At 41.5% G+C, this 61,092-nt stretch overlaps 2 protein-coding genes and 1 long non-coding RNA gene across 5 annotated transcripts; all 3 read right to left on the minus strand.

Annotated features, from left to right (window-relative positions):
* Window positions 1-20,163: 20,163 nt before the first annotated feature.
* Window positions 20,164-30,313, minus strand: LOC144537173 (uncharacterized). Of its 2 annotated transcripts, none has more exons than XR_013503828.1 (5): window positions 30,225-30,313; window positions 24,639-24,773; window positions 24,076-24,171; window positions 21,928-21,996; window positions 20,164-20,743 (listed from the first exon to the last, which is right to left on the minus strand). It is a non-coding gene; the product is annotated as an uncharacterized LOC144537173 (long non-coding RNA). The 2 variants fall into 2 exon arrangements; XR_013503829.1 differs by lacking the exon at window positions 30,225-30,313 and adding an exon at window positions 26,613-26,999.
* Window positions 30,314-33,801: 3,488 nt separating this feature from the next.
* ssr1 (signal sequence receptor, alpha) lies at window positions 33,802-50,509 on the minus strand. 2 transcript variants are annotated; one of them, XM_078280153.1, is made up of 10 exons: window positions 50,360-50,509; window positions 47,793-47,938; window positions 47,210-47,306; window positions 45,796-45,899; window positions 45,067-45,225; window positions 44,471-44,547; window positions 43,953-44,031; window positions 42,383-42,476; window positions 41,050-41,064; window positions 33,802-38,280 (listed from the first exon to the last, which is right to left on the minus strand). In XM_078280153.1, exons 1-10 carry the CDS (start codon window positions 50,427-50,429, stop codon window positions 38,213-38,215), a joined length of 909 nt encoding a protein of 302 aa, XP_078136279.1. In that variant the 5' UTR covers window positions 50,430-50,509; the 3' UTR covers window positions 33,802-38,212. The 2 variants fall into 2 exon arrangements, with proteins under 2 accessions (XP_078136279.1, XP_078136280.1); XM_078280154.1 differs by lacking the exon at window positions 41,050-41,064.
* A 345-nt stretch (window positions 50,510-50,854) lies between these two features.
* Window positions 50,855-56,099, minus strand: LOC144537352 (uncharacterized). The gene is made up of 2 exons (XM_078281024.1): window positions 55,440-56,099; window positions 50,855-52,051 (listed from the first exon to the last, which is right to left on the minus strand). Exons 1-2 carry the CDS (start codon window positions 56,053-56,055, stop codon window positions 51,048-51,050), a joined length of 1,620 nt encoding a protein of 539 aa, XP_078137150.1. The 5' UTR covers window positions 56,056-56,099; the 3' UTR covers window positions 50,855-51,047.
* Window positions 56,100-61,092: the final 4,993 nt, after the last annotated feature.

Here is a 61,092-nt window from a genome sequence, read left to right on the forward strand (position 1 = left end):
GTAAACAAGACCTATAATGCTCTGCTTCTGGAAAATTAGATTAATTATATATAATGTTCTCAGAAACCTGCCAGTCACATTTTGCAGAATAAGACGTGAACGTCGGGGTCTTTCATGGAGAGTTAATTGGCGTGAAAACAACCGGCAAAAGGAGATGAATGCAAAGCAAACGGCGAGGGATGGATTGTGTAGGTTCAGGAGGGGTTTTTTTTTCCAGGCCCTGAGATAAAGGCTATAGAGCTGCTCTCAGGTTTCATACGCCGACAAAGCTTGCAGATAATAAAGCTGGAGGCTGGTTTCAGCCTGCGGGGACTGATGTCAGAACAGAGAGCCTCGTCCGTCAAACAGCAGCTCGTGTTGTCTCAGCGCCCGGCACAGGAAAGGTCAGGCCTGCTGCTCCGACACTGAACAAACAGTACAGCACCGTGTGGGGCTTTTCAGCTCAACACACACACACACACACACACACACACACAAATGCACTCACACACACGCGTTCATAAATGTAATGCATGCGAGGCAGGCGGTGCAGCGCTGGGACACCTGTTGTAGAGCACCGTGGAGGTGTTGACACAGCGGAGACAGTACAGGCTGTCGTATGTGAAACGGTGATTTCCAGCGTCACGCATCGAAACCAAGCGGTCCGTCGCACCTGTACTCAGTGACATCACAGTGCACCAACACCCCGAGTACACCCCGAGTACACCTATTACATCTGCAAAACTGCCTTGCACTATATTTATAGTCAAATCTTAAATCTCAGACCATACTGATATTGTACTATTCCTTCCCTCTCTTCAATTGTTGTATGTTTTTTTGTACATTTCTAAATTCTATTGTTATACTGTATACTTAACAGTATTTTTTTTATATTTCTCACTGTCCTGTTTTTATTCGTATATGTTAAGTAGGTGTTGTATTGATTAACCGGCGTCTAATTCCTTGTTTGTTTGCGTAAACCTGGCCAATGAAGCGGCTTCTGAAGGGCGCAGGTTTCATGCCACATAACGTTCTGAGTGTAAAACACTACATTTTCTGCATTCTGGTGAATTTTTCTGCAGCAATGTATGCTTTTTTTCTGCATCAAGCTATAGTGCAAATGTCTTTAGTTATGTAAAAGAAAATTATTATTCTCCTGTATCGTTTAAAAACTTTCTGCATATTCAAAACATCACACGTGTTTCGGGACGGTGTTTTTAAGGAACAAATCTGTCAGAGAATGAGACCGTGTTAAAGCCAGAAGACAGTACATAAATCTCCTTATTTTTCACTTCCTGCTGTGTTCTTTTATTATTTTTTTGGGGGCTTTTCCACTTTTATTTGTCAGGACCGCTAGGTGAGAAAGGGGAGAGAGAGAGAGGGAAGACATGCAGGAAATCATCACAGATCGGATTCGAACCCTGGACCTCTGCGTCGAGGCATAAACCTCCAAGTATATGTGCGCCTGCTCTACCCACTGAGCCAACCCGGCCACCCTGTTGTGTTCTTTAGCCCCCCCGGTGTAGCACAAGTAGACACGGTTCCTGTTTTCCGTACATGTTTTGAGCCCCCTTAACGGTTATTTTTTACCTCTTTAGGGGTCGTCTTTCATATTCCTTGAGGCGGACAAATCTACCTCTTCTAAACATTGTGTGGGGGGGGGGGGACATATCCCCTGCATTCCCCCCCAAAATCTATGCCTATGGGTTCATCCAATCACCTGCCAGGTTACGCGTCCTGTGCACCCCTCAAAAAATCTACACCTCCGGAACGAACAGTGATCAGATAGTGACGTATTAACTGTTTTACCCTCCTGGCATTTTCTCGTTCTTTCATTCATCATAAGTGAAAAATAACTAGTGTAGTTTTATAAACAGGGTCGTCTTCTGTTTATGCCGTTACAGTAAAAACTTGAACCTGTGCATTGTGTAAATAAAAGGTGGAGTCCGTGAAGATTGACTTGAAGAAAATGGTAAAACAAACTGTGTCCTGTAGCTCGCGTCGTGACCTCAGACGTGGGGTAGGAAGGAAATGTTGTAAAGGTAGAACATTTCAGCTTTTACCCTCCGGTAATCCTCATTTGCGCCTATGTCCATTACGCTTATCAACACTAACACGTAGGCTGGCTGGGTTGTGCAATAAGTAGGTTATTGGGGATATGCAATAGGTTAGTGGTGCAATACATGGGCTGTTGGATTGTTCAATATGTCATTGTGTACTGCATAGGTTATGTGGAAATGTGTCATTTGTGCAATATGTAGGCTATTTGGGTTGGGCAATATGTTAGTTGTTATTGTGCAAGGGCTGTGCTACACTTATTGGGGAGAATGCAGCCGACAGGTTTTTCAATTAAAAACTGCCACTGAAAGGAGGAGTTAATGTTCTATTATATAGGTACCTGTCTAATGTATATGAGAGTATTACTATATAGGTACCTGTCTAATGTATATGAGAGTATTACTATATAGGTACCTGTCTAATGTATATGAGAGTATTACTATATAGGTACCTGTCTAATGTATATGAGAGTATTACTATATAGGTACCTGTCTAATGTATATGAGAGTATTACTATATAGGTACCTGTCTAATGTATATGAGAGTATTACTATATAGGTACCTGTCTAATGTATATGAGAGTATTACTATACAGGTACCTGTCTAATGTATATGAGAGTATTACTATATAGGTACCTGTCTAATGTATATGAGAGTATTACTATATAGGGACCTGTCTAATGTATATGAGACCATGTTTTGTGAGATGCTTATTTTCTGTATTTTGTGTTATCTTGGTAAAGCTGCGGAACGGACAGAGTCCAAAACTAATTCCCTTCGGGGACAATAAAGTATATCTTATCTTATATAAAATAAGGACTGTAAGAAGAAAGGAGCGTAGGTAGAGTATTTGAGAGTGGAGATGGGCGAGTAGTGATTGCAAGCCAGGACATGGGGACGGTTGGCAGGAAGGTGGAAAGGGACGGGAGGTAGATCAGAGAACAACAGGCAGGTAGGAAAATGGATTGGAAGGAGGATAGACTGGAGGGAGGAGAGAAGAATAGAAGGACGTAGAGATGCAGCAATTCAGTTTTCTCGGCCTATTTGTTTGAGACCTGCTGATTCTGATTTTTAAGAACTACAACTGACAGCATTTTATAAAAGTTCTTTAAAAAGGGTTTGTAGTCAACATTCAGAACTTTAATATAGCAGTAGTCTGTATCCTCTGTGTTCCACATCCGGGATCGCTCCGGTGCCGCAGGAAACTCCGCCGGATGCATGTCTTTTCGGCCGGATGTCCGTCCCCTTCCTCTGTCTCTGTGTTGGCGTTCTAACCTCTGGTGGGTTTCTGAGGACTATGGTTAACTGCTCCTCAGATCTCTGCAGGGTAAATCCAGACAGCTAGCTAGACTATCTGTCCAATCTGAGCTTTCTGTTGCACGACTAAAGCAACTTTTGAACGTCCACATGTTCCACCAAAACAAGCTCCTTCCAGAGGCTATTTTGCAGAGGCACCGTGGCTCCGTGCGGAGCTTAGCCCCGCCCCAAGACGATTGTGATTGGTTTAAAGAAATGCCAATAAACCAGAGCAGGTTTTTCTCCCATCCCAGAATGCTGTGTGGACTAGCCAGACCCTCCTCCTCCGCAGCGCTGCGGAGGAGGAGGGTCTGGCGATGACTATATCGACGTATAAAACCAAGTCTTCCGAAAGCTGCCAGACAGATTGCAGATTACCTCGTCTCCGTCTGGACAACTGTAACTGAAACATCCCTTATTTAATCGATAATTAAATCAAATCAGATATCAAATCTGGATTTTGTGAGTCGCTTCAGGAAAACAGTGGCCGCCCTAATTATGATTAATATAGGAACACAACAGAAGTAATATAGAAATGACAAGAGCACAAGAAATCCACTTTAAAAAAACACACACACACAGCCGAGTCTCTCACACAAACACGCTCAAGTTCCTCAGAATAAAACACAAATGTTACGGTGATACGGTAAGACACGCAGCAGATACGATATACACTCAGAGGTCACTTCAATATTTGTCAAATATAAAGAATAAAACAGCAAGTAGATCCAAAACACCATGAATACAATAGGAATGTTGTGGCTTTGTTGCAGAATACAAACACATTTAAGTCCTATAACGTCACTTAAATGTATCAGCGCAGATAGAAGATAAGATAGACTTCCCACACTGGGGAAGCTCCCCTGTTACATCATGTTTTTAATCTAAGCAACCAGAGGAAGATTAGAGCAACTACTGAACGTACGACAGGACTGAGAACCACGGAAACACTTCAAGGAGGCAATATTACAGGAACAAATAGAAGTAAACAGACCAAATATGACAACAAACCAAAGCCCCAAATGGATCTCCTCTCACGTAAACAGACCAGGTTAATTAGTGGAAAGTGGTGGCGCGGCTTGGCTCGGCATGGCTCGGCTGGTATAGAGAGCGGGGTTGCATAGGAACAGAAGAAACAACTCAAAGTCTCCGGAGGGTAAAAGTATAGCTCATGAACCGGCCGGAGAGAAGAGAGAAATGTTGTTTTCAGGATCAAACTGAGTCTGCGCCACCCAAAATCACTCCGAGTGTCAGAAGCATGAAACATGAAGAGTTCAGGGGTGTGTGTGTGTGTGTGTGTGTGTGTGTGTGTGTGTGTGCAAACATTTTGGTGTCCGTAAATTTTCGTATGACATCATACAGACCCGTTGATGAGAATGCGTTGCAAAAAGACAGGATGTACTTGGCCGGGTTAGCTCAGTTGGTAGAGCAGGCATGCATATATTTATATATATATATATATATATATATATATATATATATATATATATATATATATATATATACATAAATATATATATATATATATATAATATATATATATATATATATATATATATATATGAGTTTTTATGTTAAAAAAAAAAAATTTTAAAATAAAAAAGCTCCTTTCATAAGTGATTTGGGGTATTTATAGTGTTAACATTTTTGTCACTTTTTTCAACATTTGTTTCGCGTATATCAACATTTGTGTTGCTTTTATCAACATTTTTGTCGCTTTTATCACATTTTTGTTGCTTTTTTCAACATTTGTCGCTTTTATCACATGTGTCGCTTTATTCAACATTTGTGTCGCTTTATTCAACATTTTTGTTGCTTTATTCAACATTTTTGTTGCTTTTTTCAACATTTTTGTCGCTTTTATCAACATTTTTGTCGCTTTTTTCAACATTTGTCGCTTTTTCAACATTTTTGTCGCTTTTATCAACATTTTTGTCGCTTTTATCAACATTTTTGTCGCTTTTTTCAACATTTGTCGCTTTTATCAACATTTGTCGCTTTTTTCAACATTTTTGTCGCTTTTTTCAACATTTTTGTCGCTTTTATCAACATTTTTGTCGCTTTTATCAACATTTTTGTCGCTTTTTTCAACATTTTTGTTGCTTTTATCAACATTTGTTGCTTTTTTCAACATTTTTGTCGCTTTTTTCAACATTTTTTGTGACTTTATTCAACATTTTTGTCGTTTTTTTTCAAAAAATGTGTAGCTTTTTTCTGACGGATTTGTCAAAGACATAAATAATTCCTTAAACATCCCAGCACACCTGCAATGCTTTGATTATGCAGAAAGGTTTGAACAAAAAAAAATAAAAATAAAAAATAACACAGGAGAAGAATATAATCTGAGTCAATATCAATATCAACTCAGATTATATTCGATCAGCAGAATGCAGGAAAGAAGGAAAGTTTGGGACGATTCTCTACGGGACGACCCCCAGATATCAGTTTATTTACAAGTCTCGCTGTTAAACAACAAAAATAGTAAGACATCTTTTTCTTCTTATACATAGTTCAGTAGGAAGAATATATCATAACGTTCATCTTAATTATTTTCTGGATTTTGTATCATCTAAATCCCTAAATGTTCAGAAAAAGATATTATTTTATTATTATTTATTTTATTTAAGTCTCTGTGATTGGCCCCTATTTTAAGCAATAAAGATAGTAAGACATCTCTACCTTTACATAGTTTAATAGCCTAATAATCAAACGTTCATTATGGTCAACTTCAGTATTTCATGGATTTTGTAGGCTATCCCCATAATCCTTATAAATGAATGTAGAAATGCAGGAAAGGGGAGTTACATTTTTGTTTTTGTTGTTTTGGCGGAGCACCCCCAGACCCACTGTTGCCTACGCCCTTGCTTGCAGAAAATACATTTTAAATGTAGTTTTTAACCCCATATTGAGTGGAAACATGCCTACATTTGGTGCCAAACTGATGAAAGTTGTGCTGCGTTTATCTTCGTTCAGGGCAAAATAAAAAAAAATAAAAAAATAAATGAAATAGTTCTCTAACAGAAGTGATTTTTTGACTCAGTGTCGCAGGTGTTTGGACTCGTCTGGATCAACTGGCTCTTAAAAAAAAAAAAAAAGGTCAGAGTTCAACCCGCAACAACATGCCAACATTTCAGCAATAATAATAATAACAAAGAAACGCGTGTACTCACATGTGAAACTCCTGCGTCTTTCACACCATCACCGTCCCCATCACGGCTCCGCCGCGCCCCGCTCACAGCTGCCAAATCGCATCCGGAGAAGAGGCGCAAAGTGGCCGATCCATGAGCACAGAAACTCCGCACAGCGCCAGGAAAACAAAAAGTGTTAGGAATCAAAATCTATCGAAGAAAGAAGGTGAAGACGGGGTTGTTGTTGTTTTGTTTTTTTACATCCAAACAGAGCGAAAAAGATGCGGGAGGAGCGGCAGAAGTGTCCCTCCAAGCAGCGGCACAAGAGCGGACTGTCGCGCTTCAGTCCCGCCGGAGAGAGGGAGGTGCGCACCGGGCTGTTTCACTCCGTCTGCTCCGCGTCTTCTTCCGGCATCTTCCGAAAAAACTTCAGGCGCTTAAATCCTCCGGGAGAAGCGGCTTCGTGCTCCTTTAATTCCCCCCCCCCACACACACACACACTTTAAATCCCGAAAAATACACTCCTGTCCTTCACCTCCACCAACCTAAACAAACAGATTTCCTCTCATCTTTCTCAGGTGTGATGATTAGATAATTAACGAGAACACACGCTTTCAAAATAAAAGCCCCCCCTCTCGCTGCTCCAGCTGTTGCTTTTATGTTTCTGTTTTTTTGTTCTTTTTGGAGAAATTAATTGAAGGTGAAAAAGTGGGAAGTTTTTGCCGTGAGACCGGAGCGTGTTGCTGCGTGTCCGTGCGTCGGTGGGCTGGTATAGGTCTGACCGGCCCGGACTCCCATCATCCCCGCCGCTTGATCGACCGGAGAGAGAGAGAGAGAGAGAGAGAGAGAGAGAGAGAGAGAGAGAGAGAGAGAGAGAGAGAGAGAGAGAGAGAGAGAGAGAGAGAGGGGGGGAGAGAGAGGGAGAGAGAAGGAGAGAGAGAGAGAGAGGGAGGGGGGGAGAGAGAGAGGGAGAGAGAGAGAGAGAGAGAGAGAGAGAGAGAGGGAGAGAGAGGGAGAGAGAGAGAGAGAGAGAGAGAGGGGGGGAGAGAGAGAGGGGGAGAGAGGGAGAGAGAGAGGAGAGAGAGAGAGAGAGAGAGAGAGAGAGAGAGAGGGGGGGAGAGAGAGAGGGGGAGAGAGGGAGAGAGAGAGAGAGAGAGAGAGAGAGTTGGAAGGGAAGGAGGGAGAGAGAAGGGCGGAGTATCGCGAGGTTACGCCCTAAGTCCCGTTTTTCTCGCGCTGTCTCTTCTCAGAATCAGAAACTCTGAATCAGAAAAGAGATTATTGCCACAATAAGTTACACTTATGTGGGATTGTCCTTGGTGAACGGTGCAAAACAAACATATTAAACATGAGTGTGAAGTAATATATCTCTCCTCGCTCCTTTAGTCAAAGATGAGCGAGAGACAAGTTTGAAAGAAACTTTATTTACACACAACCAGGGTTACAAAAAGGCGATTAAAACGCATCCGACTATAAAGAAGAGATCGATTTAGAACAAGTCAGGGCGAAGAAGCATCGATGTCTCTGAGTTTGAGAAGAGGAGGAGGCAGCAAAGCAAAGGTTTGATCGCCACCAAGTGGACACAGCAGCAACAGAGAGTAGGTCTACATATCCCATAATGTGTAGTCTGTGAGAAACATGCAGCGGTGGAAGAAGTATTCAGATCCTTTACTGCAGTAAAAGTACTAATACTACACTGTCAAGATGCTCTGTTACAAGTAGAAGCCCTGCATCCCATTGTAGAAAGAGTAAAGGATCCAACCAGCTGTGTGTTTAATGGTCTGATCATCTCAGCTGGACTTGTAGTCGTTATATTGTTGGTTAGTTTACTTTAGAATAAAACATCAGATGTTATAAACTATGTGTTTTGTGTGCAGTAATCTGAATGTGTAAAGTAACTAGTAACTAAAGTAACTAGTAACTAAAGCTGGAACAGATGAATGTAGTGGAGTAAAAAGTACAATATTTCTCTCTGAGATGTAGCGGAGTAGAAGTAGAAAGTGGCATGAAAAGAAAAGACTCAAGTAAAGTACAAGTACCTCAACATTTGGACTTTGAAGTACAGTACTGGAGTAAATGTACTTAGTTACATTACACCGCTGGACACATGCACAGCTTTCTTGTGCAGGTTCTGAGTTCAAAAGTAAGGTTGTGATTTCTGTGGTTGTGTAGACGCACTGGGAAGGACACACACCTGGTTGTTACTTCTGTGTGAAGACAAGGAGACACTTTGGGTGCAAAAATATAAAATAAAAGAAAATGTAATCCTAAAATCTCAGTCTATTGACCGATATTGCACTATTCCTTCCCTCGCAAAGAGTACCGGAGTCAAATTCCTTGTTTGTCTACGCAAACCTGGCCAATAAAGCTGGTTCTGATTCTGAAAACATTGGACTTTTCTAACGTAATAAAGCGGAAATATGAAAAGAGAATTCTGCAGAGCTGCAGAAGTAGAAATAAGGTTACGGACACACTGACTGAAGACGAGGAAACAAAGGAGAGAGCAGAGGGGAAATGAATGGGGGGAGATGGGTTCAAAGGAAAGGAAATGTGACGAGAAAAGGATGGAGGAGGATATGGGGAGGTGTGTGGAGTTATACTGTCCCCTGCTGGAGGACAGAGGTGCTGCAGGAGGATATGGGGAGGGGTGTGGAGTTATACTGTCCCCTGCTGGAGGACAGAGGTGCTGCAGGAGGATATGGGGAGGGGTGTGGAGTTATACTGTCCCCTGCTGGAGGACAGAGGTGCTGCAGGAGGATATGGGGAGGGGTGTGGAGTTATACTGTCCCCTGCTGGAGGACAGAGGTGATTTATAGACACAGGTCAACCCATGTTTGAGCCTTCTTGTGTTGAGTGAGGGCCGACCTACCATTTTAACCCTTATGTGGTGTTCATATGTTTGTCACACAGCCAGTGTTCCCGGGTCTGGTGGACCCTCCACATTATTAGGCTTTTAAATCAATACAGCCGTAACAATGTATGTAAACATACTTAACAGATGTTTACTTTAGCTCAATTACCAAATAAATAAATAGAAACAAGATTTATGATCATTATTGGTGCTTATTTCTGAGAACTTAATCAGAACAGGAGAAAGGTGCAGAAAGACAACATAGTTTCATAGCACCTACATTTAAACACACACGGGTCCAGTAGACCCAAACACCTCATATGTAATAGTTATGTGCGGGGGGGGTACTGTGAGCAGTCATTGAAAATAAGTTATTTGTTATGTTACGTCGCCTGTGACTCGAGTCTGGTCGGTGTGTCCCGTGCCGTCGTCCGTCAGAGGGGCCGTCGGCCTTCATTTGGGCTGATTTGACATGTAGAATCACTGCCGGCAGTCGGACTCAATGACCCATCTGATTGGTGGAGAGCTAACCAGGAAACGGGGATTTTACACGGAAACAAAGTGACCATTGAAATTCTGATTTAAAAAAACTTTATTGCCTCACAGCCGAGGACAGACTCTTACAAATAGAGCAACGTTGTGATGCACAAATACAGTTTCACTCCCACTGGGACTATCCCAGTAAAACATTCATTAACAAAGTGTGTAAATGTTGCACCCTTGTTATATTCACTCTACATTATTAAGCTTATTCAGGACAGATTCTTGTTTTTAGCAACATTTCAGTAAATATTGGAATTTTCCAGAACTATTTCCATCACAAGAAATCATCATAGGATATTATCCAGGTGGTTCAGGGTTTTCAGAATGCATGTATCACGAATATACGGAAGCCCCGGGGGCCAAGAAGTGGGGAAGAAAAACATTCTGGTGATACATTTTCTAAGTCTGCTAAATTGTTTTCTCTCCAGCGTTTATGACTTAAAAACTGCCAGGATAATCTTTATAAGTTCCTTTTTATATACAGGCAAAATGTAGCCTATATATAAGTGTTTGTTGTTGTAATACTCATCAAACAAACATAGGACTTATGGCTTTTTTCCATTACGTGGTACCTGCTCGACTCGCCTCGACTCTACTCGCATTTTTTGGTTTTCCATTCTGATAAAAAGTCCCTGGTACCTGCTAACGGGTACTTTATTTAGTATCTCCTCCGTCGAGGTTCCAAGCGAGCTGAGGCGATCCCAAAAGGTGACGTGAAAACACTGCAGACTCCTGATTGGTGAGACAGAATCGTCACTAATCACTGCGTCGTCATTGCTAGCGACAGACGGGGGAGTAAACTAAATAGTTTAGCCAGCGGTGTGGTTTTTTCGCTGCCTCCAGCTTCTTTAGAAACTAAACGTGTCTTCTGGCGACCAGCCACGCTCGCCTCACGCATGAGGCGGTACTAAATCTGCAATGGAAAATGGAGGACGGGGCACCGCGGCCGAGTTGAGTCGAGCCAAGCCGAGTCGAGCAGCGCTGGTACTAGCAGTGGGTAAGCTCCATTTCACCCGGGACAGCAGGGTTCGAGTCCCGTTTGAAAATGAAAGTATACGGTGAGTTTTTACATGTTTTTCTTTCACTTATTGCCTCTCGGGGCTTCCGTACTTTCATGTACGCATAAATCCCTCACTAAAGCCTTCAAGACAGATTCTCAAATATTCACCACGGTTCCTAAAACAAGACAACTGTCAGATTAGAGCTCGACTCACAACACAAACAGTATGGACATACAGCTATATAACATGTCACAGTATGAGAAATTAGAAGACAACGTGAGAATACAGAGGGAAAACGACCAAACCCAGATGCTATTTTTCCCTTTTGTTGTATAAAACATATGATCAAAACTTTATCTAACAATATATTACAGCAGAATCTGTTTGGTGTTCAGATTTAAACGAAAAATGTCAGTTTTCAATGTAAACAAACGGAGAATGTGACGACTGAGGCTGAATAATGCTGTATATAAAATATATAATACATAGAAACCGATAAGTGATGTTGCAGATGTGTATCATTCAATATCTTAATCAAGACAAAAATATCAGAAAAAAATGACAAAAATGTCCCCAAAAAAGTGCCAAAAATGTCGGGAAAAAGCGCCACAAACATTCAAAAAACGGCCAACGATAAATCGTCAAAAACGGCCAACGATAAATCGTCAAAAACGTTGAAATAAAACGACAAAAACATCGCAAAAAATGTTTGGGGAAAAAATCGACAGAAACATTGGAAAAAGCGACAAAAACAGCTAAGATGTCGCACAGGGCACCACATTGGTTCGAGCCGGCTCTGTTTTTTAGCACTCGCAAAAGATTACATTAAAATAAAAATCATCTCCAGCTGTAGGTCTGAATAAACGTAGCGCTGTTCTCGCTCCACAACCTCATCAATGAGCAGCTTTGTTCTCCTGAATCGGCACGTCACCAAATAATCGACAAAAACATCTTAAAACGGCCAAAAACGTCAGATAAAAACGCCAAAAACATTGAAAAAAACACACAACAATGTTCCTGACTGTTGCATGTCTCATATAGCTTTCTCACTTACAGTTTGGTCGACATAAAGCCCTAAAAAAAGACAGACATCACAGAAAAAGCGCCAAAAAAGTCAGAAATAGCGACAAAAACATCGAAATACGAGGCGAAAATAAATATAGAAAAACATCAGAAAAAGTGACAAAAACCTTGGAAAATGAGGCAAAAATGTCAGAAAAAGTGTCAAAAACGTCAGAAAAAGTGTCAAAACCTTGGAAAAAGTGTCAAAAACGTCAGAAAAAGTGTCAAAAACGTCAGAAAAAGTGTCAAAAATGTCAGAAAAAGTGACAAAAACCTTGGAAAATGGGGCAAAAATGTCAGAAAAAGTGTCAGAAAAAGTGACAAAAATGTCAGAAAAAAATTGACAAAAACCTTGGAAAATGGGGCAAAAATGTCAGAAAAAGTGTCAGAAAAAGTGAAAAAAACGTCAGAAAAAGTGACAAAAACCTTGGAAAATGAGGCAAAAATTTCAGAAAAAGTGTCAAAAACGTCAGAAAAAGTGACAAAAACGTCAGAAAAAGTGACAAAAACGTCAGAAAAAGTGACAAAAACCTTGGAAAATGGGGCGAAAATGTCAGAAAAAGTGTCAGAAAAAGTGACAAAAACGTCAGAAAAAGTGACAAAAACCTTGGAAAATGAGGCAAAAATGTCAGAAAAAGTGTCAAAAACGTCAGAAAAAGTGACAAAAACCTTGGAAAATGAGGCAAAAATGTCAGAAAAAATGTCAAAAATGTCAAAAACGTAGAAAAAAGCGACAAAGATCTTTGCGGCTTTGTTCTGTTTTTAGCGTCATAGCAACACTCGCAAAAGATTACATTAAAATAAAACGTGCAGAAATTCAGACATGATTACAATCTAACTGCAACAGCTCAGTTTGTATTTTCATCTCCAGCTGTAGGTCTGAATAAACGTAGCGCTGTTCTCGCTCCACAACCTCATCAATGAGCAGCTTTGTTCTCCTGAATCGGCACGTCACCAAATAAGCGACAAAAACATCTTAAAACGGCCAAAAACGTCAGATAAAAACGCCAAAAACATTGAAAAAAACACACAACAATGTTCCTGACTGTTGCATGTCTCATATAGCTTTCTCACTTACAGTTTGGTCGACAAAAAGCCCTAAAAAAAGACAGACATCACAGAAAAAGCGCCAAAAAAGTCAGAAATAGCGACAAAAACATCGAAATACGAGGCGAAAATAAATATAGAAAAACATCAGAAAAAGTGACAAAAACCTTGGAAAATGAGGCAAAAATTTCAGAAAAAGTGTCAAAAACGTCAGAAAGTGTCAAAACCTTGGAAAATGAGGCAAAAATGTCAGAAAAAGTGTCAAAAACGTCAGAAAAAGTGACAAAAACCTTGGAAAATGAGGCAAAAATGTCAGAAAAAGTGTCAAAAACGTCAGAAAAAGTGACAAAAACGTCAGAAAAAGTGACAAAAACCTTGGAAAATGGGGCAAAAATGTCAGAAAAAGTGTCAAAAATGTCAGAAAAAGTGTCAAAAATGTCAGAAAAAGTGTCAAAAACGTCAGAAAAAGTGTCAAAAACCTTGGAAAATGAGGCAAAAATGTCAGAAAAAGTGTCAAAAACTTCAGAAAAAGTGACAAAAACGTCAGAAAAAGTGACAAAAACCTTGGAAAATGGGGCAAAAATGTCAGAAAAAAGTGTCAAAAACCTTGGAAAATGAGGCAAAAATGTCAGAAAAAGTGTCAAAAAATGTCAGAAAAAGTGTCAAAAACGTCAGAAAAAAGTGACAAAAAACCTTGGAAAAATGAGGCAAAAATGTCAGAAAAAGTGTCAAAAAATGTCAGAAAAAAGTGTCAAAAACTGTCAGAAAAAGTGACAAAAACCTTTGGAAAATGAGGCAAAAATGTCAGAAAAAAGTGTCAAAAACGTCAGAAAAAGTGTCAAAAACGTCAGAAAAAGTGACAAAAACCTTGGAAAATGGGGCAAAAATGTCAGAAAAAGTGACAAAAACCTTGGAAAATGAGGCAAAAAATTCAGAAAAAGTGTCAAAAACGTCAGAAAAAGTGACAAAAACCTTGGAAAATGAGGCAAAAATGTCAGAAAAAAGTGTCAAAAACGTCAGAAAAAAGTGACAAAAACCTTGGAAAATGGGGGCAAAAATGTCAGAAAAAAGTGTCAAAAACGTCAGAAAAAAGTGACAAAAACCTTGGAAAATGGGGCAAAAATGTCAGAAAAAGTGTCAAAAATGTCAGAAAAAGTGTCAAAAATGTCAGAAAAAGTGTCAAAAACGTCAGATAAAAACGCCAAAAACATTGAAAAAAACACACAACAATGTTCCTGACTGTTGCATGTCTCATATAGCTTTCTCACTTACAGTTTGGTCGACATAAAGCCCTAAAAAAAGACAGACATCACAGAAAAAGCGCCAAAAAAGTCAGAAATAGCGACAAAAACATCGAAATACGAGGCGAAAATAAATATAGAAAAACATCAGAAAAAGTGACAAAAACCTTGGAAAATGAGGCAAAAATTTCAGAAAAAGTGTCAAAAACGTCAGAAAAAGTGTCAAAACCTTGGAAAAAGTGTCAAAAACGTCAGAAAAAGTGTCAAAAACGTCAGAAAGTGTCAAAAACGTCAGAAAAAGTGACAAAAACCTTGGAAAATGAGGCAAAAATGTCAGAAAAAGTGTCAAAAACGTCAGAAAAAGTGTCAAAAACGTCAGAAAAAGTGACAAAAACCTTGGAAAATGAGGCAAAAATTTCAGAAAAAGTGTCAAAAACGTCAGAAAAAGTGTCAAAAACGTCAGAAAAAGTGACAAAAACGTCAGAAAAAGTGACAAAAACCTTGGAAAATGGGGCGAAAATGTCAGAAAAAGTGTCAAAAATGTCAGAAAAAGTGTCAAAAACGTCAGAAAAAGTGTCAAAAACGTCAGAAAAAGTGACAAAAACCTTGGAAAATGAGGCAAAAATGTCAGAAAAAGTGTCAAAAACGTCAGAAAAAGTGACAAAAACCTTGGAAAATGGGGCAAAAATGTCAGAAAAAGTGTCAAAAACGTCAGAAAAAGTGACAAAAACCTTGGAAAATGGGGCAAAAATGTCAGAAAAAGTGTCAAAAACGTCAGAAAAAAGTGACAAAAACCTTGGAAAATGGGGCAAAAATGTCAGAAAAAAGTGTCAAAAATGTCAGAAAAAAGTGTCAAAAATGTCAGAAAAAGTGTCAAAAACGTCAGATAAAAAACGCCAAAAACATTGAAAAAAAACACAACAATGTTCCTGACTGTTGCATGTCTCATATAGCTTTCTCACTTACAGTTTGGTCGACAAAAAGCCCTAAAAAAAGACAGACATCACAGAAAAAGCGCCAAAAAAGTCAGAAATAGCGACAAAAACATCGAAATACGAGGCGAAAATAAATATAGAAAAACATCAGAAAAAGTGACAAAAACCTTGGAAAATGAGGCAAAAATTTCAGAAAAAGTGTCAAAAACGTCAGAAAAAGTGTCAAAACCTTGGAAAAAGTGTCAAAAACGTCAGAAAAAGTGTCAAAAACGTCAGAAAAAGTATCAAAAACGTCAGAAAAAGTGACAAAAACCTTGGAAAATGAGGCAAAAATGTCAGAAAAAGTGTCAAAAACGTCAGAAAAAGTGTCAAAAACATCAGAAAAAGTGACAAAAACCTTGGAAAATGAGGCAAAAATTTCAGAAAAAGTGTCAAAAACGTCAGAAAAAAGTGTCAAAACGTCAGAAAAAGTGACAAAAACGTCAGAAAAAGTGACAAAAACCTTGGAAAATGGGGCAAAAATGTCAGAAAAAGTGTCAAAAATGTCAGAAAAAGTGTCAAAAATGTCAGAAAAAGTGTCAAAAACGTCAGAAAAAGTGACAAAAACCTTGGAAAATGAGGCAAAAATGTCAGAAAAAGTGTCAAAAACGTCAGAAAAAGTGACAAAAACCTTGGAAAATGGGGCAAAAATGTCAGAAAAAAGTGTCAAAAACGTCAGAAAAAGTGACAAAAACCTTGGAAAATGGGGCAAAAATGTCAGAAAAAAGTGTCAAAAACGTCAGAAAAAGTGACAAAAAACCTTGGAAAATGGGGCAAAAAATGTCAGAAAAAGTGTCAAAAATGCCAGAAAAAAGTGTCAAAAATGTCAGAAAAAAGTGTCAAAACGTCAGAAAAAGTGACAAAAACCTTGGAAAATGGGGCAAAAATGTCAGAAAAAGTGTCAAAAACGTCAGAAAAAGTGACAAAAACCTTGGAAAATGAGGCAAAAATTTTTCAGAAAAAAGTGTCAAAAACGTCAGAAAAAAGTGACAAAAACGTCAGAAAAAGTGACAAAAACGTCAGAAAAAGTGACAAAAAACCTTGGAAAATGGGGCAAAAATGTCAGAAAAAGTGTCAAAAACGTCAGAAAAAGTGTCAAAAACGTCAGAAAAAGTGACAAAAACCTTGGAAAATGGGGCAAAAATGTCAGAAAAAGTGACAAAACCTTGGAAAATGAGGCAAAAATGTCAGAAAAAGTGTCAAAAATGTCAGAAAAAGTGTCAAAAACGTCAGAAAAAGTGACAAAAACCTTGGAAAATGAGGCAAAAATTTCAGAAAAAGTGTCAAAAACGTCAGAAAAAGTGACAAAAACCTTGGAAAATGAGGCAAAAATGTCAGAAAAAGTGTCAAAAACGTCAGAAAAAGTGACAAAAACCTTGGAAAATGGGGCAAAAATGTCAGAAAAAGTGTCAAAAATGTCAGAAAAAGTGACAAAAAACCTTGGAAAAAGTGACAAAAACCTTGGAAAATGGGGCAAAAATGTCAGAAAAAGTGACAAAAAACCTTGGAAAATGAGGCAAAAAATTCAGAAAAAGTGTCAAAAACGTCAGAAAAAGTGACAAAAAACCTTGGAAAATGAGGCAAAAATGTCAGAAAAAGTGTCAAAAACGTCAGAAAAAGTGACAAAAACCTTGGAAAATGGGGCAAAAATGTCAGAAAAAGTGTCAAAAACGTCAGAAAAAGTGACAAAAACCTTGGAAAATGGGGCAAAAATGTCAGAAAAAGTGTCAAAAATGTCAGAAAAAGTGTCAAAAATGTCAGAAAAAGTGTCAAAAACGTCAGATAAAAACGCCAAAAACATTGAAAAAAACACACAACAATGTTCCTGACTGTTGCATGTCTCATATAGCTTTCTCACTTACAGTTTGGTCGACATAAAGCCCTAAAAAAAGACAGACATCACAGAAAAAGCGCCAAAAAAGTCAGAAATAGCGACAAAAACATCGAAATACGAGGCGAAAATAAATATAGAAAAACATCAGAAAAAGTGACAAAAACCTTGGAAAATGAGGCAAAAATTTCAGAAAAAGTGTCAAAAACGTCAGAAAAAGTGTCAAAACCTTGGAAAAAGTGTCAAAAACGTCAGAAAAAGTGTCAAAAACGTCAGAAAGTGTCAAAAACGTCAGAAAAAGTGACAAAAACCTTGGAAAATGAGGCAAAAATGTCAGAAAAAATTGTCAAAAACGTCAGAAAAAGTGTCAAAAACATCAGAAAAAGTGACAAAAACCTTGGAAAATGGGGCAAAAATGTCAGAAAAAGTGTCAAAAACGTCAGAAAAAGTGACAAAAACCTTGGAAAATGAGGCAAAAATTTCAGAAAAAGTGTCAAAAACGTCAGAAAAAGTGTCAAAAACGTCAGAAAAAAGTGACAAAAACGTCAGAAAAAAGTGACAAAAACCTTGGAAAATGGGGCAAAAATGTCAGAAAAAGTGTCAAAAATGTCAGAAAAAGTGTCAAAAATGTCAGAAAAAGTGTCAAAAACGTCAGAAAAAGTGACAAAAACCTTGGAAAATGAGGCAAAAATGTCAGAAAAAGTGTCAAAAACGTCAGAAAAAGTGACAAAAACCTTGGAAAATGGGGCAAAAATGTCAGAAAAAAGTGTCAAAAACGTCAGAAAAAGTGACAAAAACCTTGGAAAATGGGGCAAAAATGTCAGAAAAAGTGTCAAAACGTCAGAAAAAGTGACAAAAACCTTGGAAAAATGGGGCAAAAATGTCAGAAAAAGTGTCAAAAAATGTCAGAAAAAGTGTCAAAAATGTCAGAAAAAAGTGTCAAAAACGTCAGAAAAAGTGACAAAAACCTTGGAAAATGGGGCAAAAATGTCAGAAAAAGTGTCAAAAACGTCAGAAAAAGTGACAAAAACCTTGGAAAATGAGGCAAAAATTTTAGAAAAAGTGTCAAAAACGTCAGAAAAAGTGACAAAAACGTCAGAAAAAGTGACAAAAACATCAGAAAAAAGTGACAAAAACCTTGGAAAATGGGGCAAAAATGTCAGAAAAAGTGTCAAAAACGTCAGAAAAAAGTGTCAAAAACGTCAGAAAAAGTGACAAAAACCTTGGAAAATGGGGCAAAAATGTCAGAAAAAGTGACAAAAACCTTGGAAAAATGAGGCAAAAATGTCAGAAAAAGTGTCAAAAATGTCAGAAAAAGTGTCAAAAACGTCAGAAAAAGTGACAAAAACCTTGGAAAATGAGGCAAAAATTTCAGAAAAAGTGTCAAAAACGTCAGAAAAAGTGACAAAAACCTTGGAAAATGAGGCAAAAATGTCAGAAAAAGTGTCAAAAACGTCAGAAAAAGTGACAAAAACCTTGGAAAATGGGGCAAAAATGTCAGAAAAAGTGTCAAAAATGTCAGAAAAAGTGTCAAAAACGTCAGAAAAAGTGACAAAAACCTTGGAAAATGGGGCAAAAATGTCAGAAAAAGTGTCAAAAACGTCAGAAAAAGTGTCAAAAACGTCAGAAAAAGTGACAAAAACCTTGGAAAATGGGGCAAAAATGTCAGAAAAAGTGACAAAAACCTTGGAAAATGAGGCAAAAATGTCAGAAAAAGTGTCAAAAATGTCAGAAAAAGTGTCAAAAATGTCAGAAAAAGTGTCAAAAACGTCAGAAAAAGTGACAAAAACCTTGGAAAAAGTGTCAAAAATGTCAGAAAAAGTGTCAAAAATGTCAGAAAAAGTGTCAAAAACGTCAGAAAAAGTGTCAAAAACGTCAGAAAAAGTGACAAAAACCTTGGAAAATGGGGCAAAAATGTCAGAAAAAGTGACAAAAACCTTGGAAAATGAGGCAAAAATGTCAGAAAAAGTGTCAAAAATGTCAGAAAAAGTGTCAAAAACGTCAGAAAAAGTGACAAAAACCTTGGAAAATGGGGCAAAAATGTCAGAAAAAGTGACAAAAACCTTGGAAAATGAGGCAAAAATTTCAGAAAAAGTGTCAAAAACGTCAGAAAAAGTGACAAAAACCTTGGAAAATGAGGCAAAAATGTCAGAAAAAGTGTCAAAAATGTCAGAAAAAGTGACAAAAACCTTGGAAAATGAGGCAAAAATGTCAGAAAAAGTGTCAAAAATGTCAGAAAAAGTGTCAAAAACGTCAGAAAAAGTGACAAAAACCTTGGAAAATGGGGCAAAAATGTCAGAAAAAGTGTCAAAAATGTCAGAAAAAGTGTCAAAAATGTCAGAAAAAAGTGTCAAAACGTCAGAAAAAGTGACAAAAACCTTGGAAAAGGGGGCAAAAATGTCAGAAAAAGTGACAAAACCTTGGAAAATGAGGCAAAAATGTCAGAAAAAGTGTCAAAAACGTCAGAAAAAGTGTCAAAAACGTCAGAAAAAGTGACAAAAACCTTGGAAAATGAGGCAAAAATGTCAGAAAAAGTGACAAAAACCTTGGAAAAAGTGTCAAAAATGTCAGAAAAAGTGTCAGAAAAAGTGTCAAAAACTTCAGAAAAAGTGTCAAAAACTTCAGAAAAAGTGACAAAAACCTTGGAAAATGAGGCAAAAATGTCAGAAAAAATTGACAAAAACCTTGGAAAATGAGGCAAAAATGTCAGAAAAAGTGTCAGAAAAAGTGAAAAAAACGTCAGAAAAAGTGACAAAAACCTTGGAAAATGGGGCAAAAATGTCAGAAAAAGTGACAAAAACCTTGGAAAATGAGGCAAAAATTTCAGAAAAAGTGTCAAAAACGTCAGAAAAAGTGACAAAAACCTTGGAAAATGAGGCAAAAATGTCAGAAAAAGTGTCAAAAAACGTCAGAAAAAAGTGACAAAAACCTTGGAAAAATGGGGCAAAAATGTCAGAAAAAGTGTCAAAAATGTCAGAAAAAGTGTCAAAAACGTCAGAAAAAGTGACAAAAACCTTGGAAAATGGGGCAAAAATGTCAGAAAAAGTGTCAAAAATGTCAGAAAAAGTGTCAAAAATGTCAGAAAAAGTGTCAAAAATGTCAGAAAAAAGTGACAAAAACCTTGGAAAATGGGGCAAAAATGTCAGAAAAAGTGACAAAAACCTTGGAAAATGGGGCAAAAATGTCAGAAAAAGTGTCAGAAAAAGTGTCAAAAACGTCAGAAAAAGTGACAAAAACCTTGGAAAATGGGGCAAAAATGTCAGAAAAAGTGTCAAAAATGTCAGAAAAAGTGTCAAAAACGTCAGAAAAAGTGACAAAAACGTCAGAAAAAGTGACAAAAACCTTGGAAAATGGGGCAAAAATGTCAGAAAAAGTGTCAAAAACGTCAGAAAAAGTGACAAAAACCTTGGAAAATGAGGCAAAAATGTCAAAAATGTCAAAAACGTAGAAAAAAGCGACAAAGATCTTTGCGGCTTTGTTCTGTTTTTAGCGTCATAGCAACACTCGCAAAAGATTACATTAAAATAAAACGTGCAGAAATTCAGACATGATTACAATCTAACTGCAACAGCTCAGTTTGTATTTTCATCTCCAGCTGTAGGTCTGAATAAACGTAGCGCTGTTCTCGCTCCACAACCTCATCAATGAGCAGCATCAGCAGAATAAATGAATGTCGGGTTTCCTGTCGATGGCCGCTCTTCATGGATTCATTCCTCTTGGCAGCATCATAACCTTTGGGATATATTTACATTATTATTTAGAGTCCAACTCAACTTCACTTAGGGCACAATGAAAATGAGAATCACAGAGCCAGACATGTCGAGTTTATTGACATGCTTTTATTTTGTCAAAAAAGTCAAATATCTTTGACTGTATGACTGCATGTCTCGTACTCGTCTCTCACTTACAGCTCGGTCGACATAAAGCCCCGAAAAAGGAACTTATCCATCAAAGAAAAAAGCGACAAAAACATTGGAAAATGCACCATAAAATGTCGTAAAAAGTGGCAAAAATGTCACCAAAAGCAGCCAAAACCCGTCGGCAAAAGGGACACAAACTTGACTTACAGTTTGCTAAACCCACCAGACTCCATTTAAAAAAACAATACTTTTAGAGTGTACAGAGCCAACATATTTTCACATGTAAATCATTAAACTATGTGTTCATTTCAATAAAAACTAGAGTTGTGATGGTTGGAAAAGTGGAAACACGACCCAAAAAGGCTTTTCATAGTTTTATTTTGTTTCTGTCGACTTTGAATGAAGTGTATTCTACGATGCTAAAATGACTGTTTATTTGCATGGAGTCTGGTGGGTTCAGCGAACGCAATTTCGTGGATGTTTTTATGTTTAAAAAAAGGATCTTACTCTTTAACAGAGAGGTCGACCTCCTTAGAAATCCTTTCATAATGTTGTCAGACACTTAGAATATTAATCTGTCTGTCAGCGGCAAAACGAGCACTTTGTGAACATTGGAAAAGGCGCCACAAAATGTCGTAGAAAGTGGCAAAAACATCACCAAAAAAAGCCAAAACCCGTCGGCAAAAGGGACACAAACTTGACTTTGGCATAAAGCCCTAAAAAAGTTCCTTAGCCATCAAAGAGTTTAGCAAAGCGAGCACAACAATGATTACATTTTTAAATACAGGCTCCCACACAGCAACCGGTTTCACAGTCTGAATATGAAAATGCTTCTGGGAATTTTGGAGTCGGCACATCTGCCAAACCCTGCTCTCAGTGTTGCGTAATTGCAGTTTAAAAAATAGTTTCCGATTTATTGTGAAACTAAATAGATATGCGGGCCGGATCAAAATTTGTGAGGGGCAGGATTTGGCCCCCAGGCCTCAAGTTTGACATGTTTGATTTCTAAGGACAGCCCAGTCTGGTGTAACATGAACAAAAGAGACGTGGACTTACTGTAAAGTTCAGCCTGGAGTCTAGAAACAGAGAGAAAATGGCATACTGCTCGTCCTCTTGCACACCAGTCTGAAATCACATTCAGAGATCACCGGTTGATATCTGCTCTGCACAAATACACACAAATATACCAGTTCACAAGGGCATAATTTACAGGGGGGATGGGGCGCTTACAACCCCCCCAATAATCAAAACTGGCCACGCACACACACACACACACACTCACACACACACACACACACACACACACATGCCTCAAACATTTAGCTATGAGTGCATAAAGTTAGTTTCGTGGATTGTTGATACGATACGTTTATTGCCAGACTCGAGGTCCATTCAGAAGACACAGACATGACATACAACATATATTAAAAAGAGGAAGGTAAACATATACAGAGAAATAAAAACAAAAGAAACAACAGTACTGCATTTCTATAAAAGACACTTATACCGGGCGCCTGGTTAGCTCACCTGGTAGAGTGGGCGCCCATATATATAGGTTTACTCCTTGACGCAGTGGTCATTCCCCCCTCTCTCTCCCCTTTCATGTCTAAGCTGTCCTATACAAATAAAGGCCTAAAATGCCACAAAAACATATGAAATAAAAAAGACACTTGGGAGACTCCTCAATAGTGCCTGGAAGGTGCTGACCCCTGCATTACAAAACAGGTCCCTCGCACTAGAGCACCTGGGTTTGTTGAGCAGTGTCCTCATACAGTCATTATGAGCAACCTTAAAGTGGCCATATGCTCATTTTCAGGTTCATAATAGTATTTAGAGGTTGTACCAGAATAGGTTTACATGGTTTAATTATTAAAAAACACCATATTTTTGTTGTTCTGCTCATTGCTGCAGCTCCTCTTTTCACCCTGTGTTCAGGTCTCTGTTTTAGCTACAGAGTGAGACCTCTCACTGCTGGAACATCTTTGTTGGCAGTCGCACATGCTCAGTAGCTAGGTAAGGACTACATGCTCAGTAGCTAGGTAAGGACTACACGCTCAGTAGCTAGGTGAGGACTACACGCTCAGTAGCTAGGTGAGGACTACACGCTCAGTAGCTAGTTAAGGACTACACGCTCAGTAGCTAGGTAAGGACTACACGCTCAGTAGCTAGGTAAGGACTACACGCTCAGTAGCTAGGTAAGGACCACACGCTCAGTAGCTAGGTAAGGACTACACGCTCAGTAGCTAGGTAAGGACTACACGCTCAGTAGCTAGGTAAGGACTACACGCTCAGTAGCTAGGTAAGGACTACACGCTCAGTAGCTAGGTAAGGACTACACGCTCAGTAGCTAGGTAAGGACTACACGCTCAGTAGCTAGTTAAGGACTACACGCTCAGTAGCTAGGTGAGGACTACACGCTCAGTAGCTAGGTGAGGACTACACGCTCAGTAGCTAGTTAAGGACTACACGCTCAGTAGCTAGGTAAGGACTACACGCTCAGTAGCTAGTTAAGGACTACACGCTCAGTAGCTAGGTAAGGACTACACGCTCAGTAGCTAGGTAAGGACCACATGCTCAGTAGCTAGGTAAGGACTACATGAGCTAGCTAGCTGTTTCTCCAACTTCAGTAGAACAAGGCAGGATTAGCCGGGAGACTTCTTCTAAACGAGGGCGCACTTCCACCTTTGTGTGGAATACCTGCAGAACAGGGACATGGAAGTAGTTCTTTTGGAGATTATGGTGAACTAGTGTGTGTTGTAGCAGTGTTTTGCCATTGAGAACGAGCTAGCATGCTAACGCTTGCATGCTAACGGTTAGCCCCCTAGCCCCCTCGTCTCGGCTAGTGACGTAGAAAGCCGTGCAGATGTTGACCAGCTCACCCGGAGACTGAAGGCCGGACACATTCAGAAACCGTATCTCACTCAGAACAGCATGGAGGGTTTTCTTTCAACGTTTGTATGCGTGTGGAAGCACCAGAGACACAAAATAACTCCCCAAATCCCAGAAAAAGGGATTGTTTTTATAATATGGGCACTTTAAGCTTCTGCATGCTTGCCTTTTTAAACTTAGTCAACAAGGGAGCAGTATATTCACAGAAGTAATGGTTTTAACAAGATTAGGGCTTTGGTTTGGGTTAGATCACCAGTTTGAATCACCTGAACCCCCCCCCCCCCCCTGTCTACGGGCCTGGTACATAAAACTTACTTTCCCCCTGAAGGCTCCAGGTCCAAGTTGAAATCGATCAGCTGTTGATTGTTCTTCATCAGCAGATAAACGGCGGTAGAAAACGGTTTCTCCTCACTGAAACAGAGAAAGAAAGTCAGGACTGCACTGGAAACAAGGCCACGTCAGTAACAATGAATACCAGGTGTTAAAACAATCTTAAAATAAGATCTGATCTTCAAACAAGATGATCCATCTTTTTTAAACAACACGTAACAGCAGCAGCTTGCAGCTTAAAACCCTTATGAGGTGTCAAGAAAAGCTTGTTTTCTTTGGTATACGACTGAAAACAAGATATTTAAGATGCATCGTGTAAAAGTGATGAATATACTTGGTAAGATGTGGCTTTTTTTGCAGTGTGCCTGCTCCTTTAAGTGAGTTTTACATTTTGAAATGTTGTATTTGATATGTTTTATGTTTGCATTCTTTATCACTTTGTACGAAGCCGCTGCCTTTATCTTTCCCTCAAGATAAAATGTACTTCTCTGTTATTTTATGGCGTTCTCTGAGCCTGACTGCCTCGTGTTGTGTGTGAAGTCTCTCACTTTGCACTCGGGGGTCGGAGGCTGATTTGGGGATCCTCGGTGTTCTTGCGACGGCTGCAGGCTGCGCACCCCGCCGCCCGCTCGTCCTCCTGATCCTCACTGAGCCGCATGTTGAGTCTCACGCCAGCGGATCACCTGAATCACAGTCACAGCACAAAACGCAGGTGTGTCAGTCATAAAAGCTGCAATAATTCAAAAGAGCTGGCTGTCTCAGTAGAATGACAGCAGCAACTCTTGCAGCAAAATGTAGCTCGGTGCAGGGTTCAAAACACAACTTTATCGTTATCTAGGGCATGTGTGTCCAACTAGAGGCCCGAGGGCCAAATCCGGCCCCTCGCAGACTTTGATTCGGCCCGCATATCAATTTAGGTTCACAATACATTTTGGCCCGCCTAGTTTTTGTCACTTTTCCCAACGTTTTTGTCACTATTTCTGAAGTTTTTGGCGGGTTTCTTTGACGTTTCTGAGCCCTTTTCTGACATTTTTGGTTTTTCAAAATGTCTGACTCTTTCTATAATGTTTCTGCCACTTTTTCCAACGTTTCTGTCACTTTTTCCAGTGTTTTTGTTGCCTTTATTGGCACTTTTTTCTATGATGGCTAAGGAACTTTCTTGCCTGCTTTATGAGGCCCAAACTGTTAGTGAGAAAGCTATCTGAGATATGCTATAGTACAGTCAACATATTGAACTGTTTCTCTTAAATAAAAGCATGTCAGTAAACTAAACATGTCTGGCTTAGAGCCTGCCTGGAAGTTATTCTATGTTAGTTTCTCAAATAACAGGGAGCTTTTCTCAATATTTTGTGATACTAACTAAAAATAAGGCCCTAAGGCCTGTCATATATGACTCCAATGTATTAATTCCCGTGCCTTCTTTCATCGGACTTAAGTTTACCAGAACTCAAGGATCAATCTGAGACGAAGAGGTCAGTTAAGCAACGTTTACTGAAGTCTAGCATTTAAGCTTATAAAACACAATTGTGGGTTCCCAAAAATGACACTAAGACAACCTAACCGCAGACAAAGTATACAGAGTTCAAGTCAACAAAGTCTCTGTCAGATTATGAACACCGTCTAACTATATCCCTAATCTTTTATATTCTTCCTTGACGGCATCGTCCTCTCTGTCTCCGGGCAGATTCTGCAGTTCACACACACACACACACACACACACACACACACACACACACTGACCCGAGAGCCACCCATCCTGCCATTCCACCTCTCCGTCTTGTACTGAAAAACAGTTCCTAACATACACTTCCTGACCTATAATGTAATCAAAGCTTAAGCTAACCATTTGTGTCCGAGTCCACGTCTCATGACTACACACAACTCACAGTATATTATAAGCTTTTATACTGAGAATAACCCATCTAGACAGTAGAAATATTTTTACAAGGTGTAACATCGATCTTAATTTATATCGTGACCCCACGATCCACTACTGTCAATGCAAAGTAAAAAAATATCCATACATATCTTCTCTAAGATGCCCCTTATATTTGAGATTCCCACTTCATATTTCTTCTTTTTGCAGCCACTCAAACTTCATATTAAAGACTCCACACGTTGAGGTTTTATTTCTTATTTCTTTCGTTGTTGCAAAAAGTTGAGAGTAGTTGCATGTGTAGACAGATCCTTCTTTAAAAAACAATCCGTGCAACACACACCCTGCACGGATAAACATTGTTCTGTACTTTGGCCTTTAGCTTCTATAAATAAAGGCAGGGACATGTATTTCCTCTTGGCAGGATGCCGTCACATAAACACTTATTAACCTGAAGAACAGTGAGCTCAACACCTCAAGCATTCAGGGAGTCTGAGGCTTTTATTTTCTTAAAGTCTTCGCCTGGTTCAGCAGAGTTCAGCAGAGTTCAGCAGAGTTCAGCTGGCGGCTTTTAACGTGAATTTAAATGAATGTGAAAGGGCTCTGACAGTGTAGAAATACTTGAGTTTAGGTTTGCATTACTCACTTTTAACCCAGACTGGCCCCTGAATACTAGCCTGGCTCCGCCCTCCTACGTACTTCCGCTCAATTTTCATTTCCCTTCACTACTACGTCTGGGTTCGCGGTATATTCTTGGGTTTTCTCCGGCCCAATCTATACCGGTCCAACCAGCGAACAGAGGGAGGGGCTGAGAACGATGACGTTGAGGTCGTGACGAGTTGTAGTTCTGTAATGGCGGTGGAGAAAGATGTGAGTGAAGCCATTCGGTCCGTTGTGGCAGCAACGCTGCTGAATATCCAGAAGTTAAAGCCCGAGCAAGAACAACCTTTGCTGAGTTGTGTTGGGGGCCGTGATGTTGTGGCCCTCCTCCCCACGGGGTTCGGGAACAGTTTGATTTTCGAGCTCGCTCCGTTAGTGGTGAAGGAGTTAGCTAAGGCTAACGCTAGCGATGCTAAGCCGACGTCGCGACCAAACGTTAGCAATTGGTTACGGCAGATCCAGAGCGGCTCTGGGCAGATCCAGAGTGGCTCTGGGCAGATCCAATAGTTTTAAACTTCAACAGAGTACCGCCTTCAAGGAAGTTAACACTTGTCAATGGAGAGAGGCCAGAGTCTCTGGACCAATGAAATGTACCAGAGTCTGGTAGGACCAGGCTAACGGACCAGAGTCTGGTAGGACCAGGCTAATGGACCAGAGTCTGGTAGGACCAGGCTAGTGTACCAGAGTCTGGTAGGACCAGGCTAATGGACCAGAGTCTGGTAGGACCAGGCTAATGTACCAGAGTCTGGTAGGACCAGGCTAGTGTACCAGAGTCTGGTAGGACCAGGCTAATGGACCAGAGTCTGGTAGGACCAGGCTAATGTACCAGAGTCTGGTAGGACCAGGCTAATGGACCAGAGTCTGGTAGGACCAGGCTAGTGTACCAGAGTCTGGTAGGACCAGGCTAGTGTACCAGAGTCTGGTAGGACCAGGCTGATGGACCAGAGTCTGGTAGGACCAGGCCAGTGTACCAGAGTCTGGTAGGACCAGGCTGATGGACCAGAGTCTGGTAGGACCAGGCTAGTGTACCAGAGTCTGGTAGGACCAGGCTAACGGACCAGAGTCTGGTAGGACCAAGCTGATGGACCAGAGTCTGGTAGGACCAGGCTAGTGTACCAGAGTCTGGTAGGACCAGGCTGATGGACCAGAGTCTGGTAGGACCAGGCTAGTGTACCAGAGTCTGGTAGGACCAGGCTAACGGACCAGAGTCTGGTAGGACCAGGCTGATGGACCAGAGTCTGGTAGGACCAGGCTAGTGTACCAGAGTCTGGTAGGACCAGGCTAATGGACCAGAGTCTGGTAGGACCAAGCTAATGGACCAGAGTCTGGTAGGACCAGAGTCTGGTAGGACCAGGCTGATGGACCAGAGTCTGGTAGGACCAGGCTAGTGTACCAGAGTCTGGTAGGACCAGGCTAATGTACCAGAGTCTGGTAGGACCAGGCTAGTGTACCAGAGTCTGGTAGGACCAGGCTAGTGGACCAGAGTCTGGTAGGACCAGGCTCGTGTACCAGAGTCTGGTAGGACCAGGCTAATGGACCAGAGTCTGGTAGGACCAGGCTAGTGTACCAGAGTCTGGTAGGACCAGGCTGATGGACCAGAGTCTGGTAGGACCAGGCTAGCAAAAGCAATACTTTTAGCGTGTATAGAGCCAACATATTCTCACATGTAAATCTGTAAACTATGTGTTTATTTCAACCGAAACTAGAGTGGTGTTGGTTGGAAAAGTGGAAAGACGACCCATGTTGCACTGTTGCATTTTTGCACACCTTTCTGCACTACCAGACCACATGATATAACAATGTTTGCTGCTTGTGACATTCTTGTGTTTTTTGTCTTTATGATCGTCTTGTGATATTGTTGCCGTTTATTGTTTTATTGTTATGTTTTAGTGTTATATGTTGTGTTATCTGTTGAGCACTTTTTTTTTCACTCTTGTGGTAGGAATGTCTTGTATTATCTGTTTTTTTCTTCTTCACCGTGGGATGGTGAAAAACGAACTTTCGAGTCCTCTGCATGTCTAGTATATGTGAAGAAATTGACTAATAAAGATGACTTGACTTGATGACATGACTTGACGCCACAAAATGTCGTAAAAAGTGGCAAAAACGTCACCAAAAACAGCCAAAACCCGTCGGCAAAAGGGACTCAAACTTGACTTATAATTTACTAAACCCACCAGACTCCATTTAAAAAAACAATACTTTTAGCGTGTATAGAGCCAACATATTTTCACATGTAAATCGGTAAACTATGTGTTTATTTCAATCAAAACTAGAGTTGTGATGGTTGGAAAAGTGGAAACACGACCCAAAACGGATTTTCATAGTTTTATTTTGTTTCTGTCGACTTTGAATGAAGTGTATTCTACGATGCTAAAATCACTGTTTATTTGCATGGAGTCTGGTGGGTTTAGCGAACGCGATTTCGCGGATGTTTTTAATGTTTAAAAAAAGGATCTTACTCTTTAACAGAAAGGTCGACCTCCTTAGAAATCCTTTCATAATGTTGTCAGACACTTAGAATATTAATCTGAGCCTGTCACATATTCACAATCTTTCAGTTGTTCATCAGAAAGATTAGAAAAACACTTCCTGCTGTTTGCACACCAGTTAGTCTAGTCAGGACCTGTGTCACCTGAGAGTTGCCCCCCCCCTAAAAAATCATTAAAAATCACGCTGCGTATTGTAAATAATGTAATGATATATAATGACAATAACTGTGAGAGCAGTAAAACAATACAAACGGGGCAGAAATTGCGTTTTATGTTTTAAAACATCTTAAGATTTCTGTACAAATGTTGAGGTACTTGTACTTTACTTGAGTCTTTTCTTTTCATGCCACTTTCTACTTCTACTCCGCTACATTTCAGAGAGAAATATAGTACTTTTTACTCCACTACATTCATCTGTTACAGCTTTAGTTACTTTACACATTCAGATTACTGCACACAAAACACATGTAGATTATAACATCTGATGTTTTATTCTAAAGTAAACTAACCAACAATATAACGACTACAAGTCCAGCTGAGATGATCAGACCATTAAACACACAGCTGGTTGGATCCTTTACTCTTTCTACAATGTTTTAATACTTTAAGTACATTTTCCTGATGATACTTACAGACTTTTACTCAAGTTACATTGTCAATGCAGGACTTCTACTTGTAACAGAGTAGCCTATTAGTACTTTTATTAAAGTAAAGGATCTGAATACTTCTTCCACCACCACACACACACACACACACACACACACACACACACACACACACACACTGAATAGACATGTACATGTCCCTATGGGAACTTTATATATATATATATATATATATATATATAGTATATATATATATATATATATATGTGTGTGTGTATATAGCTACATGACATCTTCACACACAAGCAAACAAACTTCAAACACACACACACACACACACACACACACACACACACACACTGAATAGACATGTACATGTCCCTATGGGAACTTTATATATATATATATATATGTGTGTGTGTATATAGCTACATGACATCTTCACACACAAGCAAACAAACTTCAAACACACACACACACACACACACAATCAGCACTCACCTGCTGTAGTTTGGACGTTATTGCAGACTGAAATCAGAACGCCGTTTATTCTCATTTTGATCTCTCCTCTGCTGGAACAAACCAGTTCTTTGCTACATGACATTTTGTTGACCGTACGCCAGGTTAGATTAGTCCTGATGCCACGCCTCCAACATCTGATCAGAGCACAGCCAAGCTTCCTGAGATTACACACTCTCTTCTATGAAACACTTTATTGACACTTCTTTCTAACAAGACTCTCATATATTTCCCTTTGTGTATATTGTTGCATGTAATCTGTGTTTTGTATTGTTTTGTCTGTATTTTATTATATTCATGTGCCAAACTCAAGGCCTGCGGGCCGAATCCGGCCCCTCGCAGATTATGACAAACGGGAAACTGTTTTTTCAAACTGGAATTACGCGACACACAAAGCAGAATTTGGCAGATTTACAGACTTTGAGACTGAAAACCTCCCCGAGAAGCAGCAGAGATTTTTCTTATTCAGGCTGTGAAACAGGTTGCTGTATTTGATTAATTCTGTGATGGCTAATGAACTCTTTTGCTGACTTTTGTAGGGCTTTATGTCGACAAAAATGTGACAAAATGCGACAAAAATGTCAAAAAAAAAGTGAGACTTTTTAGAAAAAGTGACAAAAACGCCTGAGAAAGACATAAAAAAGTTGGAAAAAAAACAAACAAATGACAAAAAAAAGCTACAAAGAGACACGCAGTGTTGCAGTCAAAGATATTTGACTTTTTCAATGAAACAAAAGTCAGTGACCTTTACATGTCAGGCCCCTGATGTGATTCTCTTGTTCCAGTGTGGCCTTTAAAATAACTTTGACATTACAGGAGCCTGAGGAGTCTCACCAGCAGCCTCAGAAACAGCTTTTTTCACAACACCATAATGCTGCTCAACACCAAGACCCAACACTAGCCCCTGCACCGCGCTCGCTCCCTCTCCTTTTGCAAATGGACTCTGTTTGATCACTATGTACTTTACTAATACACCTCAACAATGCACTATATACATACTGCTTTCTGTCTCTATTAGATGGACTATGGACTGTCTGATTTCTGGGTTTTGGTTCAGAGATGGGATTCTGTAGAAGCACAAACTAGAGCTGAAGATCTTTTCCCGAACCCGTCTTCATTTCTATCATTGTACACGGGGTCGGGCTCGTGCTCCGGGTTGCGTGGCAAATGAGGGGTCAGGTGATGCGTTTCGATTAGCGTGTGAATGGATGCCGAGGAGGTGAAACGGAGGCTGGCCTCTGGAGGACTTCTTTGTTCCAACTTCCAAGTGGCCGATAGCCTCCGTTAGTCATGAATACATGATGTTAAAACATGTAGAAATGACTCATTCTTGACAAAAGGCTAAAGAGCTGATGTGTGCGTGCGCACATTTGAATAATGTCGGGCTGTAAACGGGTTCGGGCTTTTAAAAAGCTGTCAATGTCAATTGTGCTCTAGCACAAACCAGGCTCGTCTCTCTTCGGCTTGTACGTCCAACTGAACAACTGGGATATTTTGGCCCCAGTGTTGTAAAAGCTGAGCTGGCTCGTTGGTGGCAGCTTCTTTTTGAAGTGAAATTAATAATGAATGTGATGCGTTTTATTTTAGAAGAATTACATTACGTTGTTCTATCCTAGATCCCCTTTCCTATATTTCTAAGCAGATGTTTTGTGCTGTAGATCATCCCAGCTTTGTTTGTTTGTTTGTTTTACTGTGAGAGCGGGAGTCAGATTTCCTGCATGTTTTCACACTTGCGTGCTCATGAAATCTGATTCTGATATCTGATGAGAGTTAAGTCACCCGTATGGTTCCACTGAGTCATCACTCAAGATTAAATAACACACGAGTGTTTGAGCTGTGCATCACTTTCTAAATATTTTCCAATCACAGACAATACAAACTGGTTTGAACACACGTCACATTATGGAAACGGAACACCTTTAAAAAAGCAGCTTACGGTGGGAGCCTTTTCACTTCGTTAGTCTAGGGTTCCAACTAACCATTACTCTCATTGGCCATTATCTTCTGGATGAATGGATTCAAATGTGGATCAACAGGCTTGTTGGAGATGAGCTGCGCCTCGCCTGTAAAGTGGACGAGAGCAGCCGGGGACGACGACAAAAAGTCGCAGTAAAGTTGGACAGTTTCCAGCTGATTCCAGCAACCTTCAGGCTGAACAGGAAGTCACCCAAACACTGTGGTCCGATTACGATTTAATAAAATGTTATCAGACCCATATATCAGCTTGTACACAAGTCTCCACTTTTTATTATGACAGAGTAGCTGTCAAAATGCTCTACATGTGATCTGTTGCTGATATTAACAACACACTGTAGCTGATCTGTAATCTGAACAGATGTCTCTCTGACTTCTTAATGTAACTATCAGCCACACATGTTTAAATCAGACAAATAGTTAAAATCCCTCCAATTCAAAACCAATAACAAAAGTTTATATAAAACGTCATGTTGATGAACCAATCAGCTGTTAGATCAGCTGAGAAGCCGGCATTTCCCAGCATGCCCCTGGGTCCGCCTGGGTCTTGCAGTCGGTGGAAAGCAACAGCGCTGCCTGCGTCTCAAACCTGCGGCCGCCTCGATCTCGTGAGGTCATCGTTGCCCACGTGTGCATGACGTCAGAACAAGTCGGGATCAAGTCAGACACAAATCTACCCAGCATGCATTGGGCGGCGATCGATTCTGCGCAGACCTGGCTCGTCTCCAACAAGCCTAGTGTTTCCTACAAAGCCCGAGATGACGTCCTCAAACATCTTGTTTTGTCCACAACTCAAAGATGTTCAGTTCACTGTCACAGAGGAGAGGAGTAACTTACATTCTGGGCTTTTTTGTCGCCTTTTATGAGGGCTTATTTACAAGTTTTTGGTGCTTTTGCCAAAGTTTTTCTCACTTTTTCAACATTTAAAGTTTTTGTCACGTTTTCAATGTTTGTTGCTTTGAGGTTTGAGAAATAAACTGAACGTTTCACAGACATGTGACTAACATAAATGGACAAAATGTGTCCCTGAACAAAGGATGGTCAAAATCAGAAGTCCCAGTCAGTATCTGGTGTGGCCACCAGCTGCATTAAGTACTGCAGTACATCTCCTCCTCATGGACTGCACCAGGTTTGGCAGTTCTTCCTGTGAGATGTTACCCCACTCTTCCACCAAGGCACCTGCAAGTTCCTGGACATTTCTGGGGGTGGGGGCATGGTTCTCGCCCTGATCCAACAGGTCCCAGACGTGCTAGGATTGAGATCCGGACTCTTCACTGGCCATGGTAGAACACTAACATTCCTGTCTTGCAGGAAATCGCGCACAGAACGAGCGGTATGGCTGGTTATCATCATGCTGGAGGGTGATGTGAGGGTGAGGCTGCAGGAAGGGGACCACATGAGGGAGGAGGTGGTCTTCCCTGTAACTTTTGATTTTCGACCATCCTTTGTTCAGGGACACATTTGTCCATTTCTGTTAGTCACATGTCTGTGAAACATTCAGTTTAGTTCTTAGTAGTTTCATAAAGGTTAGTTTTATAAGTCTTACCTACTTCATCTTTAAAGAAAACCCCGGAGGAACCAGACATACAGCAAATCATCAAAGTTTATTTCCTGCACATTTAATAGCAAATAAAAATCAAAGCTTGTATCTAGGAATGACAGCCCTGTTATTTTAGAAAACAACATCAACCCTAACATCTGCTCTGAGTTGTGTGTGTGTGTTCCCGTTTGGACCGAGTGTTTCCCGTCGGATCATCTGCAGAAACATTAAGACTTAAAACATTTGGTTAACGTTCCCGTCCAAACATCGGAGCTTTCTCACAGAAACACAGCTTTCAAAAAGACAAAACTCTGCAGCACAGGAACTCAAAGCTAAAGTCCTGCAGTGTAGAGTGAGTCAGTGTCTCCCCCTAGTGGTAAAATAATAAAAAACAAACAGTGCACAACACCCCCCCCCGCCCCTCGAATCCCCAATCTGTCACTCAAATAAATTAGCTGAGTAATTTTTTGCTTTCAGGCCATCATCTGTCAGCCAGTATTTACACCAGTGTTTCAGCCAGTTCAATACTTTTTCATTTTTACAATCCAAAAGATTCAGTTCAGTAGAGGAGTCCCTCTCCTTCCGGTGGAAAAAAATATCACCGGTACTGAACGGAGAGAGACAAATAATGATCCATTTTGTACTGAGCCATGGATTACACAGATGATGTCGTCAGTTTAAAAAGATCATTTTGTGGTAAAGATGTTGAAGTATAAGACTGAAAATACGTCATTAGAAAGACTACACGCTCCAAAGTCTCTATGGGACGTCTCGCTGAAGCTACGATGTCCGTGTGTTTGATACCGGGATGAAACGTCACTCACACGAGCAGAGCACTCGCTCCTTCTTTCGCTTCTCAGCTGATACAACTTTGCTGGATAAAACCAGGGATGCAGGAATCCAGGATTCAGCTGAATATTGGACTTTTTGACGGGGTTGGGTTTCTGCCGAGCCTTTCCCAGCGCGCGCTACGCTGGTCGACGTGATGACGGCGCCGTTGATTACAGGAAGGTGTTTACGTAGGTGGAGCTTCAATGCAGCAGGCTGAGAGGAAGTGGAAATGGAACTGGTGAGCAGAAAAAGTGTTGTTTGGCAGTACTTTCAGTCAAAAGAAGGCCATTCAAGTCCAGCTACATGTTCAATCTGCAATGCTGATTAGTCTGGTGGTGGCGAGGACCCTAAACAATACACAACATCACCGCTGTTACAACATCTGGTATGAAACATCTGGAAGAATACGAGCTGAGCATGAAGGAATCTACAGACAGCAGCCAGAATGCAGCAACTTCAGGTACGGCAAAGGAAGGACAGTCACTGTTTACTTCATTAATGTGTTGACTGTGTTCATGGACTGAGGACGGGACGAGGATGAAAATCTGGATTCGGTGCGTCCCTAGTGTGTTGTGGAACAGAGCCAAGCCAGCGAGACGAGAGACGTAGTTCACTGAGCGCTTTCCCACAAAAAGTGGTGCTACGACTACGACTCGCCAAATGATCTTTTTACCGTCCGAGGACCAAGCGATGTTACAACACTCGCTACGCTGTGTGAACCCAAAACTTTTGTAAACTCATTTCAAGGACCCTAAACAACTGAGTTTAGGTTAGAGATTTGAGAAATATTTCTTCAACTTTTCAGCTTTAGCGCCAAATTATGTCTTCACATGTTGCTCTGGAACACATTCGGGCGTCACTACGGAGAAAGCTGATGTTGTGCTGAACATTTTGATATGAAACACACGGGGATCAGTCATATGCAAATAAATGCCCTTAGACCTTAAACTGATGGTCATCATGTGTGTAATCCATGGCTCAATTCAAACGGGATCAAACTATTATTAGTCTCTCCCCGTTCACTACAGTACACATTGTTTTAGGAATTAAGATGCCATGATGGTCCACAGAAGGGGGGGGACTTCTCCTCTCTCTGTGGTAAATGATTGCTCTGATTTTAAAACAAGCTGCTTGAGAAGAGAAGCCAGAAGTAAACACAGTTAAGAGTCAGCACAGTAGAAAAACAGGCACACGTTGAGGGGGAAACCGTTGAGTTTGTGATGTGTTCACACGGTGAGACCTCTCTACTCCCAGAAACTACTGGTGGGGGTGGCGTTTCAGTTCAGGGTGTCGGGGTTAAAGGGCAGCTTTAGCTTCACTCTGCTGACTTCTCGTCACTTATTTCCTGTCCACGGACCTGGGGCACGTTTATCCTAAAAATGGCGTGCCCCGTTTCGCTACAGCTTCCGTGTTCAACGACCGGTTTCCTCGGAGCCGCGTGCAGCGGCTTCGAGTTAAGTTCTCTCTCGTTTGGTGGGTGCGTCTCTCGTTTATCGGCTGTGTCCCTATGGCGTTATATATGTGCCTCATTCCTGAGTGAGTAAACTGTATGTTTTGAGTACAGGGAACTATATTTTGCAAGCACATAAAGTTACGTTCTAACAGGAATTAACACTCGCAAAAAAATAGTTTTGTTTGAGCAAACAAAAACCTATTCCGTGCTCAATAAATGTCCATATGAACGTACAGAGGGAACATGATTGAGAGGGAGGGAGACGTGGCCCGAGCACAGCGGCGTCAACCTGCGTGCAGAGAAAGAGTTTTTAGAGGGCACGAGTAAACTGCGTGAAAGGGGTTATTATTGCACGTTAAAGTAAGTGTTAATTCCTGCTCAAAACGTAATTATGTGTGCTTGCAAGTTTAGTTCCCCACTCAGGAATGAGGCACATATATAACGCCATACGTCCCAGGGGATACCCAATCAGCAGAGCACTTTTGCACACAACACAGCCCCGTTTCAGGCCCGGATTACAGGATTATTAATGCCTACAATCGATTTGTTCCATGGCTCCCTGTTTACAAGTCATGATGAACCCTGGTGTTTTTATAAGTTTGTTTTCAGTCACAAGACGTCAAAAACTGTCTTATGAAACGGCCATCACAGTTTCCCAGAGCCTGAATAAACATCTTTCAAAATGCACTATAAAATCCCCCAAAAAAGATTTACTATCATAGACGTTTAAGAAAATGGAACCGGTGATATCACTTACACTTTACTAAAGCAATAAATTGATTTTTGAAATACATTTCTTTCCCTCCAATCGACCAACCGGTTTTCATCATTTCAGCTGTGCTTCTCATTATCAAACGTGACGTTCAAATGCAAAAAAAAACAATCACAAAATCTCACACCAGGAACGCAGCAAACTCCATTTCTGTTGACCGTGGTTCAGCGACAGATTTCACACGACTGAAAACCACTTAAAAACGACCGATTGTGCCACCGACTCGCCGTGTTTGAAGGCAGCTTTGGACCACAGAGCTCAGAGTGGTTTGTGCCATCACAGCACAAGAAAATACACAGTGAGATACTGATACAGGTATGTTCTTGCAAGCTTGTTCCAGGTTTATTTTTATGTTTGTTTTTGACACTTTTTGCTGCCTTTCACACCCAAATATAAAATGAACACGATGAAATGTGGGATGTTGCCTGCTGCAGGTGTGTGTGCTCCTGCACAAATGGCTCAAAGAGTCTGAAAGACGTGTCACATCATCTACATTTTAAACCGGCGGACGGCACCGAGTCCTCGCAGGCTTTTTGAGAAGGAGCGTCAGAAGTGTGTCAATCAGTGACAGCCAACACCAGGGTCAGATTCTCCTTTTAGGATCTGTACAGTAAAAACAAGTGAAGCAAAAGCAGGAGAGCAGAGACTGCAAAATCTACAAACAAATTCTGGTTGCATTTGTTAGAGTCACCGTGGCTCCATCGCTCGCCAGAGTAGAGCTGCAACTAAACAACAAAGTTACATCATCAGTCCATCTGCTAAATGTTAATTAATCATTTGTTCTAAAAAATGTAGAAAAATGGTGATGAATGTCCATCACAAGTTGGCTTCTCCAGATTGCTTATTCTGCCCGAGCAGAACAGTTGTGAAGCCAGAGATACTCCGTTTACTATCATACAAGACGAATAAAAAGAAAGAAAGTCGCGAGATTTCAGAGACTAAAACCAGATCTTTTGGGCGTTTTTTTCCCTTTGACTTTTACACCAGAGTGGGAGGTAATAATCAAACAAACAATCAAAACGGTCTCACAACGACCACATCAGCAGTTATCTTACTAAACGCTTAGACAAACCAATAGAATGAAAGAAAACCAACGACCTTTAGAGGAAAACGTCCTCACATGCCTTTTAAACCCAACACACCTGTTTTAGGATGATTATTTGCTCTCCCTCATGTGTGTGTGTGTGTCTGTCTCTGTGTGTGTGTGTGTGTGGAACAGTTTTTAAGATGAAAGTAGAGAGCCAGCCATCTCGGTGCTTGGCACTGGTTAAAGTTCCTCAGTAGAGAGGGCAGAGCGTGCTCAGCGTGGCGCTCCCAGCCCCTCTCACTCCCCCCTCCTCCTCCTCCTCCCACGTAGACGGTTGGATGAAGTTTTTGTCGCCGTGGTGTCGCAGCGCCCGTCACTCGTCCGAGCCGGCCGAGCGTTTCTGGTTCCTTTTGCGAGGAGATCTTTTGGGAGACGCTTTGTCTGGAGAAGAAGCACAAACACAGAGTGTGACTGATGGGAGTTCAAACACCCGACGAGACGCCTTCACTTTGATTTGCTTGGAATTAGGTTAAAGGAAAAAGGATCACAGGTTTTCAAGTCTGACTAAACAACAGTTGTGTATAAATATTGTTGTAATCATTTCTCCTGTTCACAGCGGCCCTGAGAGGGGCCCTTCATGAGTTTTCAATGTAAGTAGTCGTGTTTCCATTCATTTGTCAAGAAAACTTTTGAAATGTCACACACACATAAAAAAAATAAAAAAATAAAAAATTGTTTTTCATGTCAGCTAGTATCGGCCGTGTTTCATGCTGTCCGGACACAGAGACACGTTGAGGGATGGTGCGGGAGGACGCCGACAGGAAACAGCTGACCAGTCCTGTGAGTTAACTGTTGACTGTGTGCCAACCATTGACTGTATATTAATGGAGGTAAGATTTAGCTTCGCTAGGTTTTAATATATCTTTGTCCCATAGTTATATTACATATAAGACAGGCCGTGGACTGGCAATCACATTATAGCCACGCCCTAAAACACCCCCAGCTTTATCGCTAAAATCAACAAGACCATAATTCCTAAAAATGAACATCATTCTGTGTTGAAGAAGACTTCAAACTAGCGATTGAGACCATAAACTCATTATGAAAATGTTTACTGAGGTAATAAATCAAGTGGGACACTTTCTCAGAGACTTCTACAGAAACCAAACTCCTTTTGCAACCGCACGTGTCTCCCCCTGCTGGAAGTCAGATAGAAAGCAGGTTTAAGGAGTCTCCCCCTGCTGGACTTCAGATAGAAAGCAGGTTTAAGGAGTCTCCCCCTGCTGGACTTCAGATAGAAAGCAGGTTTAAGGAGTCTCCCCCTGCTGGACTTCAGATAGAAAGCAGGTTTAAGGAGTCTCCCCCTGCTGGACTTCAGATAGAAAGCAGGTTTAAGGAGTCTCCCCCTGCTGGACTTCAGATAGAAAGCAGGTTTAAGGAGTCTCCCCCTGCTGGACTTCAGATAGAAAGCAGGTTTAAAGGCACTTCCGCATTTGCAGCACTTTGCTGAACCGGATGACCTGACTCCGCCAGATGGATTTCTTTACATTTGCTCGGCATATCCATCTGGGAACTTTCCGTTGGAGAACTTTTGGGAAGGGGCGAAAATCCTGGTTAGCTGATTGGATAAACCATCCGTCTATCACCACCTATGTTGGTGATGGACGGCCAAATCAACCAATCAGATCAACGATATATCTAACTCTTGCTGAAACCAGTCGGGAGAAGAGCAACAACATCTTCTCCTCTGAGAAAAGCCTCCAGTGCCGTTTTTTACTCTTCTTTCAATGAAGGAATACTTTCTAATTCAGATAAAACTAGCGTGATAGCTACGCTCATCTCATCCGTGGAAGCCGCCACGTTGTTTAGACTGAACAGTCGCTTCCCGTTGCGTCACACCTAAACCAACGCTGATTGGTCGGTCGTTTGGCGAACGGCTCCAGATTTTCTGTCTCAAGATGCCAGACTGATCTGTGAGTGGAAAACTGGAGCTCGCCAGATCACGACGGTCTCACGAGGCTACGAACCGGATGCTTTGTCCATAAATATTAACAGTCTATGGTCAGAACTTACTCAGCAGAAGGAAGGCGTTTCCATATCACATTTAGCATCAACTCTTTTTCCACAAAGCCCAAAAAAACCACATCAAGCGAGCGTACAAACCGTTTGCAACTGAAGTTTTCTGCCGTTTCCATACAGCTTTTCTAATGCCGTACTTTAAAATGCATAAACATACAGTATATGTGAATGGAAACACGACTAGTGATTGGGGGACTGCACTCACAGTCCTCCTGCCATGCAAGAATCAAGATACAGTCTAGTACAAAGTTATTATTAATTATTATTATTGTTATCATTAGGGCTGGGCAATATATCAATATTATATCAATATCGTGACATGAGACTAAATACCGTCTTAGATTTGGGATATTGTAATATGGCAAGTGTTGTCCTTTCCTGGTTTTAAAGGCTGCATTAAAGTGAAGTGATGTCATTCTCTGAGACTGGTCTAGCTATTGTATTATTTGCCTTTAAACACTTACCGGTAGTCATTAAATCGACATTTCTAAAGATTGTTTATCAAAAATCTTATTGTGCAAATAATATTTTGTTAAAGCACCAATTGTCAATCCTACAATATCGACATCAAGGTATTTGGTCAAGAGTATCGTGAGATTTGTTTTTCTCCATATCGCCCAGCCCTATTATTCATTCTCGATAGAAACACTGGCCAAGAAATATTTCACAAACACATGCAGATGATTTCACCGAGCCACTTTTTGGTGTGATCGGACCGTAAAAGAGATGAACACAGATGCAACTAAACTTCCAAGGAGAATGAGGGAGATGTCACAGTCATTCAAAGTAGAGATGCTCTGAATGCTTTTTCTCAAACTGAATGGTAGAGGGATTGCTCACGTTTCGTTTTACTATCAAAAGACTTGTTTTTGGGGCATTTTTAGGCCTTTATTTACATAGGACAGCTGAAGACATGAAAGGGGAGAAAGGGGGAATGACATGTAGCAAAGGGACGCCCGCTCTACCAGGTGAGCTAACCAGGTGCCCACTATCAAAACACTGATGAATCAGAGCATCTGTACTTTTAGCGAGCTCACTCATCTGAGAAGAAACACTCCAACATCAGCACAGCATTTAGATTTTAGTAAATTTAAAAACACACACACACACACACACTAAAGCAGACCTCACCTCTGCGACTCTGCACTGAAGACGAAGGAAAACATGACAGCGAGGAAGGCAGAGAGGAAAAAGAAAGAGAAAAGAGTAAGTGATCCTCATGCACAGTGAAGGTTGAAGTTCATACAGGAGCAGGTGAAGCAGGAAGGGAACAGAAACACCTGCACATACACAGCAGCTCATTCTGTGAGGGAAGAAACATCGACAGACATAAAACGTCTGAGCGCCAACATCCATCGCTCTGGGTTATCAGGAGGGATGCACTTTTTAATCATTAAGTGGTTTCTTCTAGCCTGGTCCTACCAGACTCTGGTCCACTAGCCTAGTCCTACCAGACTCTGGTCCATTAGCCTAGTCCTACCAGACTCTGGTCCATCAGCCTAGTCCTACCAGACTCTGGTCCTACCAGACTCTGGTCCATTTCATTGGTCCAGAGAGTCTGGCCACTCCCCATTGACAAGTGTTAACTTCCTTGAAGGCGGTACTCTGTTGAAGTTTAAAACTATTGGATCTGCCCAGAGCCACTCTGGATCTGCCCAGAGCCGCTCTGGATCTGCCGTAACCAATTGCTAACGTTTGGTCGCGACGTCGGCTTAGCATCGCTAGCGTTAGCTTTAGCCAACTCCTTCACCACTAACGGAGCGAGCTGGAAGATCAAACTGTTCCCGAACCCCGTGGGGAGGAGGGCCACAACATCACGGCCCCCAACACAACTCAGCAAAGGTTGTTCTTGCTCGGGCTTTAACTTCTGGATATTCAGCAGCGTTGCCACAACGGACCGAATGGCTTCGCTCACATCTTTCTCCACCACCATTACAGAACTACAACTCGTCACGACCTCAACGTCATCGTTCTCAGCCCCTCCCTCTGTTCACTGGTTGGACCGCCAAAAATGTGGCTGGAGAAAACCCAAGAATATACCGCGAACCCAGACGGAGTACTGAAGCACTGTACTGAAGTACTGAACGATGTATGCAGCGCTCCAGGTCACGATAGACGACTGTCTTGGCAGACAAGATGAAAAGATTTCATCTTTCAGGATTTTGGGGGTGCGTAAATATCAGATCTAAATGAGTCAACAAGGGGAACAATCTGAGCAGACATTCAACGCCAGCTTACCATACTTTACATATTTGATACTTAATAATAAAACACAATTCTGTAGTAGTTCCAGTACAATAAGACATGTTAAGACAGCTGTACTTTGATTTGAAGTCTCTGAACGTGGTTTTCACAGTGAACTGAAAACAAAGGAAACATTGAACAGAAGTGTAGCGATAAAAAGGTGCAGAAAACAGAAGCTGGTGCACGAGCGGACGAGTGTGTGTCGAGGAGTGTGACATACTGATCTGGTTGAGTGTTTCCTGAGGGATCCAGCTCAGGTCAACGTCATTGTGGCTTGAAGTTCCCATTTCCACCTTTGGAGCGGGACGCCTCCTCTGCTCACGCACAGGGAATAATTCACAGGGACATTAATATTATAGATGCAGTTCAATACATATACAAAATCATTCCCGAGTTTAAAAGGGGAATGTTTTTGCATTTTAAATGAGGATCATTTTCTCTTGAATAACTAACATACAGTTGTGCTCATACGTTTACACACCCCTGCTAAAGTTGACTAAAAAGAGGAACAAAAAAATCCAACCTTTAAGGACACCAATCTTCTTTGTGAATGAATAATGTATCAAAAATAAATAAATGTTCTTCCTTAAAATACAGGGGGCATAAGTCAGTACACCCTTATGTTAGATTCCCATAGAGGCAGGCAGACTTTTATTTTGAAAGGCCAGTTATTTCATGGATCCAGGATACTATGATCCTGATACAGTTCCCTTGGCCCCCCCATCATCACATACCCTTCACCATACCCCCCCCCCATCATCACATACCCTTCACCATACCCCCCCATCATCACATACCCTTCACCATACCCCCCCCCCATCATCACATACCCCCCATCATCACATACCCTTCACCATACCCCCCCCATCATCACATACCCCTTCACCATACTCCCCCCCCCCATCATCACATACCCTTCACCATACCCCCCCCCCATCATCACATACCCTTCACCATACCCCCCCATCATCACATACCCTTCACCATACCCCCCCCCCATCATCACATACCCTTCACCATACCCCCCCATCATCACATACCCTTCACCATACCCCCCCATCATCATATACCCTTCACCATACCCCCCTCATCACATACCCTTCACATCATCACATCCCCTTCACCATACCCCCCCCATCATCACATCCCCTTCACCATACCCCCCCCATCATCATTCACATACCCTTCACATCATCACATACCCTTCACCATACCCCCCCCCCACATCATCACATACCCTTCACCATACTCCCCCACATCATCATTCACATACCCTTCACATCATCACATACCCTTCACCATACCCCCCATCATCACATACCCTTCACCATACCCCCCACATCATCACATACCCTTCACCATACCCCCCCCCCATCATCACATACCCTTCACCATACCCCCCCATCATCACATACCCCTTCACCATACCCCCCCACATCATCACATCCTCTTCACCATACCCCCCCATCATCACATACCCCTTCACCATACCCCCACATCATCACATACCCTTCACCATACCCCCCCCCCATCATCACATACCCTTCACCATACCCCCCCCCCATCATCACATACCCTTCACCATACCCCCCCATCATCACATACCCTTCACCATACCCCCCCCCCATCATCACATACCCCTTCACCATACCCCCCCCCCATCACATACCCTTCACCATACCTAGAGATTGACATGGGGTACCTTTAGCACGGGTGTGTAAACTTATGAGCACAACTGTATGTGAAACCAACTCACTGTTCTTCAGACGTTTGTTTTTAAATAGCCGTACCTTTCTGGACTCCATCAGCTGGTGAAGGCCTACGATGACCAGCAGCCCGAGGCCGGACAGGAAGACGTACAGGAAGATCCTGGGAGAGACGGAGGGAAGAAGGAATGAATGTCCGAAAGGGAGAAGAAGAACAGATGCAGGAATAAAAGAAGGGATTTCTAGTTCTACTGAACTGCGGATAAGTGGCGTCATCCCTACTTTCCCCACTCGCTCAATATGCATCTTGCACACTACTTTGCACTATTACTTTTTGCACTCTACGTCCCACTCCATGTGTACTTGTCTTGATATTATATCTTATTTGTATATTATGTTATGTGCCTAAATGTATATTGTTGTCTCTATTGTACAGTATGTGTCTATATCACTATTTATTTGTCCATGTTTACTACAACATGTCTATTTGTTGATTGTATAGAGAGTTAACACCTACCAAAGTCAAATTATTGTGTATGTAAGTATGCTTGGACAATAAAACTGATTCTGAGAGGAAATTAAAACGAGATTCAAAAGCTTACGTCTCTCCGTCTAATCCATCCTCTCTCTCTGTGATGGTGACCGTCTGGTTGAACACGGCATCCTGGAAAACGTTTCCCTGCAGAGAGAAAGAAGGAAAGAGAAGCAAGAGAAGGGAGAAAAGAGGAAGCAACAACAGAGAGAAAGGGAAGATCGGCAAAGACATGAGAGAGAAAAACAGAGACACGGGTCAGTCTTTCTGCCCTTACATCGTCTGACAAACTTTAAACAGCAGGTTAGCTTGAAAAACAATCTGCAGTTTCTTTCTTTTCAGGGTCACTAGTGGCATTGTTTACCAAACCACCGTTGTACAAGCAGAACATACACCTGAATAGGAGCACTAATCTCAGTTTTACCGTCCAGAGTCTGGCTGTGTCGGTCTCTCCTGGTAATTTTTACGGTGTTTTTTAAGCAGTTTTGTTGATTGGGGTTTCATTTACTCAAGCATAGACATAATAGATTTCTTTTTAATATGGTAACACAGACTCGTCGTTGCCAAATCGATCATGCTTACACAGTCAGGAAAAACTCTGACTTGCCCCCAATGTTAGTAGAAACTAGTATGTTATTTTTTTTTAAATCATACTGTCCTCCTTACGTTAATGTCCTTGTAGTTGAGGTTGATGACGAGTCCAAACGGCCGCCCTCCCATTGGCTCTGCAGGGATGAAGGAGTACTCAAAGGTGGCCTGTCTGCCGCCGGGAACCTCGATGCCGAGCTGGAGAGCGGTGAAGTTCTGGATGTAGAACTGGTAATCCTGACAGGGAGGAGACAGAGCCGCAGTTAGAGAAGAGCTGCACAGAAACGCTCATTCGTCACGTTACTGTATTAATATCACTCAACTCTGAGTTAGTGCTCGTTCTTGTGCTATAGGAGGGAAGTGTTTGGTGTGTTTAGGGCTGCAACTAACGGATCATTTCATTGTCGTTTAATCTGTCGCTTATTTTCTCCATTAATGGATTAGTTGTTTGTAGCGATGTTCCGATACAGCTCTTCCTTCCCGATACCGAGTCTGATTCCTGAACTTGCATAACGGCCGATACGGAGTCCCGATCTGATACCAGTGTGTTCAAAAATACATATATACTACTATGTTTTAACAGCTGTATACTGCTAACCCTGTATGGATGGGATATGATTTCCATCTTTGCTGTACGGTCTGGCTCGGGTTATACTGTTTGCAAAACATGAACAAATACATACAGAGAATAAAATGAGAACTATCTACTTTCCGTCCACAACTCAAAGATATTTAGTTTCCTGTGACCGAAAAATATTTACATTTAACAAGCTGACATCAGAGAAGTTGAATTAGAAGTTGTTGTACCTGTGGGTAACGGAAAGAAGCATCCAGAGACTCCACAACAAAGTTCTCCGATCCCTTGTTGGTGAAGCCGAGCAGGAACTTGACGATGTTGTTGGCAGGGAAGTCTGGAGAGAAGAAGATTCTTAATTTATTAATTAATTCTGCTGTTACAGGTCTAAAATATTGTCTTTTAGTTGACTGCCATTTACTTGTGAGGTTACGTTCTGTGCCGAGGCTTCAAGCGCGTTTCGAGAAATCCTGGAAGTTTTCCGTGAAGCGCGTATCGAGGCTTGGATTGTTTTAGAGAAATGTGTGTGTGTCTCTCTGTGTGTGTCTGTGTGTCTCTCTGTGTGTGTGTGTGTCTCTCTGTGTGTGTGCGTGTCTCTCTGTGTGTCTCTCTCTCTCTGTGTGTGTGTGTGTGTGTGTGTCTCTCTGTGTGTGTGTGTGTGTGTGTGTGTGTGTGTGTGTGTGTGTGTGTGTGTGTGTGTGTGTGTGTGTGTGTGTGTGTGTGTGTGTGTGTCTCTCTCTGTGTGTGTGTGTGTGTGTGTGTGTGTGTGTCTCTCTCTGTGTGTTTACGGCCTCTTGCATGTTTATGGCTTACGGTCAGCTCTGTGCGCCGTGAACACACAAACCAACCAGCCGACAGTTTGCAGGGCTGCAGACCCGATAAGAAACACAGCTACTTTTAAACATTATCAAAGACTGGGACATCAGCAGGTTTTTAGATATGAGCCGACCTTTTAAAGAAGCTGGTTTAAGAAATAAAAGAGGGACGCTGTGTTCGCACGGTCCAACAAGTCCACCAACGCTGGTAAACTTTGAAAGAAATCTTATTTTGCATAGCTACATGTAAACGGGAATATTCACTTTCATTAGCCATGTAAACAGCTTAGTCAGAATATTGTCTTTTTCAGAATAAGGGCAAAAACTGAATATTATGGGCATATAAACGTGACTGGTTGAGGAAGTGGTTTCGAATCTACACCGGTTTTATTATACATCCATGATCTACACGAGCACATTCACCGCCCTCTGCCCCAGTTAAACCATTGCCACGGTCCAGTTTTACCCTACTAATATTCCCCCTCCTGCCATTAATACATTAGGACCAAAAAGGATTGATCACACACGTTTGATAGCTGCATTCCTCTCAAAGAAATCTGTTTATTATACAGTTATGTTGAGTATATTATATCAAAAGAAAATACATTCTTCATCGTTATATCTAAGTCTTTACAGTCAAAAACTGTCTGATACAGAGCATCACAGATCACATAGATCATCTGTGATATATCTACCCGTTTTACACTCTTTGAAAAGTTGTTGAAGCCTTTGAGAAATGGACGCTTTTGCGAACCAATGTGCTGGAAAGCGTCAATGCTTCATCTCGCCTTCACTACCATTTACAGTCCACAAGACTTTGGAGAACACGTACCGTCTCCTTTGACGAACAGGATGGTGGTGTCAGCGTTGGGGGAAGCTTTCACCTCTCCAACCAATGCTTCTTCCTCTTCATCTTCTTTTTCTTCCGTCTAGACACAGACAGACAGACACATAGAGTCAAAGACCGACACACACACACACACACACACACACACACACACACACACACACACACAGACAGAAACACAGACAGACAGAAGTTTAATTTCTTCAAGTATCAACACAGAGCTTCATTTTATTATTGTATGTAATACTCTTGAGGTTATATCCTTACTTGTTCACACAATTATCTTTGCCTCATAAAACAAGAGCAGTTGTTTTAATCTCCATTATACAACAAGTAGATCTGACAAATCCGGCAATCTGATTGGTCAGCTAGACATTTAGCTGACAACCGGGAAATGAGTCGGGGGACATGCAACGCTGCCAAGCAGCCTGTGTCACCGCGACGTGTACTTACATTTTTCAAGAGCTGACGTCAGGCTACAGCGTAGGGTCCGTGTCTCCACGTACCTACGTACGTAGCCACGACGTAGATTTTACGCAGAAGCATAAATCACGCTTCAGTCACTCACCAGTTCCACATTCTCGTCGTCTTCCACTTCCGCCTCGTCGTCTTCGTCTTCAGCCTCGGCCTCAGCGGTCGCGTCATCCACAATGTCATCTTCCACAGCCTCGGCCTCCTCGTCCTCAGTCAGATCCTGGGCACTCACCATCGGCCCTGATGGTACATTGGGTTTTTTGTGATTAACATTTTTTAACATACAAAACCCCCTTCATCATCACCGCCCACCCAGACAAAAATCAAGAAAAGACAATATTCCAGACCATTTGTCAGAATAGTAACAAGAGACAAACTAAATAAACACGTATGAATGACAGCACCATAAGCCCATCACACACGTCTCTCCCCCAGCACAAAGCTTCTTAGGAGTCCTCCAGAAAGTTCAGGTACTTTCTCCATTTTCTAGTCTAGACATCCAACCTGGCAACCCGTTTATATGACATCTTTTCAAACGCTGCCACCCCCTAGCCATCTCACAAGCCCACTCCTGGATAGACAGCAGCCCTTCATGCCTCCATCCTGTCTGGCTATCATTAAACTAGTCTGGACCCAGCTTCTTATGTGCTTATTCATCCCGTTTAGGATTGACCCGTCTCCCAGAGCAAATAATCTTCTGCTGAATGAACCTGGTCCCTGCAATCCCACAAAGGTTATCATGTATCACAGTCCAAAGTTCCTGGACCTGATCACAGGACATGAAGTAATTGCAGCATTGCAGGAAATGAAGTGTTTGAGGCTCAAAGATTTTCTTGGGGAGGATGCCCCAGTTAGAATGTGTCCCCCCCCCTCCCCCCAATGTTGAAACAAACCTACGCCCTCGATCCACGCCCAGTCCCACTGAGCAAGGCAAAGAAATAGTCACAAACAAACGGGCGTAAGACTGTAATTTTCATCTGTGGTTCAAAAACATTTCCACATGAAAAATGATGCTGGGGCGGGACTTGGGAGTTGATGTCATTACAGGGACAAAGACAAACTAGATACTGACTGTAGCCTCTTCCTTTACCCCCAGTTATAGAGGAGGAGGATAAAGAAGAGTACAGACACTTCTTCATCTTGGGCTTCAGGTCAAACTGTGCATACCGACATATGGCGATGTCACAAGAACAGATAATTCGGTACAAAGACGATCCTAAAATTCTGAAAACGTGACAGTACTCATTTTCTACAGTAGTGCAGTGTCTAGTCTGTCGTTAAATGCAGACGAAGGCCTTCCAGCTTTGCAGCTGCTGAATCTGTCTTCATTTTAGATTGACAACGGTCAGATTTTTTGGTGAGTTTTTCGAGAGGCGGCGAGTCGAGCTGGATGCCCCCGATTTGCAAAAAGTAGCCTAGATTTAACTATATGTAAAAGTACCAGAATGCATTGCTCTGCTGCTTACGTAGACAATGAATAGGAAGCGTGGAAGTTAAGGCTTGCCAGTGGACACGTCCCATAACTCAACATACACTCTGAAGCCTCGGCACGGCACGTGACATCATTTGTTATTTTAAAGTATAGTTGTGACATCACAATATAATAATCTTCTATCCACAGGCCATCAGACTCCTGGTCACTGAAATACCCCACCCCCCCCCCACACACACACTCCCATCTTCCTCTCCTAGACTCCACACACACACACACACACACACACACACACACACACACACACACACACAGCTGTCTAGGCATAGTGCACTTTAAACATTTTTAATCTTAACTATTTATTACAGCTTTGTTGTATTGTTTGTTTTAGCTTTATTGTATTTTTCAACTTTTTGTATTCGTTGTGTAAGGAATACTGGCAAAGCAAGCTTTTCATTGCATGGTGTAGGTTGTCTGCACTGTGCATATGACAATAAACCTCTTGAATCTTGAAACAATATGTCACAAATATACTTATAATATAAAATATATACTGTACGGAAGCCCTCAGGGCTCATTTTTAAAAGGCACCTTTTTCTGAACACGGGCGGTGTGAGTTTCTCTGTGGATTGAAACGTGTTGATACTTCACAGTATGTATATTGCACCTCGACCTGCTTTATAATCAAACAAGACATGGCTATCTCACTTCTACAATATTGGACCTTTAATGCTAACAACATTCCACATTAGCTAGTTTAATACAACTTTTTTTTAAATGCATTGATGCATTGATTACTGACAACAATAAAATGTAGTTAAATGAGCGTTTAGACTTCATTTAAAACGGAGGATAACGGGTTATGTTTCCAGGAGGCTGACTGACAGTTAGCAGAGCTACTTAGCTTCGCGGGTAACAGCTAAGGACACGTCAGTCTAAGCAGGCGGGTAAACTCCATGTAGCAAACTGTGTATCATATATGTTAACAATTAAACATTCAGAGAAAGAGACGCTACATGTAAACACTTCATAAATCCCCTAAAAGAGTGAAAAGCATCTCATTTATATACTTTCAGCTAGCACATGTCAAATGGAGAATGGCCTTCTCCTTTTTGCCCACAGCAGCTAACGTTAGTTAGCCGCGCAGCTAACACTAGCATGTTTAAAGCTAATTAAATACGGTCCCCTTTCTTCCTCTACCACCGCGAGCAGCTGTATTAAAGACGTACCTTTGACGAGGAGGGTGGCCGGGAAGGCTAGCAGCGCCAGCAGCAGCAGTTTAGGAAGAAATTTCATCATTTTTGGAGCCGAAATCAGTGCGTTATCATTCAGTGCCAGTCAGACAGCTGTGAGAGCCACCGTGCCGCTTCCGCTGTAGTTACTACGACGCATGCGCAGGAACACCGGTAGGCGTTATTCCATTAGTGGTTGGCAAACCAACTTAAAGGTAAATTAGTGCCACCAACTGGACTGGAGTGTGAACAAGAGATACAAATAAACAAAACAAAAATAGATACTTAATATTATTGTGATATATTAGTATGTAATAGTTTAAATGCTCTATGAAGGATGTGAATAACAATGGCCCCGAAGCAAGGGTGTAACTTTGGGTTCAACATTGGGGATGGGGGTGGGTTGAGAAAAAGACTTCGAAAAATTGTCCAAAAAAATCTTGAAAAAGGCAACAAAAACGTTGAAAAATGAACCAAAACTTACCCTTTAAGTAATAAAAATTAATTAATTGATTTATTTTCTTTTTTATTGCACATTTTATTGCCCATTATAGTCCAGTACAATTCTCATATCGTTGTTTCAAAGTTATTTACATATATTTACACACCATCCAATGACAGAAAGAGAGCAAACCCAAAAACCAGGATAAGTATACAACATCACATGCAATATACTCTCCAGATCTCAGTCTTCTTCAAAAGACAAAGGTCCTTGAAAATTCACCATAACACAACAGTTGTGCCAGATCTGGCTGACCGTGCACATCAGAGTGAGAGGTACAGGCGAGTCCCAGATGTGATTGGACTTAATTCTGCCTATTACCCTTTCGACCACCGTCCTGAGACGTGCTATGGCTTGCGTCTTCTCCGTATCCTCTCTTGTAAATTGTCCTGAACGCTCGAACTGTGGCGTGACGAGTTTTGCGCCGACACCAGAAAGGAGCTCTTCGATGATGAACCCTTCGTCGGCCATCACTTCATCCCCTGACTCAAGCAAGGGAAGGATCCCGCTGATCTGTGTTATGTCCTTGCCAGAGATGCTTCCGGCGTACAGCGGCGAGAAGAATGTCACCAAACCGTGGGGAGCGACTCCGATCAGTCCCTTCAAGGTTGTCCTGTTTTTGGAGTGGGAGGACGTTTCTGATTGCAGGCTCCGTGAAGAGGCGGCCGCCACAGGAATCTCAGTGCAGTCCAGTATCACACGGACATTGGGACAGCACTTCTTGAATTTTCCTGGCATGACCGACTTCACCTTCTCCCTACTCGCCCAAAGCGGAAGCGTCCCCAGAATGAAGTAGAGGTAATTGGCCCAGGTGATGGTCACACGGGTCACAGTGGTTAAACGTACCTGGAACATGTCAGCGAGTACCTCCTCCTTCATGCCAACAGCCACTTGCATACAGTAAATAAGAAATTCATCAATTAATGGCAATGTGCGAGGGGGACTGGGACTGATGTCACTGGTGCCTTCACTTATCATCTGTGCTTTATTCCAGTAGACCAGTTGAGAGGCAGATGGTGCAATGGATTCCCAGAAGATCCTAAACACGCGCTCAGATGGAAATCTGGTGTAAAATCTCATCTGGTCATCTGACGCACAATACCGGCTGAAGAGGTCCGACGATGGCAAGGCCTTCTTCAGCTCGGCCTCCAAGTATTGGATGTAATCCACTGTCCCGTCTAGCATTCCTGTAGGGATTGAGAATTAACACATTCATTCAGTCCTTCATTCAATATAGTGAAATTATAAACAGGGTTCATATACGCATTTCAACCAATACTTTTCGGCAAATTTCCAATACTATGTATTCCTGAAAAAGTCAGTCGACATTATACAATAATAGAAATCTGTGTTCAAGTTTACCCTCGGAGGTTTAACAATAAAATGAATGACAATGTATGTGGTTCATAGTGGGAGTCGTAATATCGCGCCCTGAATAGAACGGTGAGGTTAAGACGACGAGAAATACATTTATTAATCACGTATTATTATGCTGTGTTCAAAAAGCATTCCATGACTTTTCCAAAACCTTTCCAGGTTTTTCCAAACCGTATGAACCCTGTGGATTAACAGGATTTCTTTTTATCAACGTCAAGTTGATGGAAATGAACAATTAGGCCTATTCACATAAGTCTCAGATTACGTAGCCATGAAGAATCATTCTGTCATCCACAGATTGCTGCGCACAAAAACAACCAGACATAAGAACAGCTTCTTTCATCACTCTACTGAACTCTGGCCACTCACCCTCTTCTCTCCACATTACATACTTATCCCAATATGCATCTTGCACACTACTTTGCACTCTACGTCCCACTCCATGTGTACTTGTCTTGATATTATGTCTTATTTGTATATTATGTTGATATGTGCCTATATGTATATTGTTGTCTCTACTGTACAGTATGTGTCTATTTTACTATTTGTCTATGTTTACTACTACATGTCTGTTTGTTGATTGTATAGAGTTAACACCTACCAAAGTCAAATTTCTTGTATATGTAAGTATACTTGGACAATTTCCCTCGGGATGAAGGAAGGAAGTAAGTAAGTAAGTAAGTAAGTAAGTAAGTAAGTAAGTATGTATGTATGTAAGTAAGTAAGTAAGTATGTAAGTATGTATGTAAGTAAGTAAGTATGTAAGTATGTAAGTATGTATGTATGTAAGTATGTACAGTGGTGTGAAAAAGTGTTTGCCCCCTTCCTCATTTCCTGTTCCTTTGCATGTTTGTCACACTTAAGTGTTTCGAACATCAAACCACTTTAAACAAAAGTCAAGGACAACACAAGTAAACACAAAATGCAATTTGTAAATGAAGGTGTTTATTATTAAAGGAGAAAAAAAATCCAAACCATCATGGCCCTGTGTGAAAAAGTGATTGCCCCCTTGTTAAAACATACTATAACTGTGGTTGTCCACACCTGAGTTCAATTTCTCTAGCCACACCCAGGCCTGATTATTGCCACACCTGTTCACAATCAAGGCATCACTTAAATAGGAGCTGCTTGACACAGTAAGGTCCACCAGAAGATCCTTAAAAGCTACACATCATGCCGAGACCCAAAGAAATTCAGGAACAATTGAGAAAGAAAGTAATTGAGATCTATCAGTCTGGAAAGGGTTATAAAGCCATTTCCAAAGCTTTGGGAATCCAGCGAACCACAGTGAGAGCCATTATCCACAAATGGCGAAGACATGGAACAGTGGTGAACCTTCCCAGGAGTGGCCGGCCGCCCAAAATTACCCCCAAGAGCGCAGCGACGACTCATCCAAGAGGTCACAAAAGACCCCACAACAACGTCCAAAGAACTGCAGGCCTCACTTGCCTCAGTTAAGGTCAGCGCTCATGCCTCCACCATCAGGAAAAGACTGGGCAAAAATGGCCTGCATGGCAGAGTTCCAAGGAGAAAACCACTGCTGAGCAAAAAGAACATCAAAGCTTGTCTCAATTTCTCCAGAACACATCTTGATGATCCCCAAGACTTTTGGGACAACATTCTGTGGACCGATGAGACAAAAGTGGAACTCTTGGAAGGTGTGTGTCCAAGTATATCTGGCGTAGAAGGAACACTGCATTTCATAAAAAAGAACATTATACCAACTGTAAAATATGGTGGTGGTAGTGTGATGGTCTGGGGCTGTTTTGCTGCTTCAGGACCTGGAAGACTTGCCGTGATAAAAGGAACTATGAATTCTGCTGTCTACCAAGAGATCCTGAAGGAGAATGTCCGACCATCTGTTCGTGTACTCAAGCTGAAACGAACTTGGGTTCTGCAGCAGGACAATGATCCTAAACACACCAGCAAGTCCACCACCGAATGGCTGAAGAAAAACTAAATGAAGACTTTGGAGTGGCCTAGCCAAAGTCCTGACCTGAATCCTATTGAGATGTTGTGGTATGACCTTAAAAAAGGCCGCTCATGCTCGAAAACCTCTAATGTAACTGAATTAGGACAATTCTGCAAAGATGAGTGGGCCAAAATTCCTCCAGGACGCTGTAAAAGCCTCATTGCACGTTATCGCAAACGCTTGGTTGCAGTTGTTGCTGCTAAGGGTGGCCCAACCAGTTATTAGGTTTAGGGGGCAATCACTTTTTTCACACAGGGCCATGATGGTTTGGATTTTTTTTCACCTTTAATAATTAACACCTTCATTTACAAATTGCATTTTGTGTTTACTTGTGTTGTCCTTGACTATTTGTTTAAATTGGTTTGATGTTCAAACACTTAAGTGTGACAAACATGCAAAGGAACAGGAAATGAGGAAGGGCAAACACTTTTTCACACCACTGTATGTGGCAAGCAAGCAGTAAGTAAGCATGTAAGTATGTAAGGCATGTAAGTAAGGCAAGTAAGTAAGTATGTAAGTAAGCAAGCAAGCAAGCAAGCAAGCAAGTAAGTATGTATGTATGTATGTAAGTAAGTAAGTAAGTAAGCAAGTAAGTAAGCAAGCAAGCAAGTAAGTATGTATGTAAGTAAGTAAGTAAGTAAGTATGTATGTATGTATGTATGTAAGTAAGTATGTATGTATGTATGTATGTAAGTAAGTAAGTATGTATGTATCTATAAAACTGATTCTGATTCGTTACGATGGACACAGATGATTTGCATTGCATAGCCTCGTAGCGTTCAACCTGTCAGCGTTACATGACACGTCTTCCTTGAGATTCTGGCCAATATACAGTATAGTACACAATACAGTATACAATACAGTATACAATACAGTATACAATACAATATACAATACAGTATACAATACAATATACAATACAGTATACAATACAATATACAATACATTAGACTACACCACTGCTTTAAACCCTTTAAGTTAGCTGTGGTAAAATATTGACAAGCTGTTACAATGATTGAAGAAGGCAGTGAACACACCACTCTATCATGAAGACAAAATAAACTACTAGTTTAGAGTGGTGCGTTCACTGCCTTCTTTAACAGTCTGTGTGTGTGTGTGTGTGTGTGTGTGTGTGTGTGTGTGTGTGTGTCTGTCTCTGAGTGTATGTGTTACTACTACTACTACTACTACAACTACATAACGTTACAGGAGGAGGGATTTCTTACCTGCAGGCGGCGGCGTCGCATAATCGTGGTCCTGTTTCAAAGCGTCATACAACGCCTTCTTTATCTCGGCTCCTACGGACGTTACCGACTGCCGTGTTATGTCCTTTATCTCGACTCCTACAGACGGTACCGGCGGCCGTGTTATGTCCTTTATCTCGACTCCTACAGACGGTACCGGCGGCCGTGTTATGTCCTTTATCTCGACTCCTACAGACGGTACCGGCGGCCGTGTTATGTCCTTTATCTCGACTCCTACAGACGGTACCGGCGGCCGTTTTTGGCTCCGCTCATAGACCCGGTCCTTTTTACCTTCAGGCGTGAAGTCGTTCCAGGGAAACAGGCTCGGGACAGCGTCTGGTCTCAGGCGGCGGATAGTGATCGAGAAGGGTGAATTCATCCCTAAAACGTAGTCGTCTAACGTGAAATGTCTGCTGCAGACGTACGTGCTCCCCGTTATAATAGTAAAGTCTGGTCCTTCTTCCCGCCGGATAGCCTGAAACCATCTCCGTCGAACTTCACCATCAACAGGGAAGGAATGAAACGACAGATATGGCTGCTTTTGGGAATAACAACAACAGCCCGGGACGCTACAAGTCTTGCTCGTTGCTTGCGCCATATGTTTACCTGTTGTACATCACGGATGTACCGGTGAGGAAGAAGATTACGACGACTGTTGCGTATTTCCGGTCAAAAATACGGAAGTTGTGTGAAAGTTTTTTTTTTTTTAGCTTTTTAGGTTTTAGTAAAGAACAAAGGTAGAAAGGTACAACGCCAGTATGTACAAAAAGTCAATACCAGAGGTGCATATATAGAAAAAATATATGTAGAAAATAAATAAAAAGGTAAAAAAAAGGCCTACATATTAAGTCAAATGTATCATCGAAATGTATCACACAATTCCAGTCTTAAAGAGGCGCTGTCACTGCCCGATGTGAGTTGCGCATGCGTCACTTTGCGACAAGTAGCCTACAAGATGCTAACGAGAGACTTCTGTAACGTTAATACAGTAAAAATGGACCTACAACGGAGTTGGTTCACTGCTGGCTACAAGTTAGCAATCAAACACAGCAAAGGCTGTCACTTGAATGGCGTTTTGAGCTAACGTTAGCAATCATAGATAGCTAACGTTAGCAATCATAGATAGCTAAAACGTTTTTGAAATGATTTCCATCTTCTGTTATTGTATGTAAAGAGAAAAGTTTATTATTTAATGGATTTCACAAATTTCAGTATGACACGTTATGCCGGAAACCGTTTAAATCTGAGCATGCTCGACTCACATCGGGCAGTGACAGGCGCTACGCAGTTTCGGCCATTTCTTTGCTGTTTTCTGGCTTTTTGCTGGCAGGTTTCTCTATAGAGCTCCCCCTACAGGTTTCTCTATAGAGCTCCCCCTACAGGTTTCTCTATAGAGCCCCCCCTACAGGTTTCTCTATAGAGCTCCCCTACAGGTTTCTCTATAGAGCTCCCCTACAGGTTTCTCTATAGAGCCCTCCCCTACAGGTTTCTCTATAGAGCTCCCCTACAGGTTTCTCTATAGAGCTCCCCTACAGGTTTCTCTAAGGAGCTCCCCTACAGGTTTCTCTATAGAGCCCCCCCCTACAGGTTTCTCTATAGAGCCCCCCCTACAGGTTTCTCTATAGAGCCCCCCCCTACAGGTTTCTCTACAGAGCTCCCCCTACAGGTTTCTCTACAGAGCTTCCCCTACAGGTTTCTCTATAGAGCTCCCCTACAGGTTTCTCTACAGAGCCCCCCCTACAGGTTTCTCTACAGAGCTCCCCTACACGTTTCTCTATAGAGCTCCCCTACAGGTTTCTCTACAGAGCCCCCCTACAGGTTTCTCTACAGAGCCCCCCCTACAGCTCCTATGTTTCCTCGTGTCTGACTCCTCTCTCGGTCAGTCTGATGTTTCCTCTTCCTCTGTTCCTCCGACAATGCTTTCCTAGCTTTCTGCTTCTTCAGCCATGACGATAGTGTGAAAAACTCCATCACTACCTGAAAGTTGCAAGGGTGGCTTTCAGCTCACAGGCGCTAGGGGGGAGCGAGACGACCACCATTCAACCCGAAAAAAGTCCTATAACCATTCCATTGACTCCGAAGCTGTTCAGTTAAGGTCAATTAAGCTAAGAAAAGCTGCATAGTTCCCCTTTAATTGCCTTCTTATTCTTAATGTCTCTTACAGTGTTGCCGTATTGGTGCAGTTCTTGAAAAAAGTGTTCAAGGCTTGGTTTGGAGTCCGCCCATTTCTTATTGTGAATGTGGAATTTTCCCAATAACAACATTAATTGAACAAAATAAACAACATCTTTGTCCATCTCATTGCCTTCAAAACAAATCAAAATATCTTTATCCTTAAGTTGAAATGAGTGCCCAGTGTTCTGTCTTATAAGATGTTGAACATCAGCCCAGAAACTATCAGAGACTTCAATGGTAGAAGCTCGCTCTAGCCGTTCACGGTTTCCCGGGTACGGTAACGGTAAATGTTTCTATGGTAACAGCGAGTTGGACCAATCAGAGACGTTACTGTTACGTTTAGGATTGTGGTTACTGTAGTTTTTCTCCATAAGATTGCGGATAAAACATGTTTTTCTTAAAACAAGGTTGATTTCATGCAAACTTCTAGCTTCTACAGGAGCAGAAACTTTCGTTTCACAACCTCATAGCTCGGGGTCAGTCTGCCTCGGATGGTTTAGACATTATGGGATGGTTTAGATATTATGGCTGATAATCTAAATCCTTATGGAGAAAATCAACGGGACTTTTTTTTACTTCCGGAAACCACACTGTTGAGCTCTATTGGCGTTTTTAATTTGAAATATATATGAATATGTGTACAGGGTTCAACCAGAGAATGTCTAATAAGGGGAGAACTTCCACTCTCAGGAAACTTCAGGCTTCTGAACTGGTTGCAGTTCCACTCTGGTTCCACTAGGGGGCGCTCACAGGCCAGTGCAGAATGAATGGAGGTCTATGGAGCTATACCCCTCAAAATCCACTTTTCTCAGGATATCATTTTTTGTCTAGTAATCTGAATGTTGCATTCGGAAGGGGAGGCTAAGAAAATACACACTGCTGGGTGTTAGATTATTTTAAAGAGGCTTTTTTGTTCTAAAAAGCCTTTTAAAATGTCAATGACGTCATACACATATACGGCCAGAGATGCTGCTTTACGGCAAGCTCTGAGTCACTTCAGAGAATGTGGATGCCATCAAGCGGGATCTCTGATCGTAATCAGTCCTTCACTGACCAATCAGCATTCATTAGCAGAATGCTAGCGTGTTATGGGCAACGACGACTCAACCTGTAAGAAATCAAAAGGACATAAGTACTCGTTCATTCAACTGTCGACCTATAATCCAATGAACAGTTGAACTTGCAAAAACTACAATTAAATCTGAGATTTCTCAACAACAATCAGGCGAGAGAGACAAATGTAGCCGTCTAGCTCCATAGAGTCCCATTCATTTAGCATCTAGCTCCATAGAGTCCCATTCATTTAGCATCTAGCTCCATAGAGTCCCATTCATTTAGCGTCTAGCTCCATAGAGTCCCATTCATTTATCATCTAGCTCCATAGAGTCCCATTCATTTAGCATCTAGCTCCATAGAGTCCCATTCATTTAGCGTCTAGCTCCATAGAGTCCCATTCATTTAGCGTCTAGCTCCATAGAGTCCCATTCATTTAGCATCTAGCTCCATAGAGTCCCATTCATTTAGCGTCTAGCTCCATAGACTCCCATTCATTTAGCGTCTAGCTCCATAGACTCCCATTCATTTAGCGTCTAGCTCCATAGACTCCCATTCATTTAGCGTCTAGCTCCATAGAGTCCCATTCATTTAGCACTGGACCGTGATCACCCCCAGTGGACGGGCTCTGGTTCAACATTAAGGGATGGCCCGGGGAAAGTCTTTCTTTTTTATAGTTTTTTTTACTTTTTTCCCCTCAAAGTTTGACTTTTTTTTTAAACATTTTGCTGTGTTTTCCAAGGCTTTCCCCCCCCCATTTAAAAAAAATACTTTACCTTGCATTGTAAGGGGCCAGTAAAAATGGATTTTGGGCAAGTAGAATTTTTGTTTTTACTTGCCAGACCGGACAAGTGAAAAAAAACCTTTGCGTTGAACCCTGGTGTATAAATGATTATTTAATGTTTGTTTTAAAGCCCTTCTATGGACGAGCATTGGAAACAAGCAATAGCTATAAATGCTGTGATGCTGTACATTGGAGATTTGTTGCACAAATGTCTGTTTAACCATCTGTCCCTATTCAAATAAACATGAAATAAAAAACATTGTCTGAGATTCTAAATAAGAAAAACCACACTTCTGTTGACAAATTATTCATATTTTATTTCTACAACATGAAACACACTGCAATTATCACATGGCAAACAAACCATAACTGAGATCGAGTGATATACATCTTCAAATAAACTTAGTATAATCTGTGATGACATGTGGACTAAATCCAAATAAAAAAACGTTACAACCGTGACATTAGAAGCCAAAACAAAATCCCCAATGTCTTCCCAAAATGAACTTGAAGTTAACTTATGAATACATGGTTAATTATATTCTGTTGTGTTTATGAAATCAAACGTACAAAAATGCTCTCCAGCTAGAATGACAAATCATGGCAGAGTGAAGTTTTGATTCAATACAAAGCAATGACAATGACCGCAATGCAATCCACACAGCAAGACCAACGAACCCTAAAAACACGACTCACTGGATACATACAGGTACAAGAGTAAAATATATCTTTCCAAAAACATAGACAGGAGCCCGTGTATCAAAATAGTCTGCGACATAGAGAAATGTCAAGGCCTGACGTACTCACACAGTCTGTGTTAAATCTGCACAGCACGTGGACACTTTTATTAAAGTAACGGACTAAAAAGAAACAGAAAAACACGGTGTGTTAGTGAAGTCTTTTACAAAACACAGAGGTTAGTGTTGCTGTTTAAAACCAAAGCTGTGCCACTGTGGGATCTTTCAACCCATTCTCACTCCAAACTCGTAAAATACGGACGTTTGGGCAGTGGCTGTCACGACGCAAAAAGCGCCCTTCAACGCACCGGGGAGAGCAGCAGCTACACGGCGTTTGAAGATAACGTAGCACTAAGAGCGACTACGGTAGAGAGTAGTATGAAAGGCCAAAAATCTGCATAGTGAGGTTGGTTGGGGGGGTGGATGGGTCAAACAACACAGGACTTTCACCCAGGAGACCGGGGATCGTGTCCCACGTGTCACGTTTCCTAAACCCAACTGTCCCGTTCTTCTGTTACTAAACCCAACCGTCCCATTCTTCTTTACCTAAACCCAACCGTCCCGTTCTTCTTTACCTAAACCCAACTGTCCCGTTCTTCTGTTACTAAACCCAACTGTCCCGTTCTTCTTTACCTAAACCCAACTGTCCCGTTCTTCTGTTACTAAACCCAACTGTCCCGTTCTTCTGTTACTAAACCCAACTGTCCCGTTCTTCTTTACCTAAACCCAACTGTCCCGTTCTTCTGTTACTAAACCCAACTGTCCCGTTCTTCTTTACCTAAACCCAACTGTCCCGTTCTTCTTTTACTAAACCCAACTGTCCCGTTCTTCTTTTACTAAACCCAACTGTCCCGTTCTTGTCCCACGTGTCATGGAAACGTAAGCC

This window comes from Sander vitreus, chromosome 22, assembly GCF_031162955.1.
Source record: "Sander vitreus isolate 19-12246 chromosome 22, sanVit1, whole genome shotgun sequence".
NCBI lineage: Eukaryota > Metazoa > Chordata > Actinopteri > Perciformes > Percidae > Sander > Sander vitreus.

What these genes read in the sequence shown, in the direction of transcription:
- LOC144537352 (XM_078281024.1), bottom strand. Translation starts at nt 56,055, where the DNA reads ATGGCGCAAGCAACGAGCAAGACTTGTAGCGTCCCGGGCTGTTGTTGT. An exon ending in TGCGACGCCGCCGCCTGCAG is followed by an intron (nt 52,052 to 55,439) that starts GTAAGAAATCCC and finishes CAATCCCTACAG; the next exon opens with GAATGCTAGACGGGACAGTG.
- ssr1 (XM_078280153.1), bottom strand. Translation starts at nt 50,429, where the DNA reads ATGATGAAATTTCTTCCTAAACTGCTGCTGCTGGCGCTGCTAGCCTTC. An exon ending in ACGACGAGAATGTGGAACTG is followed by an intron (nt 47,307 to 47,792) that starts GTGAGTGACTGA and finishes GTCTGTGTCTAG; the next exon opens with ACGGAAGAAAAAGAAGATGA. An exon ending in AGCTGATGGAGTCCAGAAAG is followed by an intron (nt 42,477 to 43,952) that starts GTACGGCTATTT and finishes GTGCGTGAGCAG; the next exon opens with AGGAGGCGTCCCGCTCCAAA.